At 35.4% G+C, this 72,089-nt stretch overlaps 1 protein-coding gene across 1 annotated transcript; it reads left to right on the top strand.

The window, feature by feature from the left end:
* Positions 1-13,039: 13,039 nt before the first annotated feature.
* Positions 13,040-46,416, top strand: LOC150094019 (protein KRI1 homolog). Its single transcript, XM_090412839.1, has 3 exons — positions 13,040-13,122; positions 26,325-26,437; positions 43,583-46,416. Exon 3 carries the CDS (start codon positions 43,616-43,618, stop codon positions 45,968-45,970), a length of 2,355 nt encoding a protein of 784 aa, XP_090268965.1. The 5' UTR covers positions 13,040-13,122; positions 26,325-26,437; positions 43,583-43,615; the 3' UTR covers positions 45,971-46,416.
* Positions 46,417-72,089: the final 25,673 nt, after the last annotated feature.

The following is a 72,089-nucleotide window of genomic DNA, read 5'->3' as shown; positions in this document are numbered from 1 at the left end:
AAAAATAAAATCTCATCACTGTGACAATGAGATTAGAATCAAAATCTTTCCTATTCAGTAATGGTGCTGAAAGAAATATTTCGGAGCATGTCTGTCCTAAGAATGTTTGGCCTTATTTGACTGCGCAAATATGTAACCTAAACTGAATAACAACATGTTGTAAATCATGGGATAAATAAATCCTATTTCAAGCAGCCGGTCAGTGTATATGAACGATGGTGTGATTAACGATAATACATTCACTAAACAAGATTTAAAACTTGAGAGAGAGAGGATGTCAAATAGCGTGAAATTGACGCAGTAATTAAGGATATGAGACTGCTATTAATTCTGAATGATTTTTCGTTATCTACACAGTTTTTAATTCAAGGGCATAAATCTGTATAAAATGTTTAATTACAAAATCGCTAACCAGAAGAAAGGTGATGTTCGGCTCTCTCTCTCTCTCTCTCTCTCTCTCTCTCTCTCTCTCTCCCTCCAATGTTGAGATTATTATTATTGCATTTTTATATAAGCATACAGTAGATGGCACAGCCATCGTGTATATGCATTTTTTTCCTTCCTGCATTTGTATCAATATTTAAAATATAATGATATAATGCCGATATCTTTCAGTTACAATATAAAACTTCAGACTAACAATATTATTATTAGAAGGGGGAAAAATGGGAGGGGAGGCGGAGAAATTTCTCCCGGAAATGAAAATGAAAATAACTACGCATAATTGTATATTACACATCGTTAGTTCCACTAGAAGGACAGAGAGAGAAAGAGAGAGAGAGAGAGAGAGAGATATGCTAACAGGTAAGCAATCCGTCCTTAACTGCAGGAAGAATATATTTAGCATAATGAATAATTTATATTCTTGAACACAAATGCAAGAAAAATAAATGATGACTTCTGGTTCATTTTTATTTTATTTTATTTTTTGTAAGGCAATAGTTTTTGTCCACACCGACATGCTCACTTTTGATTTTTTATGGCATTTATTATATCAATTTTGTGATCAAAAGTGAATCCGTAGTCAAAAAGTATCTTATTCCAAATGGCAGGTTTGGGATATGTTCTGATTAAAAGGGGAAAAAAAGTCCTCTAATACTTATACATTATTTTTTTACCCCTGCTTTTTTTTTTAAGTCGGTATGCAGCTGGGCTCTGCCGTTCATCATCACTGACGTAAGTGCATTACGTAATTCTGAGGCAGGTTTTGTTTAGTGCCTGAGGAAAAAATATTTCGGTGAAATAAATTAAAAAATAAATAAACTTTTATCTTAATGCGTCAAGATCGCTAATTCTGAAATCTAGAGGAAAAAAAAACCTTCAGTAAGCGAGTAGACTGAAACCAATAACTATTTTTTAACTTACATACTTTGCGCAATGATCCTAACGACCACTCACCTAAGTGTCCGGATTCAACGAATGAAGCTTTATTCATTATTCATTTTAAGCTCTTACATAATCATCATCATCATCATCATCATCATCATCATTATTATTATAATGATGATTATGTTAATTAGGCGGTCACAGATATTGTGACAACCTAACATAATTTATAATTAGTTTAATCAACGACTTTCCTTCAAATACAACACTTTTTTGTGCACACAGTTACTACTCAACAACTTGTCACGTCCATATAAGAATTTTAGCAATAATGTTAATGAGACTGTTTTAATTAATATCTGTATATGAAAATTTATCTTTAATTGTTATGATCACTTCAAGACAGTCGATGTATTGCTATGCATCAGACTGAGATCTCGATCTCTATATCAGGAGCTTTATTTATCACACACTGTATGTAAATTGTAATATTTTCCCAGCTTTCTGAAAGAAAGGAAAAAATCGGGAAGAAACACCAACATAAATAATGGTCACCATCACCTGCAAAAATCCTAACCTGATTTTATGTTTTTAGTCGAACCCGGAATCCCTGGTATAACAACCACAGCCCATTCTAAATGCCCAAACTACGTCTATGATTCCTTCCACGAAAGGGTGATAACTGTGCTTTTGAACGATATGATACTCCTTGCTTGAGAAATGCCTGATCTTGAATATCTCTTTTTAATCTTCTGTTGCTTCGAATTTCCGTACCTCATATCATTCATCTACTCTCTCTACCCTTCTCACCAACTCCGAAAATCATGATCTCTTCTAGTCTTCCTTGAAGCTTGGTTTCTTGCAATTCAAATTCTGTAACAGTGGAGACTGTTACAGAATTTGAATTTTCAAACTGCTACTCAGGGAGACTGAGTAGCAGTTTGGAAACCCCTACTCAGTCTCCAAACGTCAGATACCTCTAAAACAGCCTCACCTTCTCCCTATAGAGGAATAAAAGGTGTCAGCGAAAACAGGGAACGATGAAAATAAAAGTCACTTCAAACATCACAAAAGCAAGAAAAAAATCAAATAAAGCAGAAACACCTCCAAGATACAAATATACTATAGGTTTTGCTAATAACCTTTAGTGGATGTGTATCGTATAAAAATAGTAAAACAATCATAACAGATAATAATAAAATACGACACAACATGAAACTTGTAAGCTAAACTGTAATGATCTGACTCATAGGGATACCAAAACCCATCAGTAAATCAATATTTAAATATTTTTTTCAAATACTGTATTATAGTGCTACATGAAATAAAAAAAAATGCTATATAGAATTCATACAACAATTTGAAAAAAGAATAGCTGCCGCTTCCGGCATGTCAATATTAATTTGTGCGTCAAGAACAACCATAATAATAATGGTTATGACGATTAGCTGATTAAAGCTTGCTGAAGCGGTCTAATTCCACCGATTTCGAAGATGAGAGACAGTAGGATTAGCATACACTATTTACTTACTTACTGGTACTTTTTTATGGATGGGATGTAGGCACTGGGTGTTGTAGTTATGTGAGTGCTATTTGTTATACTGTGTTGATCTAATATCCACAGTTCGTGTTTTAGTGTTCTGTAATTATATAATATTTTAAAGTTTGTGGTACGTTGCCCAGTGGGTTGGGTATGAGATGTTCTTTCATAGCTGTGAGTGGTTGAAGTGCAGAGCGGTGTAAATACTTGTAGCAGATCGTATTATGCAATATGTGCCTCTGTTGTTACGATAAGTGTTGTTGAAGTAATTCCTTAGTAATATCACGTAGTGTTTCAGGTTTTAATATTCAGAATTCTGTATGTCTCCATAATTTCTAGAGTTTTGCAGTGATGCGAAGTTTGGTATGTTGGTATTCTATAATAAGACAATAATAAAACACCACTACAGATACTTAGATCTATTTGCACAATGGTGCATTGCGAAATTTCCGGCGGCCTGAAATAAAGAAGTATCTTGAAGAATGATGAACTATAGCCACCAATATCTAGTCTGGATAAAGTAGAGTAACGTCTATTAGGTGAAAATATAATCGATAAAAGTGAGATGATGTCTTTGAACAATAAGCGCAGAAAGATTAGTGCCTATGGTCGCGATGTTCACATGGGAACTATTGAATTATGTAACAAGAAGCAGGGCTTGCGTTTGGTAAGTATTACTACAGTACATAAGAAAACCGGCTAACGCCTTTTATTCCATTACAGTAAGTTAGAGAGGCCATTTAGCCCTATTTAACTTTTTGGAGACTGAGCGGAAGTTCAATCTCCAATGGAGGCCAATTAGAGATAGCTGGCCCAAGACCATTCGGTGAAGAAAGGCGGCTGAGAAGTGCAGCCATCTCGTGGCCCGTAATCCCAATATTGTACATTTTATTGTGAGATAATATGCGTTCTACGGTCGATTTTAAGGGACGAAAAACCAGAGTTTATGGGAGAAAAAACCCCCTTATCTGTGCTAATCGAGTAACTCGGGAATCATTCAAAGAAAGGCTTAGAAAATCTTCCTCTATTCAGCGACTAGATTTAAACCTTGGTCTTCCTTCGGGCAGTCAAGAGCCGTGGAGTGCATTCGCCACTTCTACTGAGCTACACAGTCTCTCGAAATTTAGAATGAAACAACTTTCGCTTAGATTATTATTATTGTTCGATGGACATCAAGGTGTCCAGGTATTTCTCCTCAGTGTGTCCTTCCAAGATGAATATCTTGGAAGGACACACTGCTTCGCTACACAATTCACCGTCTCCTCCACTTAATCTTCGAACTGCACGAAATTATTGCCATCAACACATATAATACCATCTTCCACCCATTACCACCAACATGTTTTGTCTGTGAAATGCGTGTGTTATGCCGATTTGCCTGTACAGAATGAAAAACTCGAGTTTCTGCAAGAAAATCCTTATAACATATATATATATATATATATATATAGAGAGAGAGAGAGAGAGAGAGAGACCAGAAATGAAGAACCTCAGTTCAACAGTGCAGATCATTCCGAGCTGATATTGATTGGGACCACAGCTTAGTGATTGCGAATATACGACTAAAACTGAAACAGAAATACAGAAATAGAAAGGAAAGTTCCAAAAAGCTAGAGACATCTCAAAATTAAATGAAGACACGCTAAGAAGAGCATATCAGAACGTATTGGAAATTAAGCTTAAGAAACCAAGTGAAAAAAATAAATAAATACAAGAGCAGCACAACTGAACACAGTGCTTAAAAAAGCAGTAGAGGAAGTAATTCCTGAAAGAGAAAAGATCAACAAGAAATGGATAACACAGGAAACTAAAATTGATACAAGAGAAAAGAGAACTGAAACTTAAAAGAGATAATTCAGTGGCAGCAGATGAATTACTCCTTTCAAAAATGCAATAAAGTACGGAAAGCAACAAGATCTGATAAAGGCAAATGGTTGTAGGACCAGTGCAAAGACATTGAACAGTACTGTGGAGAACACAAAACTAGAGAGGTCTACAAACTTATAAGAAATATCAATTAGAAGTGGCAAACAAGATCAGTAGCAGTCAAGGATGAAGATGGTAAAGTATTGATGGACAAGACCGAAATCATATAGAGATGGAAAAGATATTGCAGGGAACTATATAAAAATCAACTAAATAATACTGCAACAGAAGTAATCAAAAACTAAAAGCAATCTCTTCACCAGCAGAGATCTTTTAAAATGACATCTTGGAAGAGGAGAAACCATCTCAAGAACAACAAGTGTCGTGGAGATGATAACATAATAGGCGAGATGCTAAAATATGGCGAGAATCAGTTGTACAAGAAATGGATAAGCTGTGTAATGAAATATGGAGATCAGAGTATGCCCCCGAAGAGTGGAAAAAATCGGTCTTGGTTGTTCTTCATAAGAAAGGCAGTGCTTGAGAATGCATCAATTACAAAACTGTTGCATTAATGAGTTCACCTTGGCAAAGTGCTAATGAAAATACTTTCAGAACGCCTGAAGGGTCATATGAAGGTACATCCTCCTGATGAGCAAGCCGGATTTCGAAAATATCGAAGTACTACTGTTTCGTGCACTTCAAAAAGCATTTGATAATATTGAACAAAATATAACATGGACTGTCTTGGAATCCTATGGTAGGGACAATAAATTGATCCACCTGCTGAAAGATATAAACAGACAAGCACAAGCAAAAATCAGGATAGCAGGTGAGACTGGAGATTGGTTTGCCACTAGTCAAGGCACAAGACAAGGGGACTCAATGTCACCAATCATCTTCATCACACGTCTGCGAAGAACACCAGATAAGATTAAAGAAGGTGGAGGCATTTCAATAAATAGCATGAGAATAAACTACCTCTGCTTTGTAGATGACATCGTCCTGATTGAAGAATATGCAGCAAGGCACAAGACATTGCAAACACTATACACAGAAGGAAAAAGATGTGGACTAAATGTCAACTTTGAGAAAACTAAAACAATGATATCTGGACAACAGACGTTACTGAACAGAGTTGCCACAGACAGATTTCAACTGGAAAATGAGGAACTCTTCACATATCTTAGATGCCACATGATGCATGACTAGGATCCCCAAAAAAAGATAAAAATTAGAATACCCAGAGCAACAACTATTTTAAAAGCCATGGAAAGAATATGGAAAAGCCGAGCTATGAAGATGCAAACTAAACGGCGCATTGTAGAAACCTGTATCTTCAGCAGCATACTCTATGGATGTGAGGTCTGGGTACTCCTGAGAGGATCTGAAAGGAGGATATTAGCATTTGAGAGGAAGTGTTGTAGAAAGATCTTGAGAATAAACTGGATCCAGAAAGTGAACAATGAGGAAATCGATAGAAGAATGCAACCAAAACGAAAACGTGATCCAGTGGCATTGCATGTTCATTTCAGTTGGGTGTGCTGTCATGTAAGTTATGCAACCCATGCTACATGTTTCACATCAGTTTACCCATATGCATGGGTGTGCATATGCAGAAAATTTTCCAGGGGGGGACAAAGCTTGGAGACAAATAATTACATCAATAAATTTTTATAATCATTGATTTAATAAATAATTACATCAACAAAGGTCTTTTAGCATATTTGATGTAATTATTTGTTTCCAAATAATTCTGTTGTAAACTATACATACATTATTTTCATTTTACATCTATTTTAATGATCATTAATTCTTGGGAAAAAAAGTATTTGGAATTAATACAGTTTTTAGCACAATTTCATATATATAAAAAAATGAGTGGCATATTTTATTAAACATCAACTAATTAATTAATCCCAAAATCCTAAATTAAATGATTTCAGTTTAAAGCAAAAAAATCATAACACTAACAAGTAAAATAATATTAAATTAAATACACTTACCTTTTAAAAGTGTATTTTTCTGTTTAAATTTTTTTCACTATAAATTTACAATTCACTCAGTGACTCACTAGACACAGAGAGCAAACGAACTGGACTCTGTTCACAACAGTAATTAACATTTTTTTCACAAAGCAGAAGAAGATGAACCATAAACAGAACACGTGTTTCTTTTTTGCTGCAATAAAACATGTGTTTCTATGGCTACCCTGCCTTGGGCAGAAAATAGGCCAACCCATGCTAAAATTTTAAGACAGACAAAGCGTCTCAGGGTCCTGGATGTAAGATTACACATCAATCACTTTTACGATTATAATTTATGGAATTTTTTAATCGCTTCCCGGAGGAAGTTCCCCGTTATCCTTCACTCTGCAGATGGCCATGACCATGTGATTGCATTTTTATCAATGTATGAAGGTTTTGAGAGTGCATAGCGCAACAGCGCTCATCTTAATTGGTCAAATCTAATTAATTGCAGGATAACTTTGAATAATTCTGCATAAAGTGGGGGAACAATCTGTTTGATTTAGGATTTATTATAAAGCAACAATGAAAGTTAATACTATATTTGGTTAGTATATTTGAAATATTCAAAGATGAAAATATGTGACCCATCATTTATAAGACATGTAAGAATAGGAAAGGATAAGTGTGAGTAGAAACACTTTCGCTAATGGTAAACGAATTATTAATAATTATCATTTCTGATATGTGTGTCATATAAGTCGCTGGCTAGAGCGAATAATGTGATCCTATAAAGTCTAAACATGAATAAGTGAATTTACAATGACATAATTAAATGTCTCCCTAGAGGCCTCCCTTAGACACCACTCCTCAGCACTCTGCTAGAAGAAACTCCAACAATGGGCCCCCTACCTGCTTGGGGAGGTGTTTGGGGGGCAGCGCAAAGAAACGGTTCTGCAAAACGACGGAAATGGCAACAACAATGGCACCGGACTATTGCTTTAGGCAACTGGAACATCTTATCTCTGACATTGAAGGAGAAGGAACTGATCGAGAAAGCCAAGAGCTACCAACTAGATTAGTCGGGCTTTCTTCGACTAAGAGGAGAGGCTCTGGAACTGTCGACCTGGATGACGGGTGGAAGCTCTGTTACTGTGGTGTGAACTCGACAATATCTGCTCAGGCGAGTGTGGGGATACTCACAAGCCCCCAGCTGTCAGACTGTGTTGCTGAGTGGATCCCATTAGGGGGATGGGTATGTGTGTTAAGGCTCCAGATGAAAAACCACGACTTGGCTGTGGTGCAAGCCTATGCACATCACCTGGAGTCAGAATGCTTTGCTTTCCAAGAGGAAGTGGATGCTGCTTTTGACACAGTGGCAGACATGGAATCAGTCCTGCTAATGGGTGACTTAAATGAACATGTTGGAACAGATGACCAAACGTGGGGGGGATGTGGATGGGAGGAACGGGGACATTGACCTTAACGTGAATGGGTTGAAATTATTGGACTTCTGCTGTACTAACAGCTTGTCCATAATGAATACCTTCTTCCAGCACCAAGCAGTCCATACGTATACCTCGTACAGGGATAGACTTGGACAAGGGTCTCTAATTGACTTCTTTATAAGCTCAGCAGACCTATTTTCTTCAGTGCTGTACGTTCGTGTGAGTAGAGGGACAGAACTGTCAACTGACAACTACCTTGTTGTCTGCACTGTATGGCTTCAGAAACCCGATGCTACCATCAACGCTGGTAGGCCTAAGCAGCTGTACCGTATGAAATGAGAGCACTGGAAAAAATGCCTCCAATTTCACAAATCCTGTGAAAACCTGTGAGGAAGAATATTGCAGATGATATTTCCTCCAGGTTCAAGGAAATTCCAAAGCATACTGACGATGTTGAGGAAGGGGAGCTATTCAGAACAGCTGTCACTAAAAGCCATAAATCGAGACAGTGTTCTTTGGCTGACTCGAGTGTGTCAGGCTGTTTGGATATCTGGGCGATCACCAAAGCGATGACAGACAGGCATAATAATATGTCTTCAAGAAGGGAGATCAGAGGGATTGCAAGAGCAACTATCATGGCATCTCTCTGCTCAGCCTGCCTGGGAAAGTATTTGCTAGGTACTCACAAAGAAAGTACAGGAGCATGGTTGAGTCAAAGTTCCAGGAAGAACGATATGGATTTCGTCCTGGTAGAAGCACAACTGACCAAGTCTTCACTTTAAGGCAAGTCTGAGAAATCTTGGGAATATGTCAAGAATGTATACACATGTTTTGTGGACTTGGAGAAGGCATATGACCGAGTTCCTTGCGATAAGCTTTGACAAGCAGTACAGGAGTATGCAGTGGATGGCGAACTATTAGGTGCCATCAAGTTCCTGTTGAAATTCGCAGAGTTTTGTGTCAGAGTAAACAGCATAAATTCTGAACCTTTCACAATCTCTGTTGATCTCTGCACAAGAGTGTGTATTCTGCCACCTCTCCTTTTCATAATATTTATGGACTGGATTGATAGGCACAGCCGAGGCAGTGGGTGTGTCAGAATTGATGTAGCATTATATGTCTGCTTTTTTGCAGATGACCTAATTCTGCTCAGCTCTTCCACTGATGACCTCCAGCAGACCCTGGATAGGTTTGTTTATGTAGCTGTAGCTGTTTGTGCAAAAGCAGAATGAAGATCAGTGTGGCCAAAACTGAAACAATTATGGTCTCAAGACATCCACCCCAATTCATTCTACATGTGAGTGGAGTCCCACTGAGACAGATGGAGAGGTTTAAATACCTTGGGTCCATATTCACGAGTAATGTAAAGTGGGACGTAGAGCTAAATACTGGGATTGGCTCAGCAAGTGCAATATTTGAGAGCTTGGCCATTCTGTAGTAGTGAAGCAGGAGTTAAGCCAGAAAGCCAAGCTGGCTGTCTTCAATACAGCCTATGTCCCCATCCCCACCTGTGGTCACGAGAGTTGGGTAATCACGGAAAGAATGCGGAAACGAATCCACGAGGCTGAAAAGAGGTTCCTTCGAGGGGTTGTGGGACTCACACGCTCGACAGAGTCAGAAGCTCTGCAATTCGGGAACCCTCAATACTCAACCGTTGCTTCTCCGTGTTGATAGATCACAGTTTCGTTACTACAGGCAGCTGGTCAGAATGCCACAATAGAATCTACCCCAGCAGGCCCTCTTTGCCAAGCCAAGAGGATGAGAGGCCACGTGGAAGGCCAAGGACTCACTGGATAGATTATATCCAAAACCTTGGGTGGACACTTTTGGAAGTCCCACCAGATCACCTGAGTTTGGTGGTGGAGGATTATGTCCATTGAAAGCTCCACTTACAGCTGCTGCCCACACAAAGTGGGTCTTGAAGATGAATGAATGATGGCATAATTAAAAAAAAACTTATGAAGAGAGAGAGAGAGAGAGAGAGTATCGCAGGAATAAATATGGTTTGATGGAGCAGAAAATCATCTCGTAAACTTTGTTACATGTTAAGTGTATTTCTCTGGTTTGTGTATATTTTGCTTCGTTTTCTAAGAATTTTATTTTGTTTACTGAGATACAGAATACATAACATCCGATCATTATCATAATTATCCACACTTTCTGGAATCCTACATTCATTAGTTTTTTTGTTTTGTTTTTTTAGTATCAGCGGTTTTAGTACCAGCATAATATGTGAGATTGATCTTGTCAATCTCACATATGCTGATATTTTGTTGTAGATCAACAACATCTTGTAATATCAGAATATTCATTTTTATTCAGGAACAGATATTTTTTTTACCGTCTGTTGTTTTCGAAGACTGGAATAAAAATGTCTCTATATCATTAAAAAACTTTGCAACCTCAATAGATGCTATATTCACAAGCAAAAGAAAAAACAATTAGCATTTTTCCCCTAACATCAACTTTCAAAATTTCAGTTCCAGAAAACATGTGTAACAGCTGTTTATAATACAGCCATCGGATACAGAATGCACCCAACTTCCTGTATCTGATGACAAGTGACAACATTCAAATGGGTTGGTTGACACAATAACTAATCTCAGCTGCTAGGTGCTGGGTGAGCTCAAAATGTTAGCTAACCCAGCCTAGCCTTCTCAGCGGTTTAAAATTATTAGAACGCTAAGAATTTGACCCGCTGCACCCTCTTTACATCTTTTCAATGAGCGCAAAGGTGTATGCATTTTGAAGGTACACCTGGGCTATTAACGCCAGTGTGACGCAATGTTTACGCGTCGAAAAGTCTCTTATCGCGAAGCACTAATGCTACATTGTCCTCGTGAAGAGGACAATGAAGCATTAGTGTATTGTGTTCAATTTTAGAAATTGCGCGAAGTCTGCAAACAATGGGGGTGTCTTTAACGGGAATACATGCAAAAATATGATATTAGTGATACCGATATTTCGTGGATGAGCGCCGCACACCTGGAATATTCGCCTGATATATATATATATATACATATATATATATATATATATATATGTAGAAAGTTTTTTACATTGGGTATATAGTATGTTAAAGATACCAAGTAATTTTATAAGCTAGGTTTTAATTCTTTTTTCCCAAGTAAGCAAACAAGTATGTCAAATTTGAGCCTGTACGTAGTGCAAGACTGGGGAAACTCTTGAAAGTAGTGTAAGACTGAGGCAACTTGTGGTAAAGGTGGAGTAATCTCCGACCACTTTCCTTAGTATTTTCCCCTAATGCAAAGCAGACCCCCTTGCAGAGATGTATGATACAATGCATTAAAGGCAGGGGTCAATACCTAGACCACTTTCAACCTTTATTGAGGTCTTGTCAGTGGGAGCCAGACCTGAAATACGAAGGTTGAAGCAATGCAGAGCTTGAAATTCATATAAGTTCTGCATTACTTCAACCTTCGTATTTCAGGTCTGGCTGCCACTGACGACCTAATGCAAAGCACATCCCTGCAAGGGGATGTACTTTGCATTAGGGGAATAATACTGAGAAAAGTGATCGGAGCTTACTCCACCTCTACTACGAGTTGCTTCAGACTTGCAGTACGTGGAAGAGCAAACTTGACTTACTTGGGAAAAAAGGAATAAAACCTAGCTTATAAAATTGCTTGGTATCTTTAATATATATATATATATTAAACACACACACACACATGCATATTTGTGTGTGTGTGTGTGTGTGTGTGTGTGTGTGTGTGTGTGTGTGTGTGTGTGTGTGTGTGTGTGTGTGTGTGTGTGTGTGTGTGTGTGTGTGTGTGTGTGTGTGTTATATGTTTCTCCTTATAAGAATGGCTAACTCACCTTCAATTAAATACGTCCATCTAAAGATTCCTCTCATCATGACGAGAATCAAATTCAGTTCTTTTCCAATCGAAGGGTGCATTGTTCTGTCGTTCTTCAACCGCGCTGTGGAGGCAGTCATTTGTGGTATGTTGCCGAGTAACTTAAAAAATCAGCTAATGCCTTTTATTCCCTATAGGGAGTAGGCGAGGACGTTTTAGCTCTGTCTAACTCTTTGGAGACTGAGTGGGCAGTTCGATTTCCACTGGTACTTAAATCAGAGATGGCTCAAGGCTATCACTAATTAAGCGACACGCAGTGTAGAGAGACAGCTCAATAAGTTCCGCCATGTCGTGGTCCCTAACACAATATATTCAATTTTCTGAAATAATTTGATTTTCTTGAGTTTACGGGACAAAAATCCCGATTGCTTGTGCCAGAGATCGACTAACTCGGGAAACGGTCGATCTAAGCCTTCTAGTCGCCGACTAGATCCGAAAGCAAGTCTTCCTTCGTACAGCCAAGTGATGTGGTGTACTAACGCCACATCCACTGAACTACACATGCGGAGTAGCATGGATATTTAATTTAATTTCAATCCAATTTCAATAAACAAATACTAAAGTACTATTATTTAAAATTAGGGGATACTGAATCCCACATTATTTCAAAGCCAAATAAGAAACAGAAAGATAGAAATCTAAGAGTTTCATGACGAATTTAGCAAACTATAAAAGTTCGGCTAGTCCATGCGTAAGCAAACACCTTTTAGTCGTAGCAAAGGTGGGTGAAGTTCAGGTAAAGTACTATTTGTCAAGTATTAGGCCTACTTACTTCGCATACCTCTAGATCTAATACTTTTTTAATAAGACGTGTATTATTATTATTATTATTATTATTATTATTATTATTATTATTATTATTATTATTATATAAACACTTCCGGAAGTCAAAACTCATTGAGGTAAGTCAAAGTATCTGAAAAACTTTGGTGCGATTATTAGACATATTACTTCATTTTCAGGATTTCTTCAAATTACTGTTTGATTATTCTAGATGGCGCTTTCAAAAAAGTTTGCTTGTACTATTAATTAGTCCCAAAAAGTGGTTATAATTTTGTCTTTTAACGACGTTTTGATCAGCTTTATCAGAAGTGGTACGTGCGATATGAGATATTTATTTTCAGTGTAATTCTCATATAATTCTCATATATGTAACAAAATATGGAATATAAATTATGTATTTTTAGTTGAACTAAAAATACATAATTTAAAACAGAGCTGGACCTTATTTGGGCATTCCACGTGGTCGTAGCTTGTGTATATATCGGTTTTCGTGTTTATATAATATATATTATTACATAATAATAATATATATTATATAAACACGAAAACCGAAAATATTTAATTCGTTGTCACAAATGGATGTAATATCATTTTAAAATGTTACAGGGCGCTTATAACATATCACTATTTACATTTTGTGTTTAAATATGTAATAGATCAACACATAGGAAAGGTTGCGAAACACGGCATGTGTGTGTTTCACTGACGAATAAAACTGCTGTTTCGTATGAGATCTGCAAAACTAACCCACATTTATATGAAAAGACCATATAAAGATTCTACCCATCTTAACAAGAATCGAACCCATATATTTTCAAACAGAATGTAGGTGTGCAACAGTGCTCAGGAGGAGGAGGAACTGTTGCCTTACAACGTATAGTTCTATTACAACACTATTACAAGTTCTGTAATCAATTTGTGATCCATCCTTAAATATGTTGCATTTATCGGAGAGAGCTGATAAAAAAATATAAATTTATGCATATTTAAATATATTGTATTGTTAATTTTAACAAAATTTCTGTTTTGGATCTTTAGTAATTGCATATAGTGATGTCATTCACACTACCTTATTTTTATTTGATTCTGTCATAATTTTGTTTTATAATGTATGGGAATTGCAAGCTAAGTGTTTATTTGTATTTATCAATGTTTAGAACCTTTTTTTTTATGATTTTAACTTGAAGGTTACATTGTAGACACATTATATTACTATTATTTTACAGGAATATTACTTAAAGAGTCCAAAGACATATTATTTGGGGTTCATACTAGCTGACATTCACACAAAACACATATCTTTCCTTAAACTGATTCACTGACAAAGGAATCACCACCACTTATTGAAAACTTTTGCTAATGGCACTCTTTATTCAACTTTCAAAGGGACAATACTCTCTTCTTTATTCTTCTTTATTCTCTTCCACACTGGCATGTATTGAATGCTGTAGTTATGTACCCTAATTCAGTTTTACACCAACATATTGTTTTATGCCAGTGAAGTTCTTTACTACTTCAGCCTTTTAAATCTGTATCTAATTTAAGTATATTCTAGTTATGTCTTTATCTGAAGTGCTCTCCAATGTACAACCTTTTTTTTGCGATTTTTTTTTTTTTTTTTTTGATTGAAGCTCGCACGTAGACCTACACCTTTTTACAGTGTAGGCATTTGGAAGAACTGAAATATTACGGAATAAGTTGGTTACTCCTTTTTCCTGGAGGTATCCTATGTCTGTAGAAGCGTGTGTTCACGGGGCCGGTTGGCCTGCTTGTGGTAGGAAAACCCCCAGATAAACTGGGGAGATAATTACCAGAAGCCCAAAGTGTCCATTCATTGTTATGTATAATTTCTTGATCTTCTGTGGATTATCTTTTTAAAGCAATAAAAAAATAATAACCAAAATAATGAAAGCCAAAATTGGCCTGGAAAGCTGTGACAAAACATAGCCAGGTACTAGTAATATGACTATTAAAAACAACTGGGTAAAGAGACACTGTATGTGTGAAATGTTAAAGAAAATTTGTACTACTTAATGGTAAAAATACTCTTGATATTGCAGAGCACAAAATTATTTTGAAACCTCTCTTAGTTGACGTGATTGCTAAATCACATGTCAACTAATGTAGTTTTATCGTAACATGAGAAGAAGATATATAAAATCAGTAATGTTCGAGTTGATTATTCTGCAAATATTTTAATTGAAATTACAATCTTAAATTTAAACAAAAAGTTTACTTTGTTTATGAAAATTATCAAAATTGTATTTTGATAAAAATTATAGAAACGACTACTATGTTAAGAATAATTACTTTAATTTCCTAACATTTTGACCTTCATATTATAGTCATCATTTAGAGTATGCACATATATATGAAAGGAAAGCTACATTAGAATTCAAGCAATATACTAAAGTGAGACTACTTTGATCAACCATTATTTAATTGGCCTGACCTCTAGTGGGGGAAAAAATCTACATCAAAGCTCTATCCTATTTTTACATGGCAAGACAATATATTCATATTATATTTTATACTTTTAATACAGCAAGAGTGGTTGCAATAATAATTTCAGACCTCCAATGATGAGTCTTTTGACTCCATGGAGGCCTGAATAATAATAATAATAATAATAATAATAAAAGTGTTTATTATATTAAGACTGAGATTTTGGATTATTAAACAGTTGCCATAAATACTCTTACAACCCCCTCCTCCCCATGCTGCCCATAGAATTGTGCTATTCCGGTTCTGTTAATGCCACTGTGTACAGCCAACATTCACACATTTATCAGTAGAGAGAGTATCTAGCTGTCTGGGTTAACATGCAGTGGAGGAGATTATCAGAAGTGTGTAGCTGTATGAGCACTTCACAAGATTGGAATGCAGACACCTCTTATTTTCAACAGGGCTGTGGAGTTGATACATAAAACTTTTGACTCCAATTCTGACTCCTAAATTTATGGTACCTTCGACTCTGACTTCAACTTTTATAGCCATTTCTCCATTTAAGCCTAAAAAGGCTGATTGTGAAAAAAAAAAAGGATAGAGGTACACTGTTCTTGACTGCCATTTCAATGATATGGTTTTTAAACTTTTCTGACATCATTGTTAAAATAACTTTGTCAAATCTTGGTAGTTGTGTTTGGCCTCCAGTAGATTTCTGATCTTTCTCATTCACAGCTAACACTTAAGGATGAAAACTCTGCAGGTGTGTTTTTAAATTTGATGCTCTTGTAGGTGCATTTTTATCAGAACCACAAAAACTACTAATTTTTGCATCAGATGCTTTATCACAATCACTATCTTCTGTAATATATTGACACACATTATATATCCCTTATGTTATTGTAAAGTTTCAAAGACAGCGGACTCTGTTGACACTTTTTTTGTCATTATGATTTTTTCATGGGATGCTGCTTTCACTAATATAATATATAAATCATCATAAAATATATTTTATTTTGAAATTTGTAATGAGCTTGAAATTAAAATATAACCTGAGAAAATAGGTCAATCAAATTATTATCTGTGAAATAGGAAATTTTAACATAGTATTCATATTAAACTTAAATGCATTAGGAGTCAGTGCACTTTTACTGACTCCGACTCTAGTAATCAAGAATTGCTTCTGACTCCACAGCTCTGATTTTCAAAACACTAAAAACACTCGGAATCAATAGGACTACTAATCATTATAACAATACAGAAGATGTATCTGTCTGCCTAAGAACAGGTCAACAAAGCTGCATTAGAATGCAACAGCTTGGGAGGGCAATAAAGGCACACCTCTGCCATAATCCTGTGAGAACACAGAAAGTGATGATAAGAGAGATGAATGCTTCACAGAGAACGATGTCAAATTCTAACCGATAACTAGTAGGTAACGGCCTGTTGTTGCTCTACTGGGCATTTCTAACACCACAACTTATGCGTCAGATGGTGATAAAATCAAAGGCACTTCTCCATCGGACACGAACAATAGACAGAGATATCCTTTCTTTTAGGCTTGCACGGTGATCCGAATGCATTTTTGGAAATTATGGAGACAACTACCGTGTTTGAATAAAAACTTTAGTTTACTATTACTAAAATTTAGATATCAGAGATATCCTCTTCACAGATGAGAAGATTTTCACCAGTGAAGAGTCATTTAACTGCCAAAACAATAGGATATATGCCCTGGATGGTCGCACAATATGTGCCATAGCACTCAGCATTCAAAGAAGTCATCACCCTGAATCAGTGATGGTTTTTGTGAGAAAGGGGTTAAAACCTCTGCCAAAGTGCATCAATGGATCTTCCAACAGGAGAGCCCTGCTCACAAGGTGAGGACCACACAAGAGTGGTTGGAGGTGAAGATGCCCAACTACATATCACCATCTGATTGGCCGTCTGAAATTCCTGATTTGAATCCATTGGATTTCAAATTGTTCTTGGAGCTTGAGAGAGTGGCTTCCAAGAAACAATATGTCATCATCACCAACCTGAAAGCGTATTTGGAGTGAGCAGTGGTAGCATTTCCATTGGATGTTGTGCATGCCACTATCGATATGTGGCCTCACAGACTTGGGCATGTGTGAAAGCAAAAGGGGGACATTTCAGACATTGAGTGCTGTTATATGAACGTTATAATGTGTGTTATAACGTTCATATAACAGCATTTATGTGCTGAAAACTGTAAATGATTTATTGATAGATTAAAAGTTTATGCATTGTTTAAGTTGTATTTATGGCTAGACTAAGTATATTTTTATCGAGCTTATAGTATGCAATTACTAGAATGGCCATTTAATTATTATTTGTTTGTAATAAGAAGTTAGATATATACAATAGTAGAAATTAATTTACTCATTTTTATTCTGTAGCCAATGTCAGATCTTAATGAATTACTAATATATAGAACTGATATTGTATATGTTTATAGTAAATATTTCAATTTATATTCTCTCTCTCACACACACATACACACACTTCAGCTTTATTCTTTGGAAATAAACAAAATATCGATCTTTGAAGTATATGCATCATCACTAGCCAGCCACTAACAAGATTGTGTATAGATACTGAAATAAGAGAGCTAAAAGGCTTCACTTCGGCGATGCACAATTATTCAAATTAAGTGGATATTGAATTTAACATTATTTCAAAGCTGAATAGAGAAACTACAAGAGTTTCGTGCCTAATATAGAAACTATAAAAGTTTCGGCAGATCCAAGTGTAAGCAAACCTTTCATGACAGGGGGAAACTCATAGTAAAGGTGGAGTAAGCTCCAATCACTATCCTTAGTATTTAACATCATAACATCATACGTGTCTGCTAGGAGATGTGTGTTATGGGAAATACTAAGAATAGTGATCGGAGCTTACTCCACCTTTACTATGAGTTGCCCTTGTCATGAAAGGTTTGCTTATGCTTGAATCCGTTGAATTCAAGTGGAAAAAAAGTGGATATTGAATCCAACAATAATGTTGGATTCAATATCCACTTAATTTGAAAAATTGTATATAGGTATTATTTTACTTTCTATGATTGCTATAACTCGGTGTTTCTCAAAATGTGGTATGCGTACCCCTGGGGGTTCGTGAAAGGTCTTCAGGGAGTCCGTGGCAATTTTCTGATATGTATCATTAATGCATGGAATAAAATTTAATGTATCCATGAAGTTTGAGATCATGAAACATTCCTATTGTAGCACTGAATAAGGTACAGAGACATCTGCAGGCTGTAATATGTTTCTCAACAAACAGTGCAATTAGAAACAACTGGGATAAAAACGGCGGACATGCGATTCACTAACTAGTGAATCGCATCGCATGTCCCCTCCCACATAAAATGCTGTATAGTAGACTGAAGCAAAACCATATGTTGCACTGGCAACATATGGTTTTGTTTGAGTGAATGTGTTAAAACTAAGAAATATATAGTGAATGTGTTTCAGATATTATATAAGGAATTCAGTTGAAGAGAATTAGCATTTCGACTCAACTGTAAGCTTGCCTTCGTCATTTAGTAGTGCGATCTTTTGTTATTATTGCACCAATCATATGAACGGCTTCATAGCTGCTTTATCTCTACTGGCCTACCATTGCTGTCTGTTTTGAGCTCTGCTTTCACTAGCCATTTATTAAAGGACTGTTCGTTAAATACGGTAATGTTTTTAGCTTTCAAATTCTTAAGTATGGATCATTGGTTAAAGACTGGATTTTTAAAATGCACAAAAGAGGGGAACATAGCAGATACAAGTAGCTGTCAGCAACAAGAAAACGTTGATATTGTATCTGGATCAAGTGAAATTGATAAGGGCATGTCATCTGACATCTCTAAAGAACCAACTGGGAAGAAGATGAGAAAACTTTGAAAATACGATATAAATTACTTGAAATGTGGATTTTCATGGACAGGAAATGAAGAGGAACCTATTCCGTTATGTGTAATTTGCGGTGAAACTTTAAAAAATGAAAGCATGAAACCATCTAATTTAAATCGCTATTTTGAATCGAAACATAATGAATACAAGAACAAAACTCAAATTTTTTCAAAATAAACTAAAAAATTTAAAAGAATCTCAAAAAGTGATGTTGATCGTGTCAGGTGAAAATATGAAGGCTTTAGAAGCTTCGTATCATGTGTCGCTATTAATAGCAAAAAGTGGTGCAGCAGAAACAATTGGTGAAAATTTGGTCAAGCCTGCAGCAAAAATAATAGAAGAAATTATGATCGGAAATAATGCAAAAAGATCTTTTGATTGGATTTGCCTTTCAAATAGTACTGTTCATGGAAGAATCACTGAAATGGCTGAAAATATAAAACAAACATTGTTATCCAATATATGTAAGAGTCGTTATTATGCGTTGCAGGTAGATGAGTCCACCGACATTACAAATTTTGTAAATCTTATAGTGTGCGTTAAGTACGAAATAAAATCAAAAAAATTCATGATGACCTTTTATATTGCCAATCCTTGCCAGAACAAACAACAGGAGAAGAAATATTCAACAGTATAAATACCTTTATGCATCAAAACAAGCTTGATTGGAAAAGTTGTGTTGGAATAAGCACGGACGGATGAAATCCATTGTCGGATCTAAAAAAGGGCTTGTTTCAAGGATAGTTTGATTGATATTGCCTCCGTAGTGCAATTGGAAGAACGATGGTACATTGCGCCCTTCAATTGGAATAGGCCTAAGTTTGATTCTTGTCGCGACGGGAGGAATCTTTATTTGGATGATTTTCAATCGAAGGTGAGTTAGCTGATCTCATATGGAGGTAGCAGGGTTTTTTCTCCCGGAAACTTGGGTTTTTCATCCCGTACACGGACAAATTGGCCCTTCAGAACACACAATTTATAGACAAAAAATACTAGTTGTGGTGGATGTGGGCAGTTGATGGAGGTGATTCATAGTAAAGGTTCAGTGTAGTGGTTGAGACAGTAGTAGGTGTCCTTCTGCGATGAGTCTTTGGACTCCTTGGAAGTGTCAGGAATAATAATAATATTATTGATAGATTGATAGTTTTTGTTTTGGGTGATGGTAAGAGTTTATGTGCGTGTATATATATATATACAGGGTGTTCGGGATAAATTTGACAGTTTCGTAAGGAAAAAGAAAATCTTCTTTGTATCTATTAAATTTAATGAATTGACAAAAAAACATTACAGGCAGAGTTAATTACAATACTATCAACAAGATTTACTCAAAATAACCACCATTAGCATCGATCACAGCTTCAATTCTGCTTCGGAACCTCGAACAAGCTGATGCTACAGTCTCCCTGGGAAGGGCCGCAAAAACTGTTTTAATTTTATCCATTAACTGGGCTTTTGTATTACTGGAAGTGCGATTGGTGTCTTTTTCAACTGCGCCCCATACAAAATAATCCATGGGGTTAAGGTCTGGGGAGTTTGGAGGCCAAACATTTGGACTGGTGAAGTCGTAGAAATTTTCAGACAACCATTTTTGACTTTTCCCAGAGGTGTGGCAAGGGGCCGAATCCTGCTGCCATACATACGGCCTACCATTGGCTACCCTTGTTATCCAGGGCTTGACTACAGTTAGCAACTCCACGAACAAAGCCCGAATTCCAATGCCAGGGTTCTTCAACACCTGTTCCTGCAGATTTGCGAGGAATTCTGCTGTACGAACGCAATCAGATCGTCTGCTAGGGATCTTTCTTCTTGCTACATCCTCGTAGTCACCATTGCAAGTCTCTAGTTCATGCCTGATTGTTTTTACTGTATTCAGGGAGCATTGGGCAGCAGTCGTAATATCCTTATTTTGATGGCGGGCACGAATCATCATGATACAAGTTATTCTCTGCCATGATTCAGGTGGGTTCCAGCTATCCATCCTTTCTGACATCTTGTATATGAATGAAGAAGGGTCCAAACTTTTAAATGAAGAGAAGTGTGTGTTAATACATGTAACTTACGGAAAAATATAATTAATTATAAATATGTCAAATTTATCCCGAACACCCTGTATATATTGGTCAGTGTGTGTGTATGGTAAATGGCTTATGGTAAACAGTGAAGTAAACACTGCCAGAACAAATACATATGTCAAGTGTATCCAGAAATGAAACTGTGCTATGAGTTGTCAAACTGGCACACTTCTTCTTCAGAGCAAGGATAAGGCCTTGTTTATTTTCTAGAGGGGGAATTTTGAGCAGCAGTCTTTCTCCCTGTTGCATCCCTGACGTGTTCTATGGGTTTGAGATCTCTGAAATGTGCTGGCCTCTCAATTTGATTAATATCCTCTGTCTCTAGAAGTATCTCCACTGCTCATGTATGATGTGGTGTGGCATTCTCATCCATAAAAATGAATTCTTTGCCTACAGCACCACGGAACAATTGAATATGATAGTGAAGAACTTCGTTGCACTATTGTTCACCAGTCATATTCCTTTTTTTCCAACACTTGTAGCTCACTGCATCTATTAACCATAATGCCTTCCCACATCATGATCCCAGCACTGCTGTATCTGTCCCTTTCAAGAACATTCGCACGATGATAAGCAGTACCACATTCATGTGAGATCAAGTGTCATCTAGATTTGGAGGAAACACTGAAACAACACTCATCAAAACAAAGAATGAAACAATACTCAATGTAAAGAGTGCATTAGTCCATTGGTGTCTTTTCTGAGTTTTATGGATACAACACCACTGAAAATGTGTTCTATGATGACCTGTGGGTAAAGGGACACAGACTACAAGCCTTTGGGCATATAGGCCTGCTTGTCACAGATGTCTTGCTAGGTTTTGTCGAGGTATCTGCCTTCCTGTGCTTGAATGGAACTGACTTGCAAGTTGACCTGCTGTTGTGTGTCGATTACGTTTTGCTGTTATAACCAAAAATCCATCTTAACCAGAAATGCTACCCAGCGCCTGAATACAATTCCATATGAGATTCCAAACTCATAGGCAGTATCAGCAATTCTGCAGTCTTCTCCAAGCTTTCCAATAATTCTTCCCTTCTTGAAATCATCTACACAATGTCTTTGAGACATTACAAGACATCCAAATTGACAACTTTATTCCTTCATGAAAAGAGCTGTAGCTTCCTTCAAACACAAACTTCACAGTTCACTTACAATCTTTTGCCTTTTATCCTGTTGAGGCTACCATGTCACCTCTTTGCATGCGATTTGAATGTGTATCCACTTTTTGCTCCAAATTGTCTGTTATAAAAATTGTCACAACCTAATTCATCTGAATTTGTAGTGTTGTAATCTTCGAAAATAGTATTCGTCCTTTGTTTTGGACACCAGTGTAAAGCTAGTAAGGACATTTATGAACTATCTTAATTGAATAGAAAATCTTAAAAATAATATATTTTTTCAAGTAAAAAAGAAAAGAAACAAACTATTTACTTTTCAGGATATTGTATTGGTTTTTCAAAGTGGAATTAAACACGTTCTATTTAATATATATACTAGTCAGTTATATATTAACCCTCTTTATCAGTGACCTCTTGCCATCTGTTCACCAACTTCATTATGCTGCGTTCATAAAACTGATTCAGGTGTCTTTTGATAGCCTCCTCATTAGCGAAGGTTTTCCCATTCCGAGAATTCTGCAATGATTGGAATAAGTAATAATCGGAGGAAGGTGCCAGGTCTAGTGAATACGGAGGATGTGGCAAAACATCCCATCCAAGATGTAACAATTTACGCCGGGTTGTTAACGATGTGTGGGGTCTGATGTTGTCATGGTGAAAGGCAACGCCTTTCCGATTTGCCATTTCAGAGCCAGTCGCGTTAACTGGGAGCAATAGACAGTTGAATCAATCGTTCTGTCTGACAGTAACACCTCGTTGTGGACAACACCTTTATAATCCACCACACAGAGAGCATGATCTTCTTTGGGTGCAATCCAGAACGGAATTTGGCAAACCACTTTTGGCATACACGTTCTGTTAAGGCACCATCCCCATATACACTGCATATTTTTTTATTGGCCTCTGCAGTTCGTTTGCATTTTTTGAAATAAAAAAGAAAAATATGCTGATAATGTATGTTATTTCCTTCCATTTCTAAAAATATGTTACACACACGCAACTGAAGTAGGCCGAACGAAAATTCCCTGAAAAATTGTGTGAAATGTCACCTTTCAACTGTGCAATAGCGACAGACGAGGTGGCGTAAACTTGTACTAACGCATAAACCGAACAAACTTATTTGCCAACCCAATGCATTATGTAAAAGTGGTTTAATTTCTGCCTTGGTGATGCATTTATGAGTGCCTTACAATATTCTGATTTTATGATTATAGCATTCACACATTATTCACATAAACGGCAAAATAAAGCAACTCATTACAAGCAGCAGTCCTGCTCCCTTAACTCCAGTAATACAAAGTATACAAAGTAGCATTGCATATAATTATGAACTGCTGTGGTCACTTATATTTTCAACAAATTAAGATTGTTTAAATGTAATTAAATATTGTTTTCAGAAAGGGTGAGTTGGAGTGCAACCTCTATAGAAAGAAAATTTTGCATGCGTGTTCTATTTATCAATTAATTTATGAACTTGCAATAATTTTCTATACAAATAAGGAAATGTAAACGTTAAACTGAAGAGTAGAATTGCTATTTTTACTCAAAATACAATCAAAGTTAAAAAAAAAAAAAAAGCATATATACATAGTCATTGTTGCTTTTATAAAATAATCTTATATTTTCTATAGTAAATGAAATCAAAGAATTTTTTATATCTTATAAATAACATATCAAAGAAAATTCTATCATTGGCATATCAACACATTTGAAAATGCAGATTTTACATAAAGCTTCATGATTTCTTATTTCTACCTTTCTCTCTAGGTGATTTTTAAAAATCAAAGACAATTAAATACTAGTAAGTCTTTTCTTAGAAATGAACTCTAAAAAATAAAATTATTTCTTTCTTGAGATAAAAAAAAACATAAGGATAATCGTTGAACATTTTCAGAATAAATGCTTCAATTATTTATCAGGATGTTATTCTCCTTCTGTACTCAGAATTACAATTTGTTTTGCTTTGCAGTATTGTGTGTGTGGGGTGGGGGGGGGATTGTTTTTAGTATTTACATTGTTCATGTCTGATTAATGTAGGTTGAAATACATTTAGTAATTTAAACATGCCATCAGAATACAGATTATCTTAATTATAATTTATTTATATAGCCCAAAAGCAACATTTTTTATACTTTTCTACATAGCATTGGTTTCTTTGGAAAGCACACAAAAACATTTGCCATAGAGATATCCAGAGCGCTTAATAAATATCAGCTACATATCATATGTAAACTATATGTGAAATTGGCAAATCTCATCCGTTCACCTAAGAACAAACCCTCTTATTTATCACATTCAGGAGTATATGAAGTGTCCTGTTCTTGTGACCTGGTTTAATATGGACAGACAGGAAGAACTGTTGACATCTGCCTTGGAGAAGACAAAAAATGCATTCAGCACTATCGTTATGGCAAGTCAGGTCTAGTCTTGGTGAGGAGCAGTTTGGATTTATGCTAGGAAGAGGGACAACGGATGCGATATTTGTGCTAAGACGATTGAAGGAGAAATATAGAGAGATGCAAGTGGATCTGCACATGGTGTTTATAGACCTGGAAAAGGCACACGACAGAGTGGCCAGGCAGGAGATATGGAGGTGTATGAGGAAGAAGGGGGTGTTGGAGAAGTACGTGAGGTTGGTGAAGGAGATGTATGAGGGAACAGAAACTCAGGTCGGGTCTAGTGTCGTCATGACAGAAGGGTTCCCCATTGTCGTAGGGCTACACCAAGGGTCAGCTCTGAGCCCCTACCTCTTTGACCTGGTCATGGATGTACTAGTAGAGGATGTCAAGAAGGAGGCACCATGGAGCATGCTGTTTGCCAACGACATTTTTCTATGCGAATCATCCCGAGAGAAGCTTCAAAATACCCTGGAAGAGTGGAGAAAGGCATTGCAGGAGAGTGGCATGAGAATTAACCGGGTGAAGATTGAATATATGTCAACGGGGAGTGACGAGGGTATGGTCATACGACTCCAGGGTGAAAGGCTAATTTTAGGGAAGAAATTCGAGTACCTTGGGTCGGTTGTCGAGAGGAATGGTGACCTGGATGAGGAAATACAGCACCGAATAACATGGGTTGGATGAATTGGAGGAAGATGAGCGGGGTCCTGTCCTATGACGAGGGTATGGTCATACGACTCCAGGGTGAAAGGCTAATTTTAGGGAAGAAATTCGAGTACCTTGGGTCGGTTGTCGAGAGGAATGGTGACCTGGATGAGGAAATACAGCACCGAATAACATGGGTTGGATGAATTGGAGGAAGATGAGCGGGGTCCTGTGCGACAAGAGAGTGAGTTGTAAGAAGAAAGGAAAGCTGTATAAGATGGTGGTGAGGCCAGCGATGCTCCATGTTGCAGAGATGTGGCCTATAACCAAGGCACAGGAGAGGAAGATGGAGGTAGCAGAGATGCGAATGTTGAGATGGATGAGTGGTGTGACAAAGAAGGACAGGATAAGGAATGACTACATCAGAGGGACGGTTAAGGTGGGACCAATTGGCAAGAAGATACGAGAAAGTAGACTGAGGTGGTTTGGACATGTAGAAAGGAAAGGTGAGGAGTATGTTGGTAAACGAGTGGAGTATATGGAGTTGGAGGAAAAGAGGCAGGCCCAAGCTCAAGTGGAGGGATAAGAAGACAGAGGATCTTAATGAGAAAGGATGGAGTCCGAAGGACGCCCTGGACTGGAGAACTTGGAAGAGGAAGGTTAAAGATCGGTGCGCCGACCCCATTTAACATGGGATAAGGCATAGTGAAAGAAGAAGAAGAAAACTGTTATAATATCCTACACCCTTCAGGATGCTTATCAGGAAATTGATGATTATTTAAATTTTTTTGACATACTAATGGTATAGTGACAATAAATTATAAAAGAATTATGAGAAAAGGCTAATATATTGTAGTATAATATTCTCTGATAGAATTTTTTTTGTGATATTTCTTTCTTTGATTGTTAAGGATTAAAGTGCTTCATGAGCATAGAGGAGGAAGATCCATTGAATTGTGCATTAAATTATGTATTCAGAAGAAATCAAGAACAATTTTTGCAGTGATAAACACAGCTAAATAAGGTAAGTTTTTTTAATTAACTTGTGTATGTATATTTAGAAGCTTTCAGACTGATAATCTCTGTATTAAGATAAATATATTTTTGTAGTATTGAATCATACTATAAACTGTTCATTCTGTTTGTATTTGATACTAAAACTAGTTGGGTTCTTAATACATTTTCATACATTAGGCTTTGTTTTTTCCACCATAGACTTTTGTAACTGATTTCATTAAGTGAAAATGGTTTGTTTCTCTTTATGCTGCCTGTTTTTCATTGACAATTTTTTTTTGTTTCACAGAGGGTAAAAACTAAGTTGCTTTCTTCATCTAAGGCAGGATAATTATGCCCTTCCTAAAAAAAAAAAAAGATGTAATACATTCCATTTCGTAGCAAAAGAAAGTTCCATTATATTGTCCATATACAGTGCAAAAAAAAAAAAAAAAAAGTAGTGACCGAGTTGTAAAATATATGAAACAGAAAAGAAAATTACGTGAAAACAGTTTTATTGATGTATAATTTTGAAGTTGTCTTCAGTATCATCAACATCATGTTGAGAATCCTCAGAAAGATTTAGACCTTACTTCTTCAGATAAAAAAGCTTCCTTCATGCCAGCTGGTTAGCCGAGTGGTTAGCATATCTGCTCTCCAGCCAAAAGGCTGTGAGTTCAAATCCCACCATGGGCATGGATGTTTGTGATTGTGTGTGAAAATACTAGTGGTGGTGGTGGTGCTCGGAGATAGATGGCATTGGTGTAGATGATGAAGGTAGTTGCGGTTGGTGGAGATGGAGAGTTGTAGAGTAGGTGCCCTTCCTCGATGAGTCTTTGGACTCCCTGGAGGTGTTATGTAATGCTACTAATGATAATAATTCGTTTAACTTTCAGGTGTCTACCAGATCCCTTTGCTGTTATGGCTTGTCTTACTTTAGACAGTTGTTTAGATCTGCTGCTGTCCACTGCAAAGAACATAAATCTTACTGAAACTGTGAATCCAATGATAAACCTGAGATATGCTGAGCAGTGTTAAGTTTATTATCATTATTAAGTATCTGGTATAAACTTCTGAAATATGTCATTTACAATCAAACTGTAGAACTGTTAAATTAGGAATAATCAGTTGAACAAACTGGCTTTCACAGTAGTTGTCATTGTGTTGATCAGTTGCTTGCTGGCTTAACCAAGTCAAAGGGAATGATTTTTATAAAAGCCCTGTGAGAATGTCCACTTTTTCTAAAAAGAATGTTTCGGAATAATTCTCTGCAAGATAATAAATACACAGTGTTCTTCCCAGAAATATTTACCAGCTGGGTGGAATGAAGCATTAGCCAGGCATACAAAAAAAGTTACTGCACAGTATTTTCTATTATTTGTAAATACAATCCCTCTAATAACAGTGAAAGAAAGCTTCAGAATTTCAGTTTACTATTATCTTCATGGAATACCACCAACTAAAAGCTGACATCAATATAATATTAATATTGTAAATATAACTTTAGTGTTTGTTACACACTAAATAAACTTCAAATGCAAAAAGTTTCCATCATATTTAACTGAAAAATGTAAATTCCAACATCCATGTAAACAAACAAATCTTAGCATAAACAAGCGAATCTTCAATAGAATATTATAAAAACACATATTTTGAATATGTGAGTTAAGAAAGATCCTTTTTCATAACAAATTAAAATAGTAATTTTATTAGAAATTACTTCAAACAACGATAATATTTTATATAGTAATTATAACAAACAAGACTAGGATTTTTCTTATTTTCTGATTAAGTAATGAAAAACCTAGTAATGCTCACAGCTTAAAATTGTATACATTAAATCTTCTCTTCTTCTTAGAAGCCCAGTTGTCAGCAGCTTTTTTTGTAATTAAAATCTGTTTGATCTGGTCCCTCCAGTGAAATCAGCATCAGATTATTTAGAGTGTTCTGACTGATGCAATTCGTCATACAGGTTTTTATCCCTTTTAATGCAGAGAAACCCCTTTCACATTCAGCTGTGCTCACAGGCATGGCCAGTCCAACAGCAGCTAGTTTTGCTAAATTTGGAAAAGACTCTTTGAGCTCAGATGTTGTTGTTTCTAATTTCAGCAGTATTTGTCTTGGGATTTTTGTATGACTGTCCATTAATCATTTTTGATGCAACTGCCCATTCTAGTTTAGTACTTTCATAGTTTAAAACTGCAGGACTTCCATTTCTAGAATAATGATCAAAAAGAATCTCAGAAGCCTCACGTTGATCATGACTTTCAGCATTGAAAAGTCTTGAAAAGCAGGAAATGATTGGCATATCTGGAAATCTTGCTTCTAGATGTTTAATAACTGTGCCTATGTATTCTTAAACGTAATAACATTAGAATCTGAATAATCAGTGTGAAGGTCTGACCATTCACCTGAAAGATGCTGATGAAGATTTTGAAAATGACTGCCAGGCATGTCTTTCAATTCCATGATGGATAGTTTTCTGGCTTCTAAGACTGGCTCTATTTCAGTTAAGTCAACATCTTGCCTTTGCTATGATCTAGACAAGTTAGATAAATACGGTAACACATCTGAAAGCATCATTAGTGAAGCTACAAAATTTTATGTTCTGATATATTTACTGAAACCTTCAGCTGTGATATCATTTCATTTGGTGGCCTCTCTTTCCAATGCAGCTATAACACTCACCATTCATTTTCTTAGAGACTGTACTGCAGAATCATGAGACAGCCATCTAGTATCACTAGCCATTTTAAGTTTAATCTGAGGACTGTTCAGTATATTTTGGATTTGGGTTAAACCAGCCATCCTGACTGAGGAATTTTGGAAGAAGAAAAACAATTGCTTTAAGATATCATTAAACATGACTAAATAAGGCACTTCAGCAGCTGCTTGGGCACTAGCAAGAGCGAGTCGGTGGTTTACACAATGACAGTTGACCATGAGTCCATCTGTTTTATCTTTGAGCAGTTTTGCAACTCCCTTTTGCTTTCCGATCATGACAGCTGCTCCATCAGATCCTAGACCCACCAGATTACAAGTTTTTAAACCTAGACTGTCAAGGGTTTCAATTTCTTTGTTAGTTACAGTCTCAGCTGTGCCATCAATGATATTGTAAGTTGATACAAAATTAGCCCTGACCTCTTTTCTAAGCCAACAAACATATTTAATGTACACAATCAGCTGTTTTAAAACTGAGACGTCTGTAGTTTCATCACATAAAACACTAAAATAATCTGCAGAATGTATATTTTTCAGTATTTCAGATCTAATTTCCGATGCTAAAATATCAATCAACTCTTGCATTATTCTTTCTGAAGTATAATGTGCATTTTTACCAATGTTAAGATGTTCTAAGTAGGAACAGCCCATATCCTTGCAATGCTCAAGCAATTTTTCAAATAATGTAGTATGTGGTAACTCATTTTTTGCTAACCAATATATAGATCTTAAAGCTACCAGAAAAGCATCTCTCTGCAAGTTATTCAAAATTGAAATTGATTTTTCAATTATATCTGAACAAGAATCAGTGTGTTACTTGCTTTGTTCATGGTCAACCAAGCTTTCTTTTCGAAGTCTTGTGCATGGCATAGTTATCCAAGTCACTTCCTTGTTTTGGGTCGTCTCTTATACATGTGGAACACATCATTCCATTATCTTTCACTACTAACCAATGGAATTTTTTAAAACCTGTCACTGTCACACTGTCAATACCCGATAAGCGATGTTTAGATGCACATTTTACATATTGAAAGAGACTCTGCAGAAATCGACGATTCTGTTGTTGGTATACTATGCTTATCGGTTTCATCTTTCTTAAAATAACTTAAGAGTGTGGTTTTCTGACTTGGCTTTTTACTTATTATGGGGTAATTTAATAAATACAAAATATCATTGTTATTAAATTAATCAGAACAAATCACTGAATTGTGCACTGACAGTAATACCCAAGACACATAACGCACGTTATTTCGGTCCTTATTTACAGTCTTAACTCCTCCACTTTAAAGGCTCACAATTCTATGATTCCTTTTTTAGAATCTTCCATTAATATGCCCCCGATTGTTACATAAAAACTTAATTTCCTAAGAACAAAATTTTGCCCGCCTGCGTTCTTAAACTTCCGTTAGCTCTCTTTTGTTTATCCTCCGTTCTCTGATACTGAACGCCCTCGTTGTTTTTGTTACTATATTGAATGCTCTCGCTGTCAGCTGTCAATCACCCATCAAACTTCTCGGTGAGCATGGGCACTCCATGAAAGTGGCAAGCAAGAAGTTATGTATAATGGTTGACGTGTTGTCTCCTTTAGCATTATGAGAATGTCTTTACAAAGCATGGCACTTAATAATTCTAAACTCAATCCTGTTCCTTTACCACAATAAAATTCCTGAAAGTAATACAACTATCCAAATCCAGTAAGTACATAATTATTTTTTAAATGCTTCACATTTCATTTTGACAAAATAACATCAATAACGTGCATATCACAAGTGCCGACAATGCATGTTATGAAACCAAAACTAATAATGTACTAACATAAACAATTTGTAAAAATATTCAGAATTTTAAATTATGACTATTTTTACAGGTGTGCTTCAAAGTGAATATCCGAAGCTCACGAGATTGGCTTGCAGTGCAAGAAATTGAGCTGGTCTCACGAGTATTGCTACTCTCCGGTTCGATTTCTCATCAGTTAATTAAAAAATGTCTTAGATTATTTTTCCATTCTTGCTCATTATTTAGCCATGTCAATTCACATCATTAATTAGCTGGGTGGTTAGTAAAACCAGCCGGGCAGCTCGCCCATTCAAAAGATCCTGGGGAGAACACTGTAAATACAGTTTAAGTAATAAATGAAAAAATATCAAACAGATTGTTTCATGTGGTTTTGATTAATATTCATAATCTATTCAGAAAACTGGTTTATGACAAAAGAAAATCACCTCCTACCACATGAGAATCCAAGAACCATATGATTCCTGTAATTTTTCAACAAAAAGACCTCAGAAAAGTACTAAATAAGTTGGACAGGACATTAAAAAAAATTTTTGGGTCCTAGTGGTATCTCTCCAGTTCTCTCAAACATTGTGTGTAAAGGGCCTACCAGTTAATCAGTGACCATCAGTACAGATTCTGCCATTCAAGATCCACAAATGACCTTGTAGTTTGCATCAGTGCTTCCCAAACTTCTGGATGTCAGGGCCCCCCTTTGGAAAGATTAAAATTTATCATCCCCCCCCCAAAAAAATCATAATACACACGTATATTATTATAACATTTATTGTACTTATATTCAATACAAAACATACACAGCGAACATTGCAAAAATCAAATGCAAATATTACATTTTTAGCATCTTACATACACATTATCTCATATTTTTATATAGATAGATATATTGTTATTGTACATTTGCAGTACAAACACATGAAACGTAAAACTATTACTGATAAAGAATGAATTAAAAACATAAAAGAAGTTTAATAACAATTTAATGTGATGGATGTGTTTCAGTATTGCTACAAAAAAGTCAGTATGGTGAAAGATTTGAAACTGCAATTCTTAGATTTCTGCTTTGAAATGAAACTTATATGAATAAGCATATTTTTACTAATATTCATTAAGTGGCAGAATACACAGGAGGCAAAATTTGTGAACCCGCATCAATGTGTGATTTTTTTCCCATTAAAATATAAAAAATAACAAAAATTAAATACTTTTCTTTTAAGATAAAAAAGAATCTACTTGGTTCTTAAAACATTTTCAATTTTTTTTCATTATTTCACGGTCCCCTCAACAAAACCTATGGCCCCCCAAGGGGGCCACAACCTACGTTTAGGAAGCGCTGCTTGAAACCACTGGAGTAGATGACCTCTGATTTCGATATGCGTTAGTTACGTTAACAAAGTTTTGTGTGTTAGTGTGTGAAATGCTTTTGTTAGGTCAATGAAAATGACTAATGTTATTCTGTTTTTATCCAATGTAGCGTTTATTAGGTCTGTGAAATCTTCCAGGAGTGTTGCTGTTCCTTTATTGGGTATGATTTGAAATTTTTCAACGTATTATGTGGAAAGTTTGCAATGCATGATGATCTCCATGATTTTGTTGATTACAGACAATGTGGCAATGGGTCTGTGATTACTTATAATGTTTCTTTTTCCATATTTGTGTATGGGTGTGAATTGTTGAATTGCCAGTGATGGTCCTTTTATTACTGTGGGGAACCACATTGACTGGGTTGCTCGTGGACCTAATGGAGAATGTTTGTTTGTGTGAGGAAAGGTTGTTTCTTGTAGTTTTTGGACAGAGTTCATGAAAGTGCTGATTTAAAATTGTTTGCCTACTGTTTGAGGGATTTAGGGTTGCAAGCAAAGCTGTGTTTTATTGTTTCTGGGGCAGTGGTTCTGTGTGTATTGTTCAGCATTTCATCAATCAGGTGCCAGGTTTCCTTTATTTCATTCTGAGCTGTTGTTAATTTGTTTCTGTGTACCATTTCTAATCTGTGTTGTTAAGAGATTCCATTTTCTTTTGTATTCAGCTTATAAAGCGATATTGTTTGGCAACTTCTTAAGTTTTCCATAGGGCATTGTTTCTTTGTATGTCTGTTAATATGTTGTCTGTTATCCATGGATTCTGTTTCGTTTGGGAGTCTGTTTTTATTTTTGTTAATGCTTTGTTATATATTTTATTAAATGCAAGTTTAAGATTATTATATACAGCTTCAGCAGAGTCTAAAGATGCTATCTGCATCCAGTCTTTTTTCTGATTTCGTCATTTACTATTGTTTCGTTTAGAATGCTATTATACTGTTTTGTAGTTTCAGTGATTTCAGTTTTTATGGGTTCTGTGTGTAACTGTAATGCTGTGAAATAATGGTCTGCCAGTTTGCATGTTATGACAGCTGCTGTGTGGCTGTTTGGAGGGGCCGGTATATTTATATGGTCAATGCAGGATGAGGTTGTTGTATTTCCAACTATTTCTTCTCGTGTATACGACTGTGTGGATGGGGTTATGTTATATGCTGATAAGAGGCCTAGGTATTGTTCTGTGTTGTTATTTATGTTCCTAATGTTTATATTCGTCTCCTATTATTATCAAATATTCTGAGGTGCCTTCTTTCATGGCTGAAAGCAACCTGTTTAGTTCAACTAAAAAATTTGTGGTGCTTAAGTTAGGTGGTCTGTATATTGCTTTTAATATCGAGGAGTTTTCTTGTTTGATGTTTTTAATTTCGATGCATATGTTTTCTGCGTATTCTAATTTATAGTTTATTTCTGTTACTTCTAGTTTATGTTTGGTAAATATTATTATACCACCTCCTCGTTTAATTTTTCTTCAATGTGTTGTTGGAAGTGTAGCATTTTGTAGATAGTAGCCTCTTCATTTGTCGTAGATACTTCAGTCAGTATTAAAATGTCTATGTTGTCTATATCTTCCTTCAGATAAGCTTGTAGGGCCAGCCAGTATTTTTGAATGCTTCTGATGTTGATGTGGAGAATAGATAGTCCTTTTTTTGGGGATGGTCACTTGTTTCCATTCTGTTATCAATTTCAGAATGTGGTAGTTATCATGTTCCGGGGTGATTACATTTGCTTGATGGCCTGCATTCATGTAGGTTGGTGTGCTATTCCCTTCTTTATGAGTCGTCAGTATTCCTTTTAATGTGGCTTGAGTTCTTTTACGGATTTTATTTGGATTGGTTTTGCATCTTGTGTCTTTTTAAGGAATATATTGCTGTCTCTTATCCATATAAACTGGTAATTTTTTCTGTTTTTACTTTCCTTGTTTGGTAGAATATGCCGTTAAGTATTCGGACAAGTATATTGTGGTATTGTCGTGGGCTTCTTTCAGATCCTTGACGACTGGTTTTTTAATCCCGCTAGCTTTTACAAGTATAATTTTTGTTGGGCTGTTGGTGAGTCGCACTACAACGGGAGGAGGAGGAATTATTTTCTCTTTTCCTTTTTTGTGGTAACCGATGTACCGACTGGATATCTCTTGATTCAATGGGAGCGCCAATTTTTTGGCTATGTTGTATTACGGTGTCTTTTAGATGTTCCGTAGCAATTTCTGGGTGGCCATCTGTAAAAATAATGAAAACAATAAGGTGATGCATATTAACCTCCACTGGAAAGAATAATTTGAAGCTGCAAAAGAAAGTCGCAGCTGTAGTCTTTGAAGATGGTGAGGTATCACTTCATGTTCAGTCAGTGTTACAGTCTGCAACGAACAACTTCCTTGTTAATGAAGAAGATTCTTAACCTGTTAAGACAAACTCATTCTCACAAGCACTTGGAATGGATGCGACGCACAGATTAGTGATTATGCTGCAGGTTTGATTTTCCAAATATTCCTTACCACATATCTCTTCTGTCTCGTGTTCCTAATCCTACTGTTATCATATATATATATATATATATATATATATATTTTTTTTTTTTTTAAAGATATTTGATGACTAAAACCAAGATTAATTAAAAGCTTTAATGATAAAAATATTATTAGTTTTGGCTTTTTAGCCTTCATCAGGTAACTCTTTAGGAAGAGGAAACAATAATAAAAACTGAAGATTCTAAAAACTGAGAAGCACGGACAAATTGAAGTACACAATTGAAATAAAAAGTTGTTCCATTTTACGTGCCATTGTTTGGTAGCAGACTCTCGAGAACACCAGTACTGAATAACAGCAGTGTGACTATCAGGGATGTCATAGCTCAAATTGTTGTTTAAATGCTCAGGATTAAGGATGATCTCCCTATTTCACAATTTCTCTGAAACTCATCATGGCAGCGGAAAATATTTTCAGATCTATATATATCTGGGAAAATCATCATGAGATAGATCTCCTAGATAGATCTGGGAAAATCATCATGAGAATTGTTTGAGAACAGAAGATGACTGGATAAGGCACTGGCATGTGATCATTTATAGGAGATGTCTCTCTTGTGTTCCTCCATACGAAGTTCAATAGACTTATTAGTTTGACCATAATAAGGAACATTGCAGTCACACCATAATTTATATATGCCAGGATATTTCAGATTGTGATGCTTAGGCTTTGAATGGCTTATAAGAGATTGGATTTTAGGAAATGTAATGAATTGGGAATTTCTGTATTGCGGTGCCTAGGAGGATCTATAAGAAATTTCTTAATGGTGGTTTCAAAATATCCATTTTGTTTAAAGACATGTGAGAGGTGATTAATTTCTTTTGAAGTTCATCTGGATCATTTAAAAGAGAGCGTGCTCTGTGTCCCCAGGTAGAAATAGTTCTGAGTTTTTGTGGTGGAAAATGATTAGAAAGGCTGTGAAGATATCTATTAGTATGCGTTGGTTTTCTGTACATCTCTCTCTCTTCTGTCTAAGACTGGTTGAGTCTTCTCTATTCCTTGCTGTTCGAAAAAGTTCCTTATATGTTCTGCATCCTGAGATGTTCTTTATTAATTTCAGCCAGATAATTCTTGGTCTTCTTTTTTCAGTTGGAAAAGTATTGATTAGGACGTTAGGAAGTCTGTCTGTGTCCATGTGTACAGTGTGTCCAAACCATCTCAGTTGTTGTTTTCTAATTTTTTCTATTATTGTCTTTTTATACAATAGTTCTTGTCTGACTGTGGTGTTTGTTTTCTTTTCTATCCAACTTGTTCTATTTATTTTTCTTAAGCATTTCATTTCAAATGCCAGCAGTTTTTTCTCCTCTCTTTTTTTAACTGTCCACGCTTCTGCTCCATAGGTTGGTATAATTATTGCTGTTGTATAATTATATATATATGACTGTTGGTATAATTATTGCTTCATATAATTGGATTTTGGCTTGCTTAGATATCTTGTTTGTTTTACAGATTTTCTGTAATTTTCCCATGGTGGTCCATCCTATCGCTATTCTGTGTTTGATTGTTTTGAGTTCATCTGTTGTTTCTGTTAGTTTTGATCCAAGGTATATGAAGTTGTCTACTTGTTCTATTTGTTCTCCGTTTAGGGTGGCTGAGATGGTAGTTCTGTTCCTCCCTATTTTCATCACTTTTTTCTTTTGTTTATTTATTGTCATGTCATATGTTTTACAGGTTTCGTTTAGCCTTGTTGATCAACTTTTGTAGTTCATTTGGGGTTCTTGCAAGAAGGACGAGATCATCTGCATATTTGATATTATTTATGTTTAAACCATTGACATTGATTCCAGGCTCATTGTCTATTGCCTTCTTTAGAACTTCTTCTAGATATATGTTGAATAGGCATGGGGATAATGGGCATCCTTGCATTACTCCTTTTTGGATCTCTATGGGTTCTGTTGTGAGTGTGTCCTTTTTAATTATTGCATTTGTCTTAGAGTAATATTTTATCAGAAACTGTATTATATATTTGTCTGTTGTTTTTCTAGTAGAATTTTAAGAAGGTTTTCTCTGTTGATGTTATCGAAAGCTTGTTTATTGTTGAATAGTTTCCTCGGAAACCAGCTTGTTCTATGCCTATCATTTCTTCATAGGTGTTTTTTAATCTATTTTGTATAATTCTTATGAATATTTTATAGGTGTGAGGGAGTAAATTGATTGGTCTGTAATTTCTGCAATCTCATTTGTCTCCTTTCTTGTATATTGGGATGATCTTTCCAGTTCTCCAGTCATCTGGGATCTCTCCTGTTTGTAGTATTTTATTGAATAGGGTTGTTAAATATTCTATTGATATGCTGCCTCCATATGACCACAGTTCAGTAGGGATAGTATCAATGCCTGGTGCTTTATTGTTTTTCATCTGTTTTATTGCTTATCTAACTTGTAAAATTTTTGGGTGATCATTATTTTCTTCTATTGTTGGCATTGTAGTTTTGTTTCCTTGGTGGAAGATAGTCTTAAAATGGTTTGACCAGATTTTTCTTATATAATCAATATTCCCAGTTTCAGTCATTTTGTTGTTTATCATTGTTACTGCTTTTGCTGAGAATTCTTTTGTAATTTCTCTTACAGTATCATGGAAGACTTTTAGGTTGTTTTGTTGGTATGCTTGTTGGCATTTCTTAGCTTTTTCTTCTAGCCATTTTTCTTTGGCTTTTTTGCATAGGTTATCAACTTTATTTTTTAGTGCTCTTTATTTTTCTCTATTCTCTTCATTGTTTTGTTGGTTTACAAGTATCTTGGCCTCTCTTTTCTCTTCTATGGTAGCTATGATTTCTTGGTTATCCACTGTTTGTTTATTTGGGTTTGGAACCTAGAGTGTCTTTAACACTGTTTCTTTTCCTTCTTCCCAGTATTTTCTGCTGTTCTGGAAGATGGAGGGTTTTAATTTCAAGCACATCTGTTCTAAAAATCGACTTCTGCTTGAGCTATCTTTTAGTTTTGATAGGTTGATGTTTTCTTCTTTTCTGATATTATTTTTCCTGTTGAATTTTATCTTCACTTTGGCAGTTAATATTTCGTGGTCAGTGTCAAAACCAAAACTTCTTAATGTTTGTACATTATTTACTGATCTTTTCCATTGTTTGTTTATGATGTACATAGAGATTCTAAATTTTCTAGAGTAGTATGAGAGTTTTACGTCCAGGAATGGTAGGGAGTTTTCGTGTTCTAGTTCGGCTGTGAATTTTATATTTGGATGTTGGTTATTGAGATGATGAAGAAAATCCATGAGAATTGTGGCCGTGGCTCCATATAATAAAAATATCATTTACATAACACTTCCAAAGTTTCGGTTTAAACAGGAAGGACGATATAGCTTTAGTTATATCGTCCTTCACAAAATCGTTATTCACTACACTTCCTAAAATCCAATCTCTTATAAGCCATCCAAAGCCTAAGCATCACAATCATCACAATCTGAAATATCCTGGCATACATAAATTATGGTGTGACTGTAATGTTCCTTATTATGGTCAAACTAATAAGTCTATAATAAATTAATAATAAACTAATATATCTATAATAAATCTATAATAAACTAATAATAACAAGAGAGACATCTCCTATAAATGATCACATGCCAGTGCCTTATCCAGTCATCTGTTCTCAAATAATTCTCATGATGATTTTCCCAGATCTATCCCAGTTTGCTGGGATAGATCTGAAAATATTTTCCTCTGCCATGATGAGTTTTAGAATTGTGGAATCCAGGAATCATCCTTAATCCTGAACATTTAAACAACAATTTGAGCTGTAGCATCCCTGATAGCCACACTGCTGTTATTCAGTTCTCGAGAGTCTACTACCACGCACACAACAAACAATGGCACGTAAAATGGAACAACTTGAATGTTAATACAATGTTTTTTTATTTCAATTATGTACTGCAATTTGTTTGTGCTTCTCAGTTTTTAGAATCTTCAGTTTTTATTATTGTTTCCTCTTCCTAAAGAGTTACCTACTGTAAAAAGCCAAAACTAGTAGTATTTTTATCATTAAAGTTTTTAATTAATCTTAGTTTTAGTCATTAAATATCTTTTTAAAATGTATCAAAACAACCGAGTCAATACTCATGAATACATATATACAGTAAAACCCCTTTTTTACACTTTTCAGGGGACTGATGGAAAAAAGTGTAAATAGTAGGAAATGTAAAAAAACATTAAAAAATACTAAAAGATGACTTACTGCTATTATGTGAGTCTACACACTAGATTACAAAATTTAATAACTGAAAATAAATAAATTTACAATTACTTACATTTATCTATTTTAAAAAATCTTTAATTGTTGATTTTTTAAAATTTTATTTTATTTATTTATTTATTTTTACATAGCGCCAGATTGCTTTGCATTGCGTTCAATGCTTGACTTGTTTTTTACTATCGTGTTCAAAGTGGTGGACACGGAGAGTCCAAGATCTTTTGCTAAATGCACACGTGTCCGGCATGCCAATCTACATGTCGCATAATTGCCATCTTTTCTTCTACCAAAATACATTTTCTGTCTTTTTCCTCCATGTTACTAACATGGATAATCCACCACAGTAACTTTCACACGCTAAATTATGTAGCAGAAATTCTGCAATATCAATTTGTACTGTGATTTTTCAATCACAGTATCGCTCATCACTACATTACTGCTGCAACCGTGAAAGTTACTGTGATGGCGAAAACGAAACTACAGCCGAAAGCAACGCCATCTGGGAACAGAAATGCGATGATTTTCGCAGAAATTGATTCGAAAATCAGTATTGCCATCTGAGAAAAAAACGCAAATCACGGGAAATAACGTCAACATCAAGTTGTTAATGGCGAGAAAACAATATATCGTAAGAATAGGCCTTAAGATGGGACTAACGGAAAATGATGTAAATGGTAGGAAAACATAAATTGCGGGAACGTAAAAATGGGGTTTTACTTGTGTGTGTGTGTGTGTGTGTGTGTGTGTGTGTGTGTGTGTGTGTGTGTGTGTGTGTGTGTGTTAATGGGGAAATATGCATTAAAAAATGGTATCTATTGGGCGAGTTCATCTTAAATTGAGACTTCGTTTTCACTCTCTTGGCGCTAACTTGGATTTTTTTTTTATTGTAAGATCCCAAACACAAGAGGTTGGTCAGACTATAGTACGTTGATAACACCATGTTCAAGCTAAAAGGAACTTGTTCACATTGCATTCTTGGGCTATGAAGGAATGTTGAATAGCGCTGCAGTTGTTTCAATGGTGAATAGAGAAATTGTTGATGCCAATTCAGAAGAACAGTGGTCATGGAAGTATTGGCAGAAGATGCAAGCAGCAGAAACTGAATTCCTGTATGAAAGTGAGTGCAATGAAAGAGCGAGAGGATTCTACTCACAACTAGAAGAACATTTTTTAATCCTATCTTCAACCTGTTCCCGAGTTAGTTGCACTTTGGCAGAACTAAAACTAACTCGAGTTCCTCAAGGGCAAGTATCCTTTCCTGGAAACAGAATTTTTATCCCATCACTTTATGTGCAACCTTGTGATACAAATCCTAACGAGTGTTACGATTTAGAGCCACGAGATAAAGACAGTTATCTGCCATACCCTCCCTCCCTCCCTCTCTCTTTCCTGAAAAACATTGATTTATTCATAGTTTAGGCTCACTGGCAGTATACTTAAAGGATGGAAACCGGATGCCTGATTTTCAATAATAAGGACTAAAGCTCTACCCACTCCCTTTGGGGGGTGGGGAGAGTGTTACCAGATTATTAAAGTTGTTTTGGTAAAATTAAGTCTTGAGCAAAAGAGATGTAATTGTTGAATTGACGAGGTTATGTAAACCACGATTGATGAATGGCTTGGAAATTGGAATTTGGGGTAGTAAAGCTTTGTATGTGTGTGGATTTTGTGTTGATTTGTGCATAGGAAGCAAATGTTTCCAGAGAAATAAGAATTATTTTGACGATATCAGGGCGTGTTCGGAAGACTAGAAAATATAATTCTTTAGGCAATTCAAACCATGGTTGTGGTTTGAATTGCCTAGAGCAGTGCTTCCCGAACTTACGGATGCCAAGGCCCCCTTTGGAAAAATTAAAATATTTCACATCGTCCATCAAAAAAAAATTCATAATACAGACGTATTATTATAATATTTATTGTATTTATATTCAATACAACTTATATTCAAGATTTTGCATTTGTAATTTTTTGTACTTCTTATCAATATCTTTGAAATGAAACTTATATGAAGAAGCATATATTTACTAATATTCATTAAGCGGCGAAATATGCAGGAAGCAAAATTCATGAATCGACACCAATGTGTAATTTTTTCCATTAAAATAACAAAAAAGAAATAATAAAAATTATTTTTATTTATTATTATACGTTTCTTTTAAGATTGAAAAAAAATCTACTTAGTCTTAAAACATTTTAAATTTGTTTTCATTATCACCCCACCACTGGACATGTACCATGAAAAGGTTTGGAGAAACTTGTACTGCTACCCTTGACATTTACATAGCTTTTGAACATGTGGCATCGAGGCCTACTAAACACAAATTGCCATTCTTTGTTTTCCCCCTTCCATCCTCTGTAATTGGGTAGCCAGCTTTCTCTCTGATCATACTTGGCAAGTCATGATAGATGGCTCCCCTCTCTTTGAGCACCATCAAGGCTTTGTCCTTTCACCCTATCACCTACTCTCTTTCTCCTATACATAAATGACCTACTCACAACCACTGATCCCATTCACAGCTTTGCAGATGATAGTACTCTCCACTCAGCTTACTCATTTGACCATGCAGTTCTCTGACATCCAAAGCTACAAGGTCATCTACAACTAGTCCCAAAACATTGATCTATGTACTGTCCTCCAGTGGAGCAAGGACAACCTTGTTATGTTCGATGCCACCAAAACATAGTCTTGCCTTTTCTCGTGCAAAAGAAATCTCAACTCTCTTACCCTTAGTAATATACAAATCAAACAAAATCAGAACTCTCTCTCTCTTCCACTTTGCTTGGACTAATGTCTTTTCAGTCTTTTTACCTCCAAACTGGAGGTAAAAAGACTGAAATTTCTCCTTGCATAAACACATCACATCAATATCCTCCTCAGCTTCCAAAACTTAGACATTCTCTTTCATTCAAGATGCTGTTTTACACCCATCCAACTCTTAACTGTATACAAATCCCAAATTCGCCTATGTTTAGACTGCTGTTCACATGTTTAATGATCCTTGACACTCTCCGGAGGTGAGCAGTTAGGTTCATAAATGATTCCTCTCCTACAGATTCCCTTCAGCCTTTATCTCACAGATACAGTGTTTCAGTGCTATGCTTATTATTGTACAGGTGCATCAATGGTCATTGCTCTACTAAACTTGCAGCCATCATTCCTTCACTCTGTTGCACCTGTTAATACAAGAACAGCAGCTGCCCATCATCTCTTTGCTATGCAGCTGTAAACATAATAGAACCATCTTCTCTCTTCCTCTTTTATTCTGTCTACCTCAGTCCTCTAATGCAGCCTTTCTCATGAAGTATTTCCAAACTACAATCTACAGCTCTTCAAAAATATAAAAATAATTGTTGTTGTTGGTCTTAACTTTCAGAATAATAAAGAATAACTGAATTTGTTATTTTTGTCGTAATCATCATCATCAAATTCCTGACATGTACCCTCAAGGGGTGTACAGGATATGATAGTACTACATGAAAAACTTACATCATTACTAACTTCCTATGTACAATCTGCTGGCCTGGTTGACCGAGTGGTTATTTTATCCGCTATCCAGCCAAAAGGTTGCTGGTTCAAATCCTGCCATGGGCATGGATGTCTGTGAAAATACTAGTAGTGGTGGGCGGTAGATGGCATTGGTGTAGGTGCAGTTCATTGTAGTTGGTGGATTGAGTGGTGGAGACATAGAGTTGTAGAGTAGGTGTCCTCCCACGATGAGTCTTTGGACTCCCTGGAGATGTCACGTAATAATAATAATAATTTTCATCCAAATCAATCTGTTACCTGTCAAGACTCCGATATTATCAGATTTTATATTTCTATTGCTATTTTTGTTGATCTATGAAAATTTATAGTGGGTTTTTTTTTTTTAGAATAACATTATCTGCATAAAGGAAATAAATAAAATGAAAAACTATGAAGGAAAATGGCAATAAATCAGATATGAAGATAGGAGATACTCAACATATCTGATTTATTGCCATTTTCCTTCATAGTTTTTCATTTTATTTATTTCCTTTATAGTGTAATCCACTATAAAGGAAAGTGGATTACACTGTCCTTTATTACATGGCAGATATAGTGGGCATCCCTTGAATCTGGTTCCACTTTCAGTAAACTGAAAATATAATAAGAAGATAATATGAAATTGCAGCTCGCAGGATTTGAGCTGCACTTGTGCTGAACATTATTTCAAAGAAAGACTACCATTAGCAGCAGAAGTGTGGGACTCCTCTGTATAAATTCATAGGGAGATTGCTTTGTTGCAGACAGCAATCATCTCTGCCAGTTATTCATATGCTGTGTTTTTCAAGAGTGGGAATGTTTGGATAGCATATATTTTTAAAAGAAATTAAACGATTCAAGTTCTTCAATTTGATGCTTATAATGAAGAGAGAGAGAGATCACCTACACAAAGATATAAATTTTCCATTAATATATTTAAATCTAGGAGTAAGTTATATTGTATAAAAAAAACTATACTTTCTTTCCACGTATTATTCTCTCTCCTCATCTCAAAAATAAAACTTTTTGACAGATAATTTTATTGCTTAACTTGGGACTCATTTTTTTATTTTATTTTACAGTGGTCTTAAGAATCCAGATTGTGGTACAACACTATGGCCCAACTTCTAGATAGCTCATCTTCAGAAAGTGAAATAGAGTTCAAAGTCAATGAAGATTATGCATCCAGGTATGATAAATGGCGCCAGAAAGAGGAATTAGTAAAACTAAAAGCCAGGTATGGTGATGTCGATAGTATTGCTTCTGATTCAACCTCTTCATCTTCTGAAAGTGAATCAGAAGACCTTACAAAAGAAGATGACATCACTTTTTTCCGAACTCTAAGTCTTCTAGAGGGTAATGATCCACGAATATATGATAAAAATGTGTTGTTCTTTCCTGATAAGCAAATCAAAGTGAAGAAAAATAAAACAGAGAAAAAAGATAAACCAATGTTCTTAAGAGATTATGAAAGGAAACAGATTCTTGAAAACGATGGAATATTTGATGATGATAATGATAACCAAGAAAAAAGACCATATTCACCGTCATACATTGAAGAGCAGAAAAGAATTAAGGAAAGTTTCAAAATAGCTTTAACAAATTCTGATGATGAGGAGGAGGAGGATTTATTGGTTGAACGAAAACAAACCAAAGAAGAAAAGGAAACTGAAGAAATGGAATACTTGCAATGGCTAAAAGGAGAAAAACAGAGCCTTTCAGCAGAAAATAAGGATTTGGAAAAGGATTTGAAATATCTTCATGATTACTGGAATGATTCTGAATTAGACCCATCTGAAGCATTTTTAAAAGACTATATTTTGAATCAGAGATATTCTGAAACAAATAACAGTGAAAGAATGCCAACTTATGAGGAAATAATAAATGATGAGAATCTTAGTGAAGATGAAAAATTTTTAGAGGCACAAGCAGTGTTTGAACATAAATTTAATTTTCGATTTGAGGAACCTGATTCAGAGTTCATTAAAACCTATCCACGGACAGTAAAGGATTCTCTAAGAAAACCAGATACAAGAAGAAAAGAAAAAAGAGTAAATGTTGAGATAAGAAAAAAACAAGAAAAATTGCAAAAGGAAGAAGAAATTAAAAGGTTAAAATCTCTAAAGCGAAAAGAGATAATGGATAAATTAGAAGAATTAAATGTGATTACTGGTGATGGCAATATACATTTTAAAGATGTTGATCTTGATGGTGACTTTGATCCTATAAAATATGATCAAAGAATGAAGGAATTGTTTAATGATGATTATTATGCTGTGGAAGAAGGAGAATTAAAACCAGTATTTCCTTATGATGAAGAGTTAGATGACATTAACTGGAATGAATGGGAAGGAAGAAAAAATGATTTGGAAAGTCAGAGTGATTCAGAAGAAAATCAGCATGATCAGATGGATAATATATTAGAAGTGACACAAAGTAGACTTAAGGAAAGTGAGGCTCAAGGTGATGTTGCAAAAGAAGTGTTGGAAGCAAGCAGAAAAAGGAAGAGAAAGTCCAAGTTTGCTGAAGCTGTAATGAAGAAAAAGCCTGTTTTTGATCCAAATGATAAATCATTTGAACAGTACTGTGGGGAATATTATAAGCTAGATTGTGAAGACTGGATTGGTGATACACCTGTAAGGTTTCCATACCGACAAGTTTTACCAAATGACTTTGGTCTAACAACAGAGGAAATTTTAACATGCAAGGATAAAGAACTTAATAAGTGGTGTTCATTGAAAAAGACATCACAGTATCGAACTGAAGAAGAAGAACAATATGATATCCAGGCTTATCGAAAAAAGGCTGATAATTCTATGCTGAAAAGAAAGATTCTTTTAAGTTGTTTTCAGCCAGATGATGACAGCACTGAAAAAATTAAGGACAGTAATGACAAAACCCTGAACTGTATGACTCAGCAAAATAATCCAAGAAAAAGGAAAAGAAATAGAAAGAAAAATAAAAACAAGGCAAATTCATTTATTGAAAATCAAGAACTGAAGTTGCTTTCACAGTCTGAAGGTGACAGGTCAGTTTCAGATCCTGTGCAAGATAGTGCAAAAAAAAGAAAGAAAAGGAACAGGAAAACAAAACTAAATGCTAATAGTAATCAGATTTTTAATACTTCACAGCATCTCACACTAAATAAGGCTGAGGTGCCATCAACTTTGCTTTCACAAAAGGAACAGGTAGATTCTATTAAAGAACAAAATGTTTCCAGTAGTACTCCTTCCACTGATTGCCAAAAATGTAAGAAAACACATAGAAATGAAAGCGCTGAATCACTACAAGAGTTGGTTGCTAAACCAAAGATGAGTGCCAAAAATAAACATAAAAATTCCAAACAGTTCTCTGGAAAACCTTTTGAGGGATTATCTGATAAAAGATTATCTATTCCTGACAGCAGACTCAAAGCTTATGGGATTAATCCAAAGAAATTTAAAAATAAAATTTTGTATTCCAAAACCTGATGATATAGATTAATTTATCTTAATCAGTTGTAAATATATCAGAATACTTTTCTAATAAAATTAAACTAAAACAAACTGTTAACTAAAAAGTTGAATTATTATGTATTTCCAGATGGAGAGATCGTGTTATGTTTAAAAAAAATTAAGTTTTTAAGGTATGCGAATTTGGTGATGTTTGCTATACATATAAAGCTTGCAATAAAAACTGGGATGTTTTGGTGCTTTGTATTTTAGTGTACTAAAATTTTTTATACTGCATGTACTGAGGAAGCAGTGACATCTTTAAATATATGAGGCATAATTGCACCTTCATTTTTACTAGCTTCTTTACATTTCCTTCCAAATTTATCTGTTATTTGTTATGTCTTCACCACTGCTAAATGCATCCAGCCATATTGATTTCAGTTTTTCTATAGGTGTTTTTCCTGTGATTACTGCAACAAATACTGCTTTGTTCTTTCATCTTCCATTATATTATATGTTTCAGAGATCGGTAGTTTTTATTGATTGATATGAAATCACTACCTGCCTTTTGCCAGCCTGAAGCGACTTGAAAAAAAGCTTCATGTTTGCTTAGTAGAACTGGATTCCCAGATTATCTCGCCTTTACTTCTCTCATGATTTTGTAAAGTGCTACAGATTTACAAACTTTCATGGGTTGGATTCACATAAATAAATAAACATAGTCGTCTATCAGATTTCAAGGCCTTACACTTTGCATCATTAAACTGATAGCTCCATTCACTTGCCCAATCACACAGTCTATTCAGATCTTCCCATAAGACTACTGTAAGTGAATTCTGATATTCCTCGTAGTCTTCCCAACTTTTCATCATCTGCAACCAGCTGCATATCTCCAGTTAAACTTGCCCCAGTATCATTGACATAGAAGTTAAACAATAATGGTCACAAACAGATTCCTCTGACATGCCAGTAGTGACCTTGCTCTTTTGGAATACCACTCCTCCCATACACACCTGCTGATACTTGACAGCACATCACCTATCCAACTCATTAGTCTCCTATTCAATCCCATCCATTTCAGTTCAGTTCTCATGACACATGACCTGTTATCTTTTAAACCTAATCAATGCTCTGATGAGGTAATGAATCCTATCTGCGTAGTGTATATTATGGCTATCAGTTGCATGTATTGTTCAAACCAGTTTATCTGTTTTATTCTTATTAATAAAATCTTATTTTATTATAATCACCCAGTAGGTGGCATCTGGCACATGGCTTAGCTCCATAAATAGGATTAATATTCTTTATTCTAGCTTCACCTTGTGATTATGCTGATACACTGATGATGATGATGACCAGTTAGTTTCTTTTTGAAATATTTGCAGTAATAAAATTAATATAATAAATTCCTATATACTATCCTTATATAATAAATCCTGTATAAGAATATGTCTAATAAATCCCTCGAGAGTACTTTTTTTTTTTTTAATGTGGCTCCCACCCATGAAAGGTTTATTTATCAACCTATAGTACATTTGTTCCATAGATGGGCTAAAGTTTTTTTTTTTCCTGTTTTTATTAATTTTATATATATTTTTATACAGTCTGGAAACCTTGTTGTAGAGGCCAAACATGGAAATTTTTCAAGCCATGAAAAATTTCCGTGAGCAATGAAATTCATCTCCCACCTAAATACAATCACAAACATCCATGCCCATAGCAGGATTCAGACCCAGCCTCTTGGTTGGAGAGCAAATATGCTAACCACTTGGCCAACCAGGCTGACAATCAAGAATTTGATGATAATGATATCCTTCTCAGAAGATTTCCCATGACTTTTGTTTTAGCTGTTGCACATAGCTCTATTTTTTCTCCTCTGTATTCTCTAAGGGTAAATGCTGATTTTCTTTCTAAGAATTAACTGTATGATTTCATCTTTTCTTGATATACTTTGTAACTTCCTTTGTCTACAGCATAGTTCTTAATTTTCTATCCTTGCAGACACCTTTGCCTTGTGTTTTCTTAGATGATGATGAATTTGGCAGGAAATTTTCTTCTGATTTTCCCACTCATTCTCAAAAGTTTGATTCAATTTCCACAATAATATTTGTTTATATAGTTCACATCTGAAAGCTGTTATTTGTATGCATTTATTTTTAATGTAATGATTATTTTTATCCTGTTCAAAACTAGATGATGATCACTTCAGATTTTAAATCTCTCATATACTTTTTTTTTTATCCAGAAACTCCGTTTGATAACATAATATGACCTCTTATTTATATTTTGCTCTATCCAAGTGACTTTATGCACATCCTTATGTTAGAACACATTACTAGTAATGACTAGTCTATGTCCTGAGCAGAAAAACAATAATGATAGCTACTATCCCCAAATTTTCTAATATTATTTCTATACATTTGTGATTAATTTCTCACTCTACTTGTTTAGGTCTCTAACAAGAAACTTTTTTCTTTATGTCAGTTTGCCCAATCAAATGACTTGAAGAATTCCTCTATATTTCATTGCTTTTAGCATAGGCCCATCTTGAAATTTGAAATTCATTCATTTTGAAATTTGTTTATATCACTCTACTTGAAAGGACTTACCATTTGAGAAGGTGATCTATGTGTATTTAAATTTCATTACTTGTTCTAGTATTTTTCCATGTATTTCTAATTTACATCTGTTTGGTTATTTTGCAATTACTACTGTTTCTGAAGGATCTATGAATCATGTTTCATGTCTACTTACAACCTGCTGAAATTGTTGCAAAAGTAAGGAAAATTTATCTTATTTGTGTGCAAAACTAGGTCAATGTTATTGTTATAGCTACAGCTATTCATGGTAATCCATTTATGATCTCAGGCAAACTTGTATTCTATACAATCACTTAAACAAGGATTCCACTGTTTTTTTTGACAAGGAATACAAACAATGATAAGGCAGCTACCAGGATGACTTGAAGAGAATTAATGACATTTCATCTAAAGCATCAATGGAAAACAGACAGAACTAGCAGAAAAATTACAGAAATGCCATGTGGATATAATTGTTGTTATTATTGAAATAATCCTCAATAAAACAAGAGACAACCTTCTAAATAACAAGTGGCAACAGTGATCAGAGAAATGAAGCCACTTGTTATTTAGAAGGTTGTCTCTTGTTTTATTGAGGATTATTTCAATAATAACAACAATTATATCCACATGGCATTTCTGTAATTTTTCTGCTAGTTCTGTCTGTTTTCCATTGATGCTTTAGATGAAATGTCATTAATTCTCTTCAAGTCATCCTGGTAGCTGCCTTATCATTGTTTGTATTCCTTGTCAAAAAAAACAGTGGAATCCTTGTTTAAGTGATTGTATAGAATACAAGTTTGCTGAGATCATAAATGGATTACCATGAATAGCTGTAGCTATAGTAGTAAGACTTATACGTTGGTTAGACATAACTGGTAATTAATTTACGGAATTAACAACACATATGAAGTATTTAATGAAAGATAACTTTAATGAATCACTTCTATATTTCGGCAATGTCGCATTGCCATCTTCAGGAACATAAAGATATGGTACGTGCACTAAGGAACTAACAAAGCAAATGAGGAAGAATGTAAGAAACTAATTTTGTTCCTAAAGTCCTAATGGTGCCCTCTTGCGGGCTAATTTGGTAGTCTTGGCAGTTGGGCTGAAGTTCTCATAATGAAAGTCTCCCAAATTTGGGGCAGTTTCATGCACCCAAATTTGTTGAGGTTAGGAACGTTTTTTAGAGCTGCTGAAGATTCTTTGAATAATCTTTCGTATTTAAACTTGCTGCGATGGATTATTTTTGTTTTCTTCCAACGAATTTTATGGTGGGTATCTAAGGCATGGTCTGCCAACCCAGAGCGGCTGTACTGGTGAAACCGGATGTAGTCTTGGTGTTCTGAAATCCTGATATTTGTTGTTCTGCCTGTTTGGCCAAAGTAGGACAATTTGCAGCTGCAAGGGACCTGGTATACACCAGGTAGGTCTAGGGGAAGTGGTTGGTCTTTGGTAGAGCGGATAAGGGATGCCAACTTTTTATATGGTCTGTAACAAGAAGTAGGGTCATATTTTTTGAGGATATTAGTTATTTTTTCAGAGGTGCCCTGGATGTAGGGGATAGTGATAGACTTGGTGTAGTCTTTATTGTGGAGGGGGGTTGTGGTTTACAGGTTTTAGTATTTTTTGGATTTTTTTGGGGTTATAGCCATTGGCTAAGAAAGTGTTGAGGATGTGGTTTAGTTCCATAGTCAGGGCCTTGTCATCTGAGCAGATTGATAAAAACACTATATAACAGGGCAAAATTAATCTGCTCAGATGACAAGGCCCTGACTATGGAACTAAACCACATCCTCAACACTTTCTTAGCCAATGGCTATAACCCCAAAAAAATCCAAAAAATACTAAAACCTGTAAACCACAACCCCCCTCCACAATAAAGACTACACCAAGTCTATCACTATCCCCTACATCCAGGGCACCTCTGAAAAAATAACTAATATCCTCAAAAAATATGACCTTACTTCTTGTTACAGACCATATAAAAAGTTGGCATCCCTTATCCGCTCTACCAAAGACCAACCACTTCCCCTAGACCTACCTGGTGTATACCAGGTCCCTTGCAGCTGCAAATTGTCCTACTTTGGCCAAACAGGCAAAACAACAAATATCAGGATTTCAGAACACCAAGACTACATCCGGTTTCACCAGTACAGCCGCTCTGGGTTGGCAGACCATGCCTTAGATACCCACCATAAAATTCGTTGGAAGAAAACAAAAATAATCCATCGCAGCAAGTTTAAATACGAAAGATTATTCAAAGAATCTTCAGCAGCTCTAAAAAACGTTCCTAACCTCAACAAATTTGGGTGCATGAAACTGCCCCAAATTTGGGAGACTTTCATTATGAGAACTTCAGCCCACCTGCCAAGACTACCAAATTAGCCCGCAAGAGGGCACCATTAGGACTTTAGGAACAAAATTAGTTTCTTACATTCTTCCTCATTTGCTTTGTTAGTTCCTTAGTGCACGTACCATATCTTTATGTTCCTGAAGATGGCAATGTGACATTGCCGAAATATAGAAGTGATTCATTAAAGTTATCTTTAATTAAATACTTCATATGCGTTGTTAATTCCGTAAATTAATTACCAGCTCTAGCTATAACAATAACATTGACTTAGTTTTGCACACAAATAAGATAAACTTTCCTTACTTTTGCAACAATTTCAGCAGGTTGTAAGTAGACATGAAACATGATTCATAGATCCTTCAGAAACGGTAGTAATTGCAAAATAACCAAACAGATGTAAATTAGAAATACATGGAAAAATACTAGAACAAGTAATGAAATTTAACTACCTATGAATAACAGTGAACAGTGAAAACATACACAGGATGAAGTGAAAGAACAATCCCTGAAGGCTAATAAAAAACATCAGGATGTCTAAATTCTCAACTATATGAAAAAATAAAGATCTAACAAAAGAAAAAAGAATATACAAATCAGTAGTCCAAGCAGTATTGATGGATGCATGCATGTGAAACAAGAATAGAAACATCAAAAATGCAATAGATAAATACATGTGAAATGAAACCATTAAGAAAAAATGGTTAACTTTTGTTAACCGTTTTTTCATTTTTAGTAAGGAATTGTATGATATGCATTTCTCTCTAACTCACAACTAAGAATTAAGAATATATTTTTATATATAAAAATAGTGGTATGTTGTGTGAGGGACAACATATAAGTAATATATTGAGGTTTTAGTTTCATTTATTAAATGTACTTAATTTAACTGAATATGCCATCAAAAAAAAACATTTTTTTTTTCATTAAAACAAAAAAAAGTATTCTACTGTATTTATGAAACCTTTCAAGATTTATTTATGATAAAATTTGTTGAAATACTGTATCTTAAGTAGTTATTGCATTGATAAATATGTAAATCTTGTAAAATAAACTTGTCTTATGGAAAGTATGTCATGGTTTTTCAAAATATATAATTCCAATTCTGTCAAAATGTAAAATTTGCCTTTCCATGCATTTTTCAAATTAGAAAAAAAATTCTTAATTTTTATGCAGGATTTACATAAAAACCAGGTAATAGAAGTGTCCTCTCCTTGTAATGAAGATTCTCTTAAAGAGTTGGATATAATTTTTTGTCACACTTAAAACAATAATATAAATAATATCAGGGAAGCACTGATATAACACATTATGCAAAACACTTTTAATGTGCGTTATTCTTAATTGATAAAAAATGCATTTAACAAAAGAGTTTATTCAAACAGCTGAGTGGCCTGGTCATATATCATTTTCCATGATTCAGATACCATCTACAAATTTTATGAGTCATCTTCTGGTATGGATTCACTTGCTGGTTTTAGGAAGTCCTCCTACTACTTCAGATTAGACTCTGTGCATTCTTGTATATCAATCATGTTGAAGTTATTTTGAATATCTTAATTTTTCCCCCACACTTCTCATATCACTGTTCATTAACTGTTTGTTTTTAATCTAACTACTTCCAGCTTGATGTTTAATTGGCACTGTGCAAAATTTACCGGTAGTTTGGTATTTTGCTGATTTCTTATTCCATATCAATTTATTGAACTAACTGACTTTTCAACTCTCTCTCTCCCCTTGGACCAAAAAAAAGCTAAAAAAACTAAAAATGGAGCTTAGGTGGCTGTGTCATTGATTCATTAAGGATTAAGGAGAATCAAAATAGTTCTAAAGTATAGTTTGTAATCATGTGTACAGCTGTTATTAATATTTTTAAAAATTTCCAGCTTTTGTAATCTTAACAAACTGGTAGTTTGTTATGTTGCTGATTTCTTATTCCATATCAATTTATTGAACTAACTGACTTTTCAATGCTCTCTCTCCTTGGACTTAAAAAAAAAAAAAAAAAAAAAAGGCTAAAAAACTAAAAATTGAGCTTAGGTGGCTGTCATTGATTCATTAAGGATAATGAGAGTCAAAATAGTTCTCAAGTATAGTTTGTAATCATGTGTACAGCAGTTATTGACATTTTTAAAAATTTTCCAGTTTTTGTCATCTTAACAGATTCCACTAAATTTTAATCTTGAAATTTAGTGGGAAAAAAGACATTAGAGAGAAGATATGGAGAGATTGAGGGACTACTGTTATGCTGTTTTGGCCAAAAATTTGTTTCGGATAAAACAGAAATAGTAGGAGCAATTGCAGTGCCATTATGGTTCAAAACCAATATGCTACTGGCATTGGAGTGAATTAGACTGCTTTTTCTTTAGTCTTCTCTTTCATTCTTTTAGACATGCTGCTTGGTTATCCATTTTAAAGGCTGCTGATTTGCTTCTAATTCATAAGTTCATGTGATGTGGGTGTGGAAGAACATTGCATTCAGTAGTCTGGTTTTCATTTTCCAAATGATGGTTGATGAGAAGAACAGATTTTTACAAACAAATCTAGCATGTGTTCTTCAAAATGCATTTACATGATCCAAAACCAATTAACATGAATTTGTAGATGATTTTTCTAGTCTTTGGAGGTAATATAGTGCAAGATAAGGCAAATAGTCCATTTCAATGAGTACGAGGGGGGGGGGGGAATTCTGAACACCTAGAACAAAAATTGTATTTTAAAATACATACAATAGTGGCCAAAATTGTGGAAACCTTTTGGAAAAAGTGTATTTTTGAGGTGTAATACCATAAAATTATATATCAATGGGAAGATAATTTAATCAAGAATGTAATGCAACAAAATGTTTGTTCATTTATCTGTATTCTATGAAAAGTTATAGCCAAATAACCAGAAAAAAGAAGCACAACTTTTGGATGCAACTTTTTTATTTCGTTTTGAATTCTTTAAAATTTTTTTCCTTCGTTAGTTCATTTTAACCGACCTTTTACAGTCAGAAAGACCGTAACTTGGATTACAGTTACTTTTTGCTATTCGGGAATATATCTTGGGTTGATATGAAGTAGCTTTCCTTCATTTGAATGTAACCAATGAGCATGAGTGTTTTGAGAACCAATCAGATGTCATCTTGTTTTGGCAATGAGCCAATAAGGTCACAGTAGGATTCAGCTATTGATATCATGTATTGGAGCTGAGAGGATGACATTTGTCAGTGTTATGTGATTGCTATCAAGTTGGATTTTTTTTTTTGTGTGTGTTCTTTCATTTAGTGAGCTTGTAAAACGTACTACAATTAAAGAAATGGCACAAAGAGTTTACTGGTCACCCAGAAATCGATGTAAAATAGTGGTATTAAGTGAACAAGGCTACAGTTATGAAGAAATTAGAAGAAAAATTGGTGGAAACTTAACCAAAGATGGCATTTCTAAACTTTTGAAGAGGTATAAGGAGACTCGGTCACTATCACTACAAAACCAAACGTAAAGGCAGGAAAAGGTGCACAACAGTAAGTGATAGAAGAATTGAGAAACTGTGCCTACATGACAAGAAAATCATCTGGGTGTATACAAGATGTAATAGCACAATGCAATGTGAAGTTGAGTGCAAGGACTGTTTGGCACAGACTGCAGGAATTTGGTCTAAATGCTAGAATTCCACGAAAAAAAAGCCATTTTTATCTCTCAAACAAAGTTGAAAAGATTAAACTGGGCTAAGACTCATGTTAACTGTACAGGGGAACAATGGGACAGTGTTATTTGGAGTGATGAGACCAAAATCTCCCTGTTTGGTAGTGATGGCATAAAATACGTAAGGAGAAGAATCTGAGATTTGCATCCTGATTGCATTACACCTACCGTGAAACACCCACTTAGTGTTATGATCTGGTGTTGTATGACATCAAAAGGTGTGGACAGAATTTGTGTGATTAATGAGAATATAAATGGCCAAAAATACATAAATGAAATACTTGGGCCCAAACTGAAGCCTTCTGCACATGATGTTTTCCAAGATAATGAAGCATTTATATTTCAACAGGATTCAGCTCATGTCATGTTGCTGCTGTGTCCATAATTTTGTTTAGGATAATCATATTCCACTGCTGGAATAGCCCAGACCTTAACCCAATCAAAAATCTATGGAGCCGAGTAAAGAAACTTGTTAGAAGAAACCTACCAATAAAACCCAATTAATAGAAGCAATAATTCAATCTTGGTTTCACATTATAATAGCTGTAGAATTAAAAGTCTTAGTTGACTCCATGGGAAAACGTAAGTGATGCTGGTGGTTATCCAAGGCAATGACAATCAAGGAAAAGAAGGAGTAGCCATAGTATTCAACTCAAAATACGAGGCTAATCTTGAATGGCAGTCAGTCGCAAGTAGAGTAATGTGGGCAAATATGAGAATGGGGAACTGGACAATGAGACTTATTTGTGCCTATGGTCCCACAGAAGGTTCTACTAAGGTGGAAGTGGAGGAATTTTTTGAGGCTTTAGAAAAAGCAACTGACACAATGAAAAATGAAAAGTTGGTCCTTAGGGATCTAAATAGCAGAGTAGGAAATGATTGTGAGACATACAAAAATATTTTGGGAAAATTTGGAGAAAAGAGCAAAGCTAATAATAATGGCAAATATTGTTGGATTTCTGCTCAGGACATGGACTGGTTATTACTAACACCATGTTCCAACATAAAAATGTGCACAAATTCACATGGAGAGAAGAGGCTAGGAATAAGAAAAGTCTCATTGACTATGTTATTGTTTATAGTGATGTTTTCTCCCTGGTGCAGGACACCAGAGTGTACAGAGGATTTGAAATTGGAACTGATCACTATTTAGTCTTGAGCAGGATAAAATTGAATTTCATATTGAAAAGAATAACATGTAAGAAAGTTTTAAAGCGAATAAAAGTTGAGCAGCTCTCAGATATGAACTGTAGACTAAAATACAGAAATATTATTGAAAAGAAAATGAATGAGTTTGAGAACAGGAATCAAACCTTGGAGATTCAGTGGCAAACTCTGAAGGAAACATTGATTGATTCTGCCAGAAAGACATATGGTGAGGTTGTGTGCAAGGATAAAAAAAATCAGAACTCCCTGGTGGACACAGGAAGTTAAAGAGGCACTGAAGGAAAAGAAGAAAGCATACCTAAAGTTCCTGTCAAATAAGTCAGCTTGTGCTCTTAGAGAATATAGAGACAAATGCAAGAATGCTAAACACTGTGTAAAATTAGCTAAACAAAAGTCAGTCATGGGAGGACTTTGGCAAGAATATAGAAAATAAATATCAAGAAGGTGGCAAAATATTCTGGAGGTTGTTGAAGAAGCTTAAGAACGTAGGAAAGAGTACTGTAAAAGGAATTAGAGATGATAAAGGTGACATGAAAACGGGAGAAAAAGATATCCTTGAAGTATGGAGTAATTACTTTGAAAAACTGCTAAATTAAACAAGCAGTGATGACAGCACAGTGGTAAAAAACACTGACCGGGCATGCAGTCAGGAATACATATCCATACTAGAAGTAGAAAAAGCCATCAAAGGCTTGAAATGTGGAAAGGCAGCAGGAGTAGATGATATTCGACCAGAAATGCTGAAGTATGGTGGTATAAGAGTCTTACAGTGGCTGCACTGCATAGTTCAGAAAGCCTGGAGAGAGGGACGAATTCCCGATGATTGGAGTAGAGCTCTCATAGTACCCATATATAAAAAGGGAAATAAAACTGCATGTGAGAATTACAGAGGTATTTCCCTACTGAGTGTTCCTGGCAAGATCTATGCAAGTATACTTGAGAAACGGTTGAGAAGAATTGTGGAAGAAAAGCTTGGTGAAGGACAAGCTGGATTCAGGCCAAATAGAGGCTGTCAGGATCAGATCTTCACTTTACGACAAATAGTCAAGAAAGCATGGGAATATAACAAAGATCTGTATTTAAGTTTTGTCGATCTGGAAAAGGCACATGACAAGGTGCCAAGAGAGAAGCTATTCAATACGCTTCAGTTATATGGTGTCAATGGGGCATTATATCAAGCAATACTTAGTCTTTATTTGAGTTGTAAGTCAGCAGTTAGAATTGAAGGAAGTACAGGAAGATGGTTTAATGTTAAATCTGGTGTGAGACAAGGATGTACATTATCCCCTCTGTTATTCATTATCTATATGGATCACATTATGAAGGAAAGTGGTATTAAACATGAGATCAAAATTGGAGATGTTAATGTCAGCTCTTTGCTTTATGCGGATGATGTTATACTTCTAAATAAATCTGCTACAAGTCTGCAAGATTCTCTGACTAAATTGAATAGCTGTTGTAATAGATATGGTATGAAGGTCAGCAATAAAAAGACAAAGACAATGAAAATAGGCAGAATCATTGAAAATGTCAACTGTGTTGTGAATGGAGAACCTGTGGAACAAGTAAAACATTTCAGCTATTTAGGCACGATTTTTAGTGAAGATGGTAAATTAAATATGGAAATAGACAACAGAATCAACAAAGCTGGAATGGTGGGAAGTCAGTTGAATAAATTCATATGGAATAAGAGAGAAATCAGTCGGAACACTAAATTAGCTGTGTACAAGACTGTTCAAACCAGTTTTAACTTATGGATCTGAGAGCTGGGTCAGAAGTAAAACACTTGACCAAAGACTAGAGACCACAGATATGAGAGTTCTGAGAAAGATTATAGGCATGGACAGATGGCATCAATGGCAATATCATATTAAAAACGAGGATATTAGGAAAGAACTTGACAATGTCAGCATCCAGGAATGCGTTAGCAGAGCTAATCTTAGGTGGTATGGTCACTTAAACAGAATGGGCGAGGAAAGATTAGCAAAACAAGTGTTCTCTGCCAGGTTGGCAGCAAAACAACCCAGAGGAAGACTAAGATATAGGTGGATTGATACGGTACAAAATGCTTTAGACGATAGAAATATAAGATCTGATAATGTTGGAGTCTTGACAAGTAACAGACTGATTTGGAGGAATATTGTAGATAGGAAATTAATAATGATGTAATTTTTTCGTGTAGTACTATCATATCCTGTACACCCCTTGAGGGTACATGGCAGGAATTTGATGATGATGATGATGATGATGATGATGGTTATTCAACTAAGTATTAACTCACATTGTGAGAATTTTTGTATATCTCGTTTTTTCCACATGTTTCACTTTTTTCTTTATAACTGCTGTTCTAATAAAAAAAATCCTTCGTAAAAGTTACATCACATTCTTCATTAAATTATCTTTCGATTGATATATAATTTTATGGTATTACTCAAAAAAAAAAAAAGTGGTGTTACAAGTCATCAAACCTCAAAAATACACTTTTTCTAAAAGGTTTCCACAATTTTGGCCACTAGTGTATTTATTATTACAAAACATTTTTTATTCTCATCACGTATACATAATATTCATAAATATACAATTCAAATATTACTATCATATTTTCTGTTGGTATTTACATTTATTTTTGGCTGATTATTTTGTTATAGACAAATAAAAATATTTTGTTGTGTAATGAAACCTGTGGAGCATTCATGGCTAAACATACACACATAACCACAGTAATAAGATATTTTAATTAGTAAATATTTCAGCCTAAGTATCATATGACATTTTCAGTACAGTTAATTCAAACAATACTAGGAATTAACAGGCTGCATGCTTACAATGGAATCCCTCTATGCGTGCAGGCAGTCGCGTGTTATAGGAATAAATTAAAATATATAGGAATAAATTAAAATATATCTGAAGAAAAAAACATGATTACATTAAAATGAGATAATATATAAAATTATGTTACACAATTTAGGATGACAATTCCCCAGCATTCAGGGATAGTGAGAACGTCATTATGGTTCAAATTAGGTCTGTGAAGTAGGGCTTCAGCACTTTCTTTGTATACGTCACAGACCTAATTTGATCCGTAATGACGTTCCTATTATCCCTAAAGTCTGGGAATTTGTCATCCTAAATTGTGTAACATAATTTTATATGTTATCTCATTTTAATGTAATCATGATTTTTTTTCCCCCAGATATATTTTAATTCATTTCTATAGCATGCATAGTGGGACTCCATTGTTAATTCTTAGTATTGTTTCAATTAACTGTACTGAAGATGTGCTGTGATACTTAGGACGAAATATTTACTTATTAAAAAATCTTATTACTGTGGTTACGTGTGTATGTTTTGTCACAAAAATAGTTTCCTTATTATTATTTCGTGACACCTGCAGGGAATCCGAAGATTCGTTGAGGGAGGACACCTGCTCTACTCTCCACCACCATATCAAACTTCTACTACCATCTACATCAACACTATCTACTGCTCAACACCATACAGATCGTGTGGGATGAAAAATTCGAGTTTCTAGTAGGAAAAACCTTGCTGACTTTATATGTGATTGGGCTAACTCACCTTCAGTTGAAAAAAATGCATATAAATTTATATACATAAATAGAGTAAAACACGTAAAACAAATAAAGTAAATTATCAGATAGTTTTCGTAGTTTATAAAAATGTTTTTAAGGTGAATTTTTACATTTTTTTATGTGTGTGTGCCCGTGCGCGTAACCAAGGGCTGTAGCCATACTGGTTACTACTAGCTCGATACAATCACCTGAAAATCCAGTGACTATCTATGAGGGCTCGCAGAACATGGTATAGTAGGTCATGATGAACACAGTCGAACGCTTTAGATACATCAAGAAAACCGACTGATGTTTACATTTCTTTATTTATTCCACTATAAAAGGATTTGTGGAAATCCAGTAGCGCTTTTTCGGATCTAAACCATAATAGATTCGTTAAAAGATATGGTATTTAGATAGCTATTTAATCTTATTATTTTATTTATTTTTTATTAGGATTTCAATAACCTTTGAGATTGTGGACAAAATAGATATTGGTCTATAATGTAATTTTTGATTTCCTTTCTCCTACCTCCTTTAAATAGTGAAATAACCGTAGCAATCTTTAAGTGTTCAATAAATTTTCCGTGTTCAAAAGATTAATTAATAATATATATGTAAAGAGGGGTGCAAAGTCTTAATTCTACTTTCCTGTGGTGCATTCCAGGATGTTGGGAATCCTAACCGTTATCGGACCTGAACCCAACATCACTAACAGAGCTCTGGTGAACACTTCGGAACCCGTCAGAATTAGTGTATATCCGACTACAGCAAAGATACCACTACTGCAACAACAGAAACGGCCTGAGTCCTGCGCAGCCCACACTTACCTTTTTTGCAGCGGCGATAAGGCACTGAGTGAGGCCAACGGTGCTAAGAATCTTGCAGATGAAGGCAGGCCGCCTATTAGACCTTTGAAAATCACAATCAGTACTCTCAATACTCGAACTTTGGTAAGAGACTACAGAATAGATTTATTAATCAAAGAACCAACCAATATTAGCTTAGATATCCTGCTAGTGAATGAAACAAAAAGACTGAAAGAACTGACAGCAAGATTGTACAATGGCTCACAGATACTCCTTGGAGCATCCTCAAGCAGTGGCAAACAAGGTGAAGTGGGCTTTTTTTTTTTGTTAAAACTAAGTTCACCAAGTCGATCCTTTCTTGTAACATATCTGGAAGAACAGATGTACTCCTAATTGGAATAGAGAACGAGAACAATATATAATAATAAAATTAATATCCTGCTACGCTCCAACATCCGTAGCTGATAATCAAGAAACAGAAAATTTTTACGTGAATCTTGAACAGGCATTAAATGACAAGTCAACATACACATTCATCGATAGAGACTTTAATGCCAAAATAGGATGTGGAAAACAAAACGAAAAGTTTATCGGTCCAGATGACCTGGGAGAAAGAATTAGCCAAATTCCCTGCAGCTGAACAACTCTTTATCATGAACACTTTTTTCAACAAACGCCCAGGAAGAAGATGGACTTGGTGATCACCGAATGGAGACAATGAAATTGACTACATTTTAACAGATTTTAAAAGACCGAACAAAATGTTGGCACAATAGGTGAAACATTTCCATATAGATTCTGATCACAAGACTCCTCAGAGCCATTATAAGAATAGACCACAAAAAAGAATAACATATCAGGGCAACCACAAAAGACAACCCAAACAAATAGACTACCGCAAGTTCAGGAAGTACATAGAAGAGACTGGATGGACTATTAACAACTGTTACACAAATGACGACTATACGAATTTATTAATAAATTCCACGAGTGCAAGAAAAAAATCAGAACGTCATGTGAAACAAAAGAAAACGACTCACCTCAAACCATAGAACTAATGAAAAAGAGAAAAGAACTGAATGAAATCTGAAGGAAACTCTAGAATATAAAATTATCTGTAAGTTACTAAGGTAAAGAATTCCAGAAGACTACAAAGCTTATAGGATACAAAAATTGAGAGAAGCAGGGCAGACAAAAACCAGCCTGAAAATAATAGAGAAAAACTTAAACTAAACAGTCAATTCCTTCTGCTTTACAGGATCAAAATGGAGAAAAACATACTAATAAAAAAAGATAGAAGAAATTGTGCAGAATTTCTATAATGACCTTTATGCAACTAAATGCCAAGTCTCAGTACTTATCATTCCAAAACCAAGCAATATACCAGATGTACTTCCAAAAAAAATAGGACATGCCATTAAAAAAATGAATAAAGATAAAGCCTCAGAACTTGTTAATGTTAAGGCTGAAGAAATCCACCAAGTTGGTCCAAATATATTCAAAGCCTTGGCTACCAGATTCACATGGTACTTCAAAGAAGGAAAGGTTCCAGAGGAATGGAAGACTAAACTATACTTCTATTCAAAAAAAAGGGAAGAAGGAAGACAAAAAATTGTCCTCCAATCTATCTGCTCTCTCACATATATAAAATCATGAACAGAATACTGAAGAGAATCCAAAACACTTGAAGACAACTCTAAGAAAGGAGGCAGGATTCAGAAGAGGCTTCTCCACAATAGATCATATCCAGGTCATTTCATAACTAAGAAAAATGCAGAGAATACCGAATCCCTCTATGTTTCCTCTTTATAAAAAAAATCAACTAACGCCTTTTATTCCCTAATAGGGAGTAGGCGAGGCCTTTATACCCTATCTAGCTTTTGGAGACTGAGTGAGCAGTTCAATCTCCACTGATAGCCAATCAAAGATAGCTGGCCTGTCTATCACTAATTATAGCAGCCACCGATGAAGAGGCTGGCAAACAAGTGCTGCCATCTCTTGGTACCTAACCCTAACAAGATATGTCACTGTCTGAAATAATGTGAGTACTACGGTCGATTTTCTTGAGTTTACGGGACGAAAAACCCGAGTTTCCGGGAGGAAAATCCCGCTTGCCCATGCCTCTTTTATTGGTTTATCAAAAAAATCATTTGATACCATAGATCACAATGCAGTCTCAGTGCTTTACTGGAAATAAATGTGGATCCTACTTACATCCACATGATAAAGGAAATTAACAAAAACCAGACAACACAAACAATCCTATTTGATCAAACTATAAATATAGATATAAAGAGAGGGGTCTGCCAAGGTGATGTGATCTCCCCAAATCTATTTACCATCACTTTATAATATATTCTGAATAAAATAGACCGAAACGGAGGAATAAGCATAGGTGATGAAAAACTACAAATACTTCTGTTTTCCGATGATCTAGTACTGATATCTCACAACCGAAAAGATCTAGAAAAATGGGTAAAAAAATATGCACAAATAGGCTTAGAAATGAATCTAGAAAAAATAAAATGGATTTAAAACACTACACAAGTGACAGTCATCTATGTCAGCACTTCCCAAACTGTGGGCCGAGGCTCCCTTGGGGGCCGTAGGTTTTGTTGAGGGGAGGCCGTGAAATAATGAAAACAAATTTGACATGTTTTAAGACTAAGTAGATTTTTTATCTTAAAAGAAACGTATTTAATATTTATTATTTCTTTTTTTATATATTTTTTATATTTTAATGGAAAAAAAATCACGCATTTGTGCGGGTTCACAAATTTTTCTTCCTGCGTATTTCGGTGCTTAATGAATATTAGTAAATATCTGCTTATTCATATAAGTTTCATTTAAAAGCAGAAATCTAAGAATTGCAGTTTCAAATATTTCACCTGATATTGACTTTTTGTGTAGCAGTATTGAAACACATCCATCACATTAAATTGTTATTAAACTTCTTTTATGTTTTTAATTCTTTCTTTATTACTAATCGTTTTGCGTTTCATGTGCTTGTTCTGCAAATGTACAATAACAAGATATCTATCTATATAAAATATGAGATAATGTGCCATGTCAAATGTGTATGTAAGATGCTGAAAATGTAATACTTGCATTTGATTTTTGCAATATTCGCTGTGTATGTTTTGTATTGAATATAAATACAATAAATATTATAATAATTTGTCTATATTACGATTTTTTTTCGAGGGGAGCCGTGAAATATTTTAATTTTTAAAAAGGGGGCCATGACATCCAGAAGTTTGGGAAGCACTGATCTATGTATTCATAACATCCCTATAGAACAAATTTAACTCTTACAATTGCTTAGCACAAACAACAGAAATGAATAACGATTTATTTGAAGAACTAGTAAAAAGAAATCTGAATTACTGATCCAAATCGTGACATCTCTGTGCAGGCAAAACTATTTAATGCTGACATTCTCCCATCACTCACATATTGATCAGAAACATGGAACATAACAAGGAGATAAGAGACTCTCAGGAAAACTCAGCGTCAATAGAACGTAGGGTTTGTAACATCGGCAAAATGGAACTAATAAGGAACTAAGAGAGAGAGATCAGGTGTGAAAGATGTGGTGACCGAAGTATATGAAAGCAAGATGAGATGGGCAGGTCACATAGCTAGACTCAGGGATAGCAAATGGACATATAGAATACTCAATTAGCAACGAAGAATAAAGAGAAAACCAGGAAGACCACCTACAAGATGGGAATACCAATTTACTGAAATCAATGAGTATAACATGGAAGAGAGAGGCTCCAGATCGAGATCGTCGGTGGCATCTTTGTGACCTGCACTCAAACACAGGTCCATCAAGGTAATACACGTATGTAAAGAACTTATGTTTAATGATAACATTTACTTTTTCACATTTATATGGTCAAATCTCATTTTGTTTTCATCTTTTTAAATCCAGTTAGTAGATACATGTAATTCTTAATCCACGAAAGGTGACTCAAGTACTTCATCCTCTCTGTAGGATCAAAATCACAACTACCATAGAAAGTGGTTGCTCATTCGTTAAGTACAACGGTGACATCGTTGTCCTCTGGGAATTCACGTGTTTTCTGTTTTGTATTAGAGCCTCAGTAACGCAATTGGAAGAACGATGGTACATTGCGCCCTTCGATTGGAACAGGCCTAAGTTCGATTCTCGTCGCGACGGGAGAAATCTTTATGTGGACGATTTTCAATCGAAGGTGAGTTAGCCGATCTCATACGGATATAGCAGGATTTTTTCTCCCGGAAACTCGGGATTTTCATCCTGCATACAGACAAATCGGCCCTTCAGAACACACGCAATTTATAGACAAAAAATACTAGTTGTGGTACTGGTGGAGGTGGGCGGTAGATTGCGTAGATGGAGATGATTCGTAGTAGAGGTTCAGTGTAGTGGTTAAGACAGTTGTATAATAGTAGGTGTCCTCCTGCGATGACTCTTCGGACTCCTTGGAGGTGTCAGGAATGATAATAATAATAATAATAATAATAATAATAATAATAATAATAATACCAATTATAATGGTAACCAAGGGCCCCCCCCCCTTTGTTTACTTTTATCTTTCATAGAAGAAAGAAATTTCATTAAGAGATAAAGCTCTTTTGCCTGCTTTATTTTTCCTTTAAGTGTTGAGTGAAATTTTTATAGTTATGTACAAATATTAGATTGTAGGGGTTCTTCCTATGGTTATAATAGAGATTTTCTTTCGTCCTTAGTATATTTTTTAGTTCATTTGTTACCAGCGTATGTGAACATTCTTTATTCACAGTAACTGTTTTGTGACATTGCGATTTGCTGTCTGCATAATCATTTTGATAAGTTCCTCATATAACCGACTTGCATGCAATATATCATTTTGAGACAGTGGACAGTTTTTTTTTTTTTTTTTTTTTTTTTTTTTACTAGAAGAAAACATCGTAAGGACGTAACAAATTATAAGGTAATCCCGACAAAACAAGTGGCACAGTAACACCGGCTGCTGTGTGCAGACTTTAAAACAAGATCAAAGATAAGAACCTTTGGAAGTCATGGGATGAAGACAATTAAGTGGTTTCGCATGAACGAATAGAGTGCGAGTAACCTTTTTAAGGAGAGGGTGTTAGAGAGGATTTCAGATGGTCTAGAAAGCGTATAGTATTGCACAGCTCAGAATTGAAAAGCAATTCTGAGCTGTGCAATCGAGGTACTGGCGAAACATCTGAAAATATTAGAGAGCAGAAAGGGGGATTGGTGGTGGTGGAATAATAATGTACAGGAAGAAGTGACGGCTAAGAGGAAGACAGAGCAGAAGTTGGATGAGTCAAGAGTGGAAGAGGACAGAAAGGAATACAGAGGGAGAGAGAGAGAGAGAGAGAGAGAGAGGAGAAGCCAAGAGAGTTGTTGTTCGAGCGAAAACCTTGGCGTGTCAAGATCTTTATAATCAATTAGAAACAAAGAAAGGACAGAAAAATTTATCGACTGGCAAAATGTCGAAATAAGGCATCAAAGAACATCTTACATGTGAGGCAGATCAGACTCTGAAGGAAGAGTATTAAGAAGGGATGTGGATATAGAAAACAGATGGAGAATATACTTTGAACGGCTTTTGAAAAAGGAAAATGCGAAGACTCACAGAAAAGATTGGCAGCCCTCTGAGGGGATGGTGCAGAAAATCAGTAGAGTGGAAGTGAAGGGTGCCATAAAGAGGATGAAGAATGGAAAATCGGTGGGTCCTGACAGGATCCCAATGGAGGCGTGGAAGGCACTAGCTGAAGAGGGAATTGACCTGCTGTGGGATCTTCATAAAAGTTTGCAACAGGAAAATATGCCCAAGGAGTGGAGGGAATTTTGAAGTCGCATATAATGAAAATCCTAGAAAATGTTTTTGATGGAAGGTTGAGGCAGGAGGTGGAGATTGCAAAGGAGCAATCTGGTTTCATGCCTGGTCGATCGATGGCAGATTCTATCTTTGGGTTACGGCAGATGATGGAAAAGTTTCGAGGGAAACAAATGGAGCTATATCTGGTGTTTATTGATCTGGAGAAAGTATACTATAGAATGCCAAGAAAAGAAGTCTGGTGGTGTCTGAGGGAGAAGAAGGCAGCGGAGAAATACGTCAGTTTCGTGGAGGTGTACAGAAATGTGTAGACAAGAGTTCGGACCTGTCTGGGAGAGACAGAAAGTTTTCAAGTGACAGTTGGTTTGTCATCAAGGGTCAGCATTACGTCCGTTCGTTTTCAGTATACTAGAAAGATGGAGTAAAGTACTTGAAGAGAGATATCATGCTGAGCAAAAAATAAGACAGCATATGTATTGCACTGCAAAGTAGATGGCAGCCAGGAGACAGATCTGGACCTGGAATGAAATGTCATCAGAAGGTTAGGGACTTTAGATTCAACAGGAAAATGCTAGGAGAATTAAGTGGTGGAATGCAGGATACAAGATGGATGGAGGAACTGGAGAGAGAGAGAGAGAGAGAGAGAGAGATGGCTGGAGTGCTATGCGATAAGACAGTGCCGATCGATCTAAAGGGCAAAATCTACAGGACAGTAGTAAGACCAGGTGTAACGTATGCTATGGAAACTGTGCTCTAAGGAAAAATAACAGCAGGTTGGGGTAGCAGAGATGAGAATGCTTAGGTGGATGTGCGGTGTGACCAGAAAGGGCCGTCTGAGAAATGACTATGTGAGGGGAATGGTCACAGTTACGACCTTAGGAGCGAAGATACAGGAGGCAAGGTTGAGATGGTGCCGAAATTGGCCTCAATTTCGAATTTTTCGTGACTAGTTGCACAGCTCATGTCAACTCTATTAGGTAATGATGGATTCAACAGTATGGAATGATGGTCTGTTATTTTGTTAAAATAGATTACAGAAGATACCTTATAGGCCAATTTGTTTCTTATGAATAAGGGATCAAATGCGAGTTACAAAATTGATTGCTTTTCTCCTATTGTCATCAATATATATGCAAGAAACCCATTTGTAGACAGTTCTGCTATTATTCTTATATAAATCCAATTTATACCCCCCCCCCCCACTAGTATGACTGTGTTCTATCGCATGTTGTAGTCAAAATGTAAGGCTAAGTATTTGAGGTGTGCAGCTTAATGGATTATTGGGCAAGGAGAGGCTTTTGGTTTCTTTGGGCTGTATGAGGGGTATGACATTTTAGTTATATGTGTGTGAGAGATCTGTAACCATCGGAGAGTTTTTAAATATGATAGGTTGAGATTTATTTATATTGAATATGATAAAATTATGCAATTGCCAATCAATGATTATATTGACGGCTGTCTGTAAATGTTGTAAGGCTCTTTATAGGTATTTGCATGTGTGCCTATAAGTAATGTTATCCGCATACTGACAGATACGACTGTATATATTAGTGAAAATGTATGGCCATAGATTTGCCTCTTGTAAAGTGTCACAACTAATCTCGGGTAGGCTTTTTGTATATACGACTCATGTGACTACAGTCATACAACTCTTCCGTATTATAGGACAGCATTATAAGTTTAGGAATTTCGTCTGGTGGCCTATAAATTCAGTTTAATATTAATCTGTGTCCGTTGATACAGTTCTCTAGCTTTAGGCAAATAAAATTTACATGTGTTCTGAAATGTAATTTTAGCTGACTTCCTGTGCATTTTTGTTTATTTTAACATTACTCCTCCTTACAAACACACGCACACACATACACAAATCTTTTCTTTTTTTCACGTCGTACAGCCATTCTTTGTTTACAGTAGCTAATATTATAGTGTACGAGTATATATAAGCCATGCGTTCACTAAGATATGTAGTCCGGCCACATAAGCGAAGGCTTTAGCAGGCAGACAGCCAAGAAGAGTCAATTCATGTTGAAGGGGAGAAAGAAATAAAGCGAGGAACGAATTGGTTCCTCGCATGCTTTATAGGTTACATTTCCCATCTGTTATGAAACAAAATAGTTAAAACTACAATGATCATAAAAGAGAAGTTAATTTTCCGACGTGTAATAATGAAGAACTCATCCCACAATATGGATTGATTATCCTATTATCGGAATGGATTCTCCTTCTGTTGACATGCGCAGAAGTGTCTATGGGTCTCGTATTCGTGGGCGTACTATACCTCTAGTAACAAATATATATATATATATATATATATATATATATATATATATATACAGGGTGTTCGGGATAAATTTGACAGTTTCGTAAGGAAAAAGAAAATCTTCTTTGTATCTATTAAATTTAATGAATTGACAAAAAAACATTACAGGCAGAGTTAATTACAATACTATCAACAAGATTTACTCAAAATAACCACCATTAGCATCGATCACAGCTTCAATTCTGCTTCGGAACCTCGAACAAGCTGATGCTACAGTCTCCCTGGGAAGGGCCGCAAAAACTGTTTTAATTTTATCCATTAACTGGGCTTTTGTATTACTGGAAGTGCGATTGGTGTCTTTTTCAACTGCGCCCCATACAAAATAATCCATGGGGTTAAGGTCTGGGGAGTTTGGAGGCCAAACATTTGGACTGGTGAAGTCGTAGAAATTTTCAGACAACCATTTTTGACTTTTCCCAGAGGTGTGGCAAGGGGCCGAATCCTGCTGCCATACATACGGCCTACCATTGGCTACCCTTGTTATCCAGGGCTTGACTACAGTTAGCAACTCCACGAACAAAGCCCGAATTCCAATGCCAGGGTTCTTCAACACCTGTTCCTGCAGATTTGCGAGGAATTCTGCTGTACGAACGCAATCAGATCGTCTGCTAGGGATCTTTCTTCTTGCTACATCCTCGTAGTCACCATTGCAAGTCTCTAGTTCATGCCTGATTGTTTTTACTGTATTCAGGGAGCATTGGGCAGCAGTCGTAATATCCTTATTTTGATGGCGGGCACGAATCATCATGATACAAGTTATTCTCTTCCATGATTCAGGTGGGTTCCAGCTATCCATCCTTTCTGACATCTTGTATATGAATGAAGAAGGGTCCAAACTTTTAAATGAAGAGAAGTGTGTGTTAATACATGTAACTTACGGAAAAATATAATTAATTATAAATATGTCAAATTTATCCCGAACACCCTGTATATATATATAGTATACATGTTGTACAGTACATCCATTTTCAATACACTATTAATATATTTCCCTTTATAATAAATTAATAAATAAATTTAAAAAATTTATTTTCCTATCATCAGATACATTAGATACAATATGGTTTTCTTTAAAAGACTTTGGTAAGAGTATAAAAAATATCAGGCAAGTGATAAAATTTTCTGGAGGCTATTGAAGAAGCTTAGAAATGAAGGAAAGAAGACTGTAAAAAGGAAGATAATAAAGGTGACATGAAAACTAAAGATAATAATATCCTAGATGTCTGGAGTAATTAGTTTGAAAAACTGTTAAACGAAATAAGCAGTGACAGAACCGTACTAGAAAAATTTCAAGAGGAATGCAAAGAGGAGTACATATCAATACTTGAGGTGGAGAAAGTCGCCAAAAAATTGAAATAGGAAAGGCAGCTGGAGTAGATAATATTCGACCACAAATGCTTAAGTGTGGAGGTATAAACGTTTTTCGATGGCTACACTGCGTAATTCAGAGAGTCCGGTCAGACGGTCGAGTTTCCGGTGATTGGAATAGAGCTTTCAGACTGGGAGGTCTATTATAGACCATATTTTTACAGTTAACAGCTTGGCTGAAAAGTACTGGATATACTGGATCTATTGTAGTTTTATTCGCTACAAACAAGCATTTGATTCCATCGACAGGAACAAAATAATAGACATCTTAAAACTAACATTAGATTATGAAATACTCATACGAACCTTTATCACTGCTACCTATAAAGATACTAAAGCAATTGTCCAATTATTTTTATCTTTATAGGGAGCAGTATGGAGCCAAGCCATGAATAGTCAATAAGGAAGAAAGGAAATACAGAAAATAAGAGCATCGAAATGCTTAAAGAAAATAAATAAGACTCACTGGACAGTAGGATTAGCATACACTGTTTATGTTGTTGGCTACTTTGTATGTATGGAATATACATTTTAGGTGTTGTAGTGCTGTGATTTGTGGAGTGCATGTATGTTATCTGCTGTACTAAATGTATTGTTATAGCGTCCGCATTTCGCATTTTAGTGCTCTGTAATTGTTTGTGTGTTTTAAATTTTGTGCGAAGTTGTTGAATAGCGTGAGTATCAGATGCACAGTATGAAATATGCGCAGATGTAATAAACTCTCCATGTTGCTCTCTTTACTTAGTTGTGTAAAGAGTTTTCTGGGTCACATTATGAAATACGTGTCTTTGTTGTTCAAGTAAATTCTATCAGATTACGTAATGTTTCAGGTTTTTTACGCTCAAAATTTATTTTGTGTATTGACATAAGGGGTTCTTGTTATTGGCTGGTGTATAGGAGGCCTCCAAACTACTAGCGAAAAAAAACTTTTCTATGTAATTTTTCTAATTTGTTTAGAAATTAGAACAATTACATAGTTGTGCTGGTGAAAGTTTGGTATTTGGTTAATGGTTGCTTCTTCCTTTGTTTCCATTCTGTTATCGAGTTTAGAATGTGGCAACTGTCATGTTCTTGGAGGATAAGATCTGCTTGGTGTCTGCGTTCATGTAGGTTGGTATGTTGTTCTCTTCTTTAAGACTCATCGGTGTTCCTTTTAACCACCGTACTGGCCATTATGGATGAAATACGCATCCTCATACGCTTGGTATCCATAACATATTTCAATGTACTATCAATATTATTACAATTTTAATATGCACTTCGCATCCATGATAACCCTGAAGCCTATAGATGTCTTAGCCCGTAGCGTGGTTTTGTGGCTGCCTTTTGAGACCTACTACTGATTTTATTTGGATTGGCTTTGCATCTTGTGTCTTTTTAAGGAATATTTTGCTCTCACTTATCCATATAAACTTGTAGTTTTTTTTTACTTTCCTTGTGTGGTAGAATAGTTTTTGATGATATGGTGTCAAGTACTTGCACAGGTAGATTGGAGTACTGTTGTCAGTTCCATTTTTATCCTTGGCTAATGGCTTTTTAAATCCTGCTAGCTTTTATGAGGTTAACTTTTGTCGGGCTATTAGTGAGTCGCACCACGACGTGGGGAGGTCGGGGAGGAACCTTCTCTTTTCCTTTTTTGAGGTATTGGATGAACCGACTGGACATATTTTGGTTCTATAGAAGCGTCAATTTTCTGGCTTAGTGGAAATACCGTGTCTTTTAAATGTTCAGTAGCAAGTGTCACGCCTCTGGCTTCCACTGATGAGATCTCAATCACTTCTGGTTCTAGCTCCCACTGAAGAGATCTTGATTTTCGGCAATATAAGTACTTTGGTTTTCTTTCGTTTGTTTTTCACTTTAATTTATTTTACTGGTGCTAGTGGTGGTTTCGTCCCCACTAGCACTGGTTTCTTTTAATAAATATTAGGATTGCTGGTAATGCAGCTAGTATCTGCATTGCGGGATTACTTTTAGCGGTATCATGGCCGCCATTTATAGTATCTCAAACAAACATTTGCTGGAGGTGTAGAATTATTTCTGTATCACGGGATTATTTTATTCTCAGTCTTATGACTGAAAGTTTTTCTTTCTTCCAATTGAACGCAGAGGTTATAGTATTTTTCCCGCTTGAGATAATGCTACCAATTCCTCCAAGGGTGCGAACTCTAGGAATTGAAATTCCCGGATGTGAAGAAACGAGACGGGTAACTAAAGTTTTAAAAGAGATAGTCGGAAAAACAAGATTTATTCTTTCACCCCTTACTGCGAAGGGAAATATTTAATTGCAGTTGAAGATGTGGAAACAAGGGACAAACTATTACAGGGTTTTACTTTTGAAGACGGCACAGGTATTCCTGTAATGGTCGGGAGCCATGTAAACCCAGTAAAAATCCAAAGATTTCCGATGGAAATTATAGAGAATAGTAATGAAATTCTTATACAGATTTCAAAATGGGGTAAGATT

Source organism: Typopeltis vanoorti, chromosome 23 (genome assembly GCF_054136105.1).
Source record: "Typopeltis vanoorti isolate ZY-2024b chromosome 23, IOZ_Tvanoo_1.0, whole genome shotgun sequence".
Classification (NCBI taxonomy): domain Eukaryota; kingdom Metazoa; phylum Arthropoda; class Arachnida; order Uropygi; family Thelyphonidae; genus Typopeltis; species Typopeltis vanoorti.
Note: the sequence above shows the minus strand (reverse complement) of the source record. Positions and strands in the feature narration are given on the sequence as shown.

What these genes read in the sequence shown, in the direction of transcription:
- LOC150094019 (XM_090412839.1), top strand. Translation starts at nt 43,616, where the DNA reads ATGGCCCAACTTCTAGATAGCTCATCTTCAGAAAGTGAAATAGAGTTC.